Raw genomic sequence first — 72,089 nt, 5'->3', positions numbered from 1 at the left:
ATACTAAAAGCTTGTGTGTCTCTTAAAAATGGAGGAATGAGAGCTCTATTTATAGCAAAAATAGAGCAATGGATGGCTAGGGTTGAAAGAGTTAATCAAGGGTCAAGTTTGAAAGTTAATCAATCCATGTTTACAATTTTCACCAATGAAATGGTGACAAATGTCAACATAAGGTTGGTTGAGAGGAGATGTAAGAAGCATTAAATGTTTGAGAGGACCTCATGGTTACCTTAGAAGGTAAGGGTTAAGGTTAGGTTAAGGTTATCCATTGGATAAATCTTTTACCCAAGAGGTAAACTCTTGTGCAAAGGATAAAGGAATAACCATGGTCAAAGCAATAAATGCTTGATGAGACCCTTGGGTTATATGGAGGTTAAGTTAGTCAAAAAGTCTCTAACCATGCCACTAAGGGGTAGTTAACCATTAATGGTTTAAAGACTTTGGGGACAAACTTGTAAGAGTCCTTCCAAGTTTGGGGGGATTCAACAAGTTGGCTTGTTGAATGGATAAAGGCTTTAATGCCTTTTGGAGACTTTACTCCAAATTTGAGAAGTGACCTTCTCAAATTTAGGGGAAAGGGATAATGAATGGGTTTAGGGTTAATTGAATAGGATTAGATGAATTCTAGAAGAATTTAGGAATAGGGTTTAGTATGCAAGTGGATGAGGAAAATAGAATTTAATTAAAATAAAATCAATTTATTTCAATTTGGTTGCAAATTGGGAAATTGAATAAATTAAATTTATTCAATTTTGGGTAAACAATTTAATTAAAAGTGGATAGAAAGGATTTAATTGAATAAAATGATTAATCCCATTAAATGATAAAAAGGGGTTCTAGTGAATTTAACTAAAATAAATTGAATAATTTATTTAATTAAATAGAGGAATGTGGGTGATTTAATTAAATTGGATTGAATTAAATAGAGGAATGAACATAAAATATTCATTTAGGAATATGGTCACTTTTATACATCTACAATTTGCCCCTCTTTGAAGTGACGTGTGTGCACATGTTGATTCAAAGAAAATGATGCATCGTTCTGCTTTAGTTATGATCAATTTTTTATGTCATTTTGAGATATGTCATGCCCCATTTTTTTATAATCGATGCCCCAGAGGTGTGACAGGCCCTTCGAGATGGTGGAGATGGTGGAGGAGGTGGCCGAGGTTGTCAAGGAGTTAGCGGGAGATTGGAGTTTAGGAGGAGAGTAGATAGGGGTGGAGATGGTGGTGATAGGGGGATACGGGGAGAGAGAGTTGTGTGACAAGTGGCAGTGGATAGAGGGAGAGGGGGTTTGGTGATCAAAGGAGAGGGGCAGGTTGGGGAGGTGATAGTGGCAGTGGGAGGGTATGAGGATGTGCGACGATCAGCCCAGAGGAGGAGGTCAGATGTTTTACCTCCACCCGCACCGAGGACAGGTAGAGGGATAGGGAATACCCCTTCACAGGTACCCCTGCAGATGCATATTACGACGCATGCAGAGGATGCACATATTAGATCGCTACAATTATCAGTGCAGCATTTGTAGACATAGTTGTTGGTGCATCGGCGTCAGATTACATAGCTGACCACAGAGTGGGACACTGCATTGGAGCGGTTGGGTCAAGCCGAGGCTCAAGTAGAGGTTTTGGAGAGAGCAGCAGCTAGTGGCCCAATGAGAGACATTATGAGAGAGTTTTCCTTGAGAGTCAAGGAGGCAGAGTATTACAGGAGACATTATGAGGATGCGGTACCCCAAGAGCGCCGAGTGTAGAGTTTCACACAGTCAAGATCCAGTCAATCTCGAGAGACTGGGTCGAGGACGGAGAGTAGAGGTGTGACAGGGCCTTCTAGATAGGACCCACCTGGAGATCTAGGTGCTGGGACATCTGCAACGAGACCGTCTCGCTCAGGAGATAGCCATACTTGAGAGATGTTGTCTCTATTATATTTTGATCATTGTTTTGTATGTATTGGCATAGACATGACATATTTTGTATCTTGATCATTTTTGGAGATATATATATATATATATATATATATATTGACACCATTTTTGTTGATCCTCATGTGATGTGTTATGGGTTGTGCTTTCTATATGCCATTGATTATTCTATGATGATGCAATGTTTAGATAGATGCTTGTGATATTTAATGAATATGATATGATTTTTTATGAACATGCATGATGTTGTGAGATGTTTCTTGAAAATGAGATGTATGATATGATATGTTGTGAGATGTATCTTGAAAATGAGATGTATGATATGATATGCTGTGAGATGTATCTTGAAAATGAGATGTATGATATGATATGCAATTAATTTGTAAAATGACATGCAACTAATTGTTTTTGAGCATCCTCATTCTGTATTTGTCATCCCTATATAGCCACATGTTGTTTGCTTTCTATGTATGTATCATCATTGAGAAGTGATTTGTTTTGGGATATGTTGGAAATTTATACAAGCATAATGGTATAATTGAACCATAATAACCTGAGAAAAATTTACATGATGTTTGATTTTGTAAGATAGCACAAGCGTCAAGGTATACTTGAACTAGGACGACCTGAGTGTAGATTGCATATAATCAGACAAGATTAAACCATTTGTATGTGTAAAGTGGATTCATGTCTTTAGTGATATGCTATAAATCAGTCTCGAGACAAGTATTTACACAGTACAGATGATCGCCTCACAGACAGAAAACTAAGAAAATATTGGAGTCTCCTGATGTTCTCTAGCTTTGAAGCATTGTGGAGAAAATTTCAGAAGATCCAATAATTCAAAAAGTTCAAGTGCAAAAATAGTCAAAACTTTATGCAAGATGCAACATTTGATACTTCAGAAAATCATCTATCAGCTCTTGTGAATCTTGTTTAAGCAATCAATGTTTTGTTTTGTGATTGTGTGAGTTTTGTTTGCTAGATATGATGTTCTGAGTTTGCTTCTAGTTTTGATGACTTAAACGTGCTGCAAGTTTTGATGGATATTGCCCCTAGCTAAGTGTGCCTTTCGATGTGGATATGTACAGTGATTACCAAGCCATGGTGAGATGTGGATAAACTAGGATAGTGACTATGCTAAGTATGTCCTGAATGGATATTGTGATAAAAATGTCGGGAGGTGGCCAATAGTGCTTTACTATGGATATAATGATATAGATAGAGGAGCTATCCTCTCACAATAGTGCCTGTTACTAGGTTTTCACCAGTTGCTTTTATTGTACCTTTTTATTTGCTTTTTCTTGATTTTTTGATTGTTTTGATTTTTTGACTTTTCCATGCATTAGACTCTCTAAGTGTAGTATTTCTTCAGATGGATGCTGTTACTTGGTTTGTCGAGCACATCTCCTTCTGAAGTTGTCAGCTGATATGATGACATAGGGACCTAACCAGTTAGGTTCAAATTTTCCTTTTTTTTCTCGATCTTGCTGATTTTTAGGATTTTCTTTGAGTACTAGGTCACCAACTTAAAAAATTTGAGGAATGACCTTGTGGTTGTAGCTTCTGCACATGCATTGCCGATATGCTTTTAGATGAGTGTAGGTATGTTGGCGTCTTTCATCTAGTAGTTCAAGTTCTTGAAGTCAGTTAAATCAATACTCTTCATCTGGAATTAAGCCTTTCAGAGAGACTCTGAGAGATGGAATTTCTACCTCTAGGGGTAAAATAGCTTATTATCCATATACCAATGAATATGGTGTAGCTCCCATAGGTGTGCGAATGCTAGTTCTGTATGCCCAAAGTGCTGGATTAAGCTGTATATGCCAATCTTTGCCTGCATCATTCACTGTTTTCTTTAGAATTTTCAAAAAATTGTCTTGTTGGATGCTTCTGCTTGACCATTTCCCTATGGGTAGTAAGGTGTAGAGAAACGATGTTGGATTTTGAATTTTTCACATAGTTCTTGTACATCTTGGTTTTTGAAAGGTCATCCATTATCTGTGATGATGGAACTCAGAATACCATATCTGCAGATCAGATAATTAAGGTTAAAAGAGGCAATTTGTTTCCCAGTCATTGTGGTCATGGGAACTACTTCAATCCATTTGGTCAAGTATTATGTTGCAGTTATAATGAACTTGTGTCCATTCGAAGATGAAGGATGAATTTTGCCGACCAAGTCTAGTCCCCATTGATTAAAGGGCTAGGATGTCGTGAATGGTTGCAGTTCCTATGCTAGTGCATGTATCAGATTTCCATGGATCTAGCATTTAGGACACTTCTTTGCGAAGTGATAAGAGTCTTTTTCCATTATCGGCCAATAATATCCCATTCTTAGAAGCTTTCTAGCAAGAGTAGTACCACTTGAATGTGTGCCACAGATACCTTTGTGAAGCTCGTGTAAAGAAGAATCAGATTCATTACGATCAAGGCAATGAAGAAGAGTACCATCTAGACCTCGACGGTACAAAGTATCAGTAGTGAGGGTATAACGGATAGCTTGTCGGATGAAGTTACGTTGTTGGTTTTGGGAAAGGTCAATGGGTAGGATGTTGTTCTTAAGATAATCATATATCGGTCCATACAATGGAGAATCTGAACCGATCAAGGCATAGATAACATGGGAATCAGAGTGGTCATAGGCTGGGGAGAACAACTGCTCTACCAGAAACTCGTAACGACTCTGTTGCTCTGGGATTTGTAGTAGTGAAGTGATAGTAGCCATTGCATCGGTTGCTTTGTTATCCAACCTTGGTATTTGTTTGAAGGTGATGTGTACAAAGTATTTCTTGAAGTCATCCACCATTTGCTTGTACGGTTGCAGCTTTTCATCCTTTGTTTGATAGTCATTGTTGATTTGATTGATGACTAGTTGTGAATCTCCATAGACCTTTAACTCTATGATTCTCCATTCTATGACCATTTTGATGCCTATAACCAATGCCTCATATTCAGCCACATTATTTGTGCATGGAAACATAAGCCTATATGATCTTGGTATAGTGTGTCCTTCAGGAGTGATGAACAGAATGCCAACACTTGAGCCATGTTGTGTGTAGGATCCATCAAAGTACAAGGTCCATTGTTTGGTAGAAATAGCAAGAACATCCCTGTCCAAAAATTAGATCTCCATAGTTTGTTTTCCAGGTAGTGGTGCTTCAGCCAATTGATCTACATTTGCTTGTCCTTTGATAACTTTTCATTTTGTGTAGTGGATATCAAATTCATTGAGAATCATGAACCATTTAGCCAATCATCCTATAAGAGCTGCCTTGCTGAGTAGGTATTTGAGAGGATCAATTTTTGCAACTAGCTTAATTGTGTGCGCTAGCATGTAATGTCAGAACTTTTGAGAGGCAAATACTATTGTTAGACAAGATTTCTCAATGAATGTATAGTTTAATTCATATCCATTCAAAGTTCTGCTGATGTAGTATACAGCTTGTTCCTTGCCTTGTTGATCTTTTTGTGCTAACAATGCCCCCAGGGATATATCTGTTGTTGAAATGTAGAGAATGAGCGGCTTCCCTACTATTGGTGGTACTAGAACTGGTGGGTTTATTAGCTACTATTTGATTGGATAGAAAGATTCTGCACATTTGGCTTCCCATCTGAATGGTACATTTTTATGTAGCAAATGATTAAATGGGAGACTTTTATCTGCTAGTTGAGCGATGAATTGCCTGATTGATTGGAGTTGTCCTTGTAGAGATCTAAGCTGACTGATGTCCTTTGGTGGTGGCAGCTCCATAATGGCTTGTACCTTTGCTGGATCCACTTTGATACCTTTAGCTGAAACTATGTAGCCTAGTAGCTTTCCTGATGTAACCCCAAAGACACACTTCTTAGGGTTGAGCCTGACTTGGAATTTCTCTAATCTATCAAAAATCTTTTCTAAGATGCTTAGATGTTCTTCTTTGGTGAAGGACTTAGCTAGTAAATCATCCACATAGTCTTCCATGAAGGTATGCATCATGTCATGAAAGATTGTTGTCATTGCTCGTTGATAAGTGGCACCTGCATTCTTTAAGCTAAAAGGCATAACATTCCAATAGTACATTCCCCATGGACATGTGAATGTTGTTCTATCTTGATCTTCTGGGGCTATCTTGATTTCATTATAGCCTAAAAAACCATCCATTAGTGATAATATTGCATGGCCTACTGTGAGGTCTACAATTATGTCGATACTGGGTAAAGGAAAGTCGTCCTTCGGACAAGCTTTGTTGACATCTCTAAAATTAGTGCATATTCTGATACTACCATCTGGTTTTGATACTAGCACGATGTTGGAAATCCATTTAGCATAGTCGATAGGTCAAATGAATCTAACATCTAAAAGTTTCTTGAGTTCAGCTTTAACCATGAGTGCCACATGTGGATTCATCTTTCGCAGTTTTTGCTTAATTGGCTTAGCTCCTAGAGTAATGGACAAGTGATGCATGATTAATTGTGGATAAATCCTAGGCATATCTGCATATGACCAAGAAAATTTGATTTTCTTTTCTTTAAAAAATTTGATAAAGTCTGATCTTTCTTCCTCTGTTAGAGATTTTGCTAGGTGTATGTTTTTGGCTGCTTCTGCAATACCAATGTTGATTGATTGAGTGGGCTCAATCAATATGGGTGATCGCTCATGATAATGCTCTAGAAGAGTGTCAAGTCTCCCATCTTTAGGTGCCTTAAAAAGGTTTTCACCCTCAGATGCATCCTTTATTTTTACTTTTTTGTTATCCATTGCTGCCATTGACTAGTTTTCAGCAATAGATCCTTTATTGATTTCATTTTTACGACTGAGAGACTTGGCACTCTCCAGATTGTAGACGTTGTTACTTTGTTCCCTGGTATAGTCTATTTCTGGGTTAATGGTACACAAGTAATGGATAATGGATTCGTCATTTGGGAAAATGGGTATATCATGTATTTCAGGCTCGTCCCAGTCTATGAGGTCAGGAAAGACAAGTGGTAAGGAATCGTTTGGCGGATCAAGTTCTGCTGTTGTAAGTGTCATGATGGAGGTATCTTCGTGATTGGACTGGGTGTTAAAGAAGTTAAGGATTTTGTCAAGGTTTTCGATGGTATCATCTTTTGTATAGACTTGCTCATAATGACGCTGCTCATTTTCCTTGGCGTCATAGATATTTTGTGGACCAAATTCAAGCAGTCTATATTCTCTGCTACGTGCTTCATGAGAAATGGTTTTATGACTGTCTTTTGCACAAATATCTTCAGTAATATTAGAACAGCTGCCCCATTCATATTCATTAGAATCTATCTCAGAGGTAGTATCCCATATTCTTTCCATGTTGTAGACTGGTATGTTGTAGGGTGAGAACAGGTCTTTGATGATTGATACAAGTTTGATAGTTTTTTTGGACTTTGTGTCAGATCCTGCTTCTACTCTTTGTATTTGTTCATATATTGTCCCTCCTTGAGGAGAAATGATGCTATTAGGAGGTTATTCTGCTTTGTTGGATATTGGTTCTAGAACATGATGTACTTCTGTAGATGTTGCCTTCTTTTGAATCATGGGCTTTTCTTGATGTTGCTTCCTTTCTTGATGTTCACGTTCTTTACGTATTTTCTCCACTGACTCAAATAGTGCCTCTTGCTAGGAGTCTTCTTTGTACTTCTTCTTTTCTTTCCACTGAGGTTTTTGATATTTGCGTGGCATCTTTCTTGGTAGCAGAGTAAGTTCATAATCCAATCCTGTTTTGTCTTTACTGGAATGTGAATGAGGATCTATTGGTTTTGTGACGCCTTCCTTACGCTTTCCAATAGGTCCTTTGCCATTGTATCCCATTTGTTGCATGATTAAGTAGCCTTTTCCATACAGGTGTGTTGGTATAACTACTTCCATAGTAGCTACTCTGTTATTTTCTTCTTCATCCTTGTATAACCAACTAAGGATGTCTTTTTCCTCTGATTCATGTTCTAGAGTGCCAAGCTGGATAAATGTGCCATCAAACTTGGTGATGGGCTGAGTTACTTGATGTGTTGATGCGGTAGGTAATCCATGAGATTTAGGTGATGCTAGTAAGTTGGCCAAACACATGGGTTCCAAAGAGTATTCTCCCATGCCGTGCTCTTTGATTTTCAATTTTTTCTTGAAATCTCTAGACTTTTCCTGTTGAAGATCTACTGCTAAGGAATTTTGTTTTTCTCAATTATGTGGAACCAGGCTGTCTTGGGCTGCCCCCATTGCATTACAATGTTGAAATGGATTATGATCAATCGATATAGAAACCTCCTACCCATTGTAGGGAAATTTGACACACTGGTGATATGTAGAAGGCACTGCTTGTATGTGAGGTCTATGTCTAATACCTGGCACATAGTATCTTTTTGTATTGGTCCTACCTGAATTGGCAACATCACTGTCCCTTTAGAGGATCTTTCTTCATCATCATATGCCTTTATAGTAATTTTTTTGTGTGGATCAATAGACTCCTCCGAGAAGCCTAATACACGGATAAGTTTTAAGGTACATATATTAAGTCCAACTCCTCCATCTATTAATACTCGTTTAACTCGGTGTTTATAGACTATGACTTCAATATGGAGAGGAGTATTATGTGGATGGCTCAATGAGATATTATCATGCTCAGAAAAAGTGAGATTATGAGGCCCTGTCATATGAGCGACCATGGCTTGGAATTTATTGGCATCTAGATCTTGAGGTACATTTGTTTCTAATAACGCTTGTTCCAATATGTCTTTGTGTTTTGGAAAAAGTTTTAGCAACTCTAGTATGGATATTTGAGCAGGAGTTTTGCACATTTGGTTGACTAGATCATATTGAATTTTGGGTATGGTGTTTGTTGTTGACATATGTCCCTTCAAGACATATTTTTGAGCTCTGGTTGTTACGTTGACAGATTCATGATTAGGCTTATCTCGGATCGTGATGACATTTACTTGATTGTCTACAGCTGATATATGATTGATGTTGTTATTGTAGATGTGATTGATACAAGCTCCACATGTATCATTTGAGGTTGAAGCTCCATCCTTATTATAGTTTGGAAGAGGATTTTTAAAGGCTCCATGGTCGCCATTTGTCTTGAGACCATCAATTGTTAAATCACCTCTATCAATCATGTCCTTAACAATGTTTTTCAGTCTCACGCAATCATTTGTTTGATGACCTTTGTTGTGATGAAAATCACAAAAGTGTGAATCATTCCACCAAGGTGGTTTGATTTGTGGTTCATAGTTGTTGATTGCTGGTAAAGAGATAATTTTGTTTGCCAGGAGTTCTCTAAATGCTGACTCCAGTGATTGTCCTAATGCTGTGTAGATGCATTTTTGAAAATTGTTGGTGTTACCTCATGAATTGTTATTAGGCCCTCGATTTGCGTTATTGTTTTGAGCATTGTTGATGTTGTTTGCGTTATTGGTGTTGGGTTGACTCTAATTGGTATTCAGTGTGCAAGTGTTAGTGTCTGGGTTAGCACCTTTGGGATTCTTTGTAGCTTGAGGATTTCCTGATAATGCGAGCACGGGTTGTTTGGATTTTGGATCATTTGATTCATTGCCTCCATTTCCATTGTTTTTGTTTCTAGTCCAGAATCTGGATTTGTTTAAGTTGTTGTTGTTCTGATTGTTGTAGTTTGATGAACCTGTTCCTTCTTTGAAGAATTTTAGCGTTCCCTTCTTGACACATGCTTCTTCCACTTGAATGCCATTCTCAATCAATTTAGCAAAAGATGGTATGCATTGGAGTTTTAGCCTATAACTCATTTCACCATTCAAGTTGTCAATGAAAATTTCCATTTTCTCCTTTTCAGGGATATCTCGGGGATATCTTGAAACCATACGCCACCAACATTGAAGGAAAACCATGAATGTTTCATTGTTTTTCTATTTGGTGTTATAGACATCTAGCATGGTGATAGCATGTTGAATGTTATAGGAATATTGAGTTATGAATTTTTTAACTAGTTCATCAAATGATCGGACAGGAGGTGTGATTTTGGATAACCATTCCATTGTTTGTCCTCCCAAGCTTCTTGGGAATAACCTCATTAAATAGGTGTCATCATGAGCAAATTCAAGACTCATTGTGCAGAATTCTCGAACATGATCATGGGGATCACTTTTTCCATCGTACTTGTCAAATTTGGGAATGTCTGAGTTTGGAGGAAAAGACACCATGTTCAATCTTTTGTCAAACGAATAAGGACAAATTTCATTTAATGAATACCGTACTGTGGTCCCTTGTTGCATGTCTTGCATTTGTCTTTGTAACATTTGCATTTGTTGAGTAAGGGAAACCAAAGGTGCATTATTTTACCAAGGGAAGGGATCTTCCTTTGTATTAGTTCTTAGTTGAAATGGTGTGTTGAATGGTATGTTTTTCTCTGGGATGTTTTGGTCAGGTATATTTAGTTCCGATATATTTTATTCAGGTATGTTTTGTTTAGGGTCACGAGCTTCTTCTTCTCTAAATGTCATTCTTGATATTCATAATGTCAAGATCCTGTTCCAAAAATGTTTGTGTCTAAATCTTCCAGAAGTTTAACGCCTTTACTTGTGAGCATGAGTAGATATTTTTCTTTGTCATTTTCCATGAGTCTTTCCACAAGTTTTTGAAAGGAGGTGCTTTCTTGACATTCTCGAAGGAGCTCTTCAGTAATTTTAGTCTCCTCTAGATGCAGACCTTCAAAAGGATTAGATAACCTTCGATTCATGCTTGATTCCAGTGTTGTTTCGCTTTGTTTGTTTCGTTGAGAGCGAGTAACAGTAGGCATCTAGTAGAAACTTTCTACGATAAAGGGGATAAAATCCTCTTCGATGTGTGGCTCCAGGGTTGGTGGTTCAAATCGGGGTATGTTGTAAGTGATGCACTCATCGGGAAAGAATGCAGGATTGATCTTTCCTCCACGATTGATTTGTTGACTGAATGCGGACTTTTGGTAGAATGCTCTAGTCTTCAAAGGTTCTTTGTCAAATTTGTTTGATTTGTTCTGAATATAGAGTTGTACATGACAAAGGAATGTTCGATGAGATTTGAAGAGTTGACAATTGATGTATAAAAATTTATTTCTTTTAGAAGATTTCAAAGGACTTGGCTGTTGTTTCTTTAACTTAGTGTTATGATAAATATTCTTTCTTCTTAGAATATGAGGATTAGTCATGCACAAGCGATCAATGGTTTCCTTTGAGTTGTTTCAGATTCAGTTTACCTTGTTTTGGAAACTCAAGTTTTACTTTATCAAAGTGAAGGTTTAGATGCCCCCTCACGACAAAGTGCGTCAAATGATATGGATAAAGTCTCCCGATATGGAAACTTGATTTGACAACTTGGATTTTTAAACAAGTGTGTCTTGGGATAGAAATCCGCTTGATTGAAAGGATTTATTTGCCACTTGTGATGGTGTTTCCTGATTTTGATAGGATAGATATGTTTATCATGCGAATAGTTTTAGATGTTTGGACAACTTTTGCTTGATAAGAAACTTGCTTTAGAAATAGTGTTTGATACTCTATTTTTGGTATTTTGATTTGATGAGGTTTAGGCTGATGAAAGGAAGTTTCTGAAAATGTTTTCAAAATTTTCCAAATTTACCTCTATTTTGCCCCCTGTTTTTTTGATTTTTGACCACGCGCTGAAACAAAGACTCTATGTGCTACAAAATTTGCTCAAAGCACTAAGGAAAAGACCCCACACACTATGCTACCCCGTTCTATGTGCTAACTGTCTTGTGCTAGTTAATTTTGTTTCCGTTTTGGTTTCAAAAGATCATGCGCTAATATGAGCTGCTAGGGCGCTACTGTTTATACTCTACGCGCTAAAGGTTGACTTCCACGCGCTAAGTTGATGCTTCCACGCACTAAACTATTTTCAGAACGTGCTAACTACAACTGTTATTTTTTTAGATTTTGGCTATGGGCTATTGTTAATACTTTATGCGCTAGAGGTAAGGTTTGATGTGCTAAAATATGGTTGCCATGTGCTAAGATATTTCTCTTATGTGCTAAACTACCCTGACTTGATTGTTTTCAGCAATTTGGAACTTTGTTTTGAGTTGTTAGTGATGATAGATGATTTTTTGAAGTAACATATGAAGACACAACACCAAAGAGACAACCATTTTTGCCTAATCCAAAAAATAAGTCTATGTTTTGCGAGGATGTCTTCAAATCCCCAAAGTTTCAACAGGTTTGGATGCAAAGAATACACTTCAAAAAGACTCTTTATTCAAAGGTCATAAGTAATACCATATCCCACTAGTCTTGATACTTTGTCAGCTCAAACAACTGTGTCACCCCCTAGAGAGCGCCCGTTTTTTGCCTTTTGCCAGAAATTAACTCAAAGTGAATTGCTTCACAATTGAGTACTTATCTTGGGAGATATATGGTGAGCGATCTTGGGGGCAAATTCTTCCCCACCCTTGCACTATGATATTACAAATGTCTGGTTACTGACTCGGCTCAAAGTTTCTATTCTAAGGTTCATAATCAAGCTTCCTGTTTGGCCATCAGTGATAAACTCCCTCAAGAGGCTTCCCAACCTTTAGAACAAAGGCTTTACGTATCTCAAGGATATTGGGGGAAGGCTAATCGCTACACGCAACTGTTGAACAGGACTTTCATCACTTTCCATATTTGATTATAGTGGGTTGGAACACTTGACTTCAAAGTTGTTTCCCACTTAGGTCATTCCCTTCACATCGGCCAAAAATGGCTTTAAGAGTTTTTCAACCCCTCGGGAAGGCAAGCCTGCTAAAGGATTTAAATGCTGTATGACTAAAAGCGTAAGAGTAGTTTGGCCTTTTGATCACCCAGTTAAGGGGAGAGCATATATCTTCTACTTTTGAGACAAAGGCAAACAAGGTTCTTTTTATCTTTCAAGTCAATGATTTTCTAAGATCTATATGGAGATGTTGCTCCACAAAAACATGGTGTTCTTTTTATTTCCTTCAAAGCAATGATTTTCTAATCTAGGAAAAGAACCTGGTCAACAAAGCAAAATTTCAATTTTGGTGGTCAACAAAAGAAATCAATAAAAGGTGAAGGACTTCCCTCTTTGATTGCGAACAAAATTTTAAAGTGTGGTTCTTTTTCCTTGCAAAATTTTTAAAATTGATCCTTTTATGCACCAAAGGATGGTGAGGTTCTTTTTAGCCCTTGTTTGCAAGAAAAATAAAAGATTGTTTTGTTCCTTTTACAGCCCAAAGTGAAAATTTTCTCCCCTAGAAAAAGATTGTTTTTGTGGTTCTTTTTATAGCTCCAAAATAAGGTGAGTTCAATTTTGTCCAACAAGAATTAAAAAGACTCTAAATTTTAACTAACTTAACTAAGTTAGTAAAAATTCAAACTGTTTGTAATTCTACAAATAAAACTAAGCTCCACCTGCAAGAAATTGTCAAAATCCTACAAAATAACAATCAAACAGTTAGAAAAAATCTTGGATTTTGTGGACTTCTACAAGTCTAAATTTAACCTCGGTTAAAATTTTATTTTTGTTTTCTGTCTGTGATGTGCTACAGAACAGACTGTACGCGCTACAGGATGACTGTGATGCGCTATCGGACAGACCCAATGCCCTAAGCTATTTTTCGGATACATTGCTATGTTTTTCACCTGCACCGAGACCTACAGGAAAATACTAGTGGGAACGATGTGCTAAGCTAAGTACTTCACGCGCTAGAGTATAAACCCCACACGCTAAACAGTGTACGAGATGCACTGGAATGTTAACTAGATGCGCTAAGGGATGTTCCCCACGCGTTGATTCCTGTTTCCCGCATACCTACAAAAGTGGTTATTTTTTAAAACAGATTTGATTAATGGGGTAGGGCCCCACAGTGGGTGCCAGAAATGTAAGTGGGAAAAGCGAGTCAATGAAACTCAAAATGTGAAAAGTGAAGCCCAAAGAGACTTGTCCACACACCCACAGGACTTCTTGGTGCAAGCTATGGAGTCATGAAGGATGACTCAACTTCGCAAGGTTGGTTCCACGGTTCTCTATCTCACAAGGTCCCTCAAACCAATGCCTTTACTCTCAGATCACTAAGCAAAGTGGTTTAGGGATGACAAATGCAAGAACGAGAGATGCTTTGATTGATTTTAACAATGATAATGTATCCTATCTATGCATGATTCTATAAATGCAATAAAATAGATTATAAGATGACAAGATTAGTAGTAATACTATCCTAATATGATATACTAGTTATATGATTTTAGCTAATGATAAAGGAAGTATTCTAAAATGTTTATTAGATTAATTCCTATTGCAAAGAGAGACTAGATGTGCTAAAATTGAGCATAAGTGTGATACTAAAAGCTTGTGTGTCTCTTAAAAATGGAGGAATGAGAGCTCTATTTATAGAAAAAATAGGGCAATGGATGGCCAAGATTGAAAGAGTTAATCAAGGGTCAAGTTTGAAAGTTAATCAATCCATGTTTACAATTTTCACCAATGAAATGGTGACAATTGTCAACATAAGGTTGGTTGAGAGGAGATGTAAGAAGCATTAAATATTTGAGAAGACCTCATGGTTACCTTAGAATGTAAGGGTTAAGGTTAGGTTAAGGTTATCCATTGGATAAAGCTTTTACCCAAGAGGTAAACTCTTGTGCAAAGGATAAAGGAATAACCATGGTCAAAGCAATAAATGCTTGATGAGACAGTTGGGTTATATGGAGGTTAAGTTAGCCAAAAAGTCTCTAACCATGCCACTAAGGGTTAGTTAACCATTAATGGTTTAAAGACTTTGGGGACAAACTTGTAAGAGTCCTTCCAAGTTTGGGGGGATTCAACAAGTTGGCTTGTTGAATGGATAAAGGCTTTAATGCCTTTTGGAGACTTTACTCCAAATTTGAGAAGTGACCTTCTCAAATTTAGGGGAAAGGGATAATGAATGGGTCTAGGGTTAATTGAATAGGATTAGATGAATTCTAGAAGAATTTAGGAATAGGGTTTAGTATGCAAGTGGGAGATGTAGGATTTTGCAAGTGGATGAGGAAAATAGAATTTAATTAAAATAAAATCAATTTATTTCAATTTGGTTGCAAATTGGGAAATTGAATAAATTAGATTTATTCAATTTGGGGTAAACTATTTAATTAAATGTGAATTTAATTAAAAGTGGATAGAAAGGATTTAATTGAATAAAATGATTTATCCCATTAAATGATAAAAAGGGGTTCTAGTGAATTTAACTAAAATAAATTGAATATTTATTTAATTAAATAGAGGAATGTGGGTGATTTAATTAAATAGAGAAATGAACATAAAATATTCATTTAGGAATATGGTCATTTTTATACGTCTACAATACTAGTTCATACAATTTACCGATTACCGGTTGACAAAAATGAAGACTGGTAAATCAAAGTGTTAACTACCACTTTGTTCCATTGTACCACTTGAGATCCTCGAACCACTTGGGGTCTCCATACCACTTGGGTCTTCATACTACTTGGGTCTTCATACTGCTTGAGTCTTCAGTCAATCTGTGACTCGTAGACATTTTCTGTAGAATATCAATAGTCTAAAGACTAATGCATAATCCCGGTAGGAACAAATACCGGTTGAACATAACTCATACATCAGGAAAGTGTGTGTCCATCAATGACAATCACATCATCATCAAAAATGCCAACAATAATTTCTTGTTTTTATGATTGTTTGTGTTTCCCACACTTAATTGTATATATTTGCTTATCTTACTTGGAGGACATATATGATGCTCTTGTAGGTATATAGATACATGAGAGATGAAGCATTGTTAATTCTTTTATTTGTATAATCATTCTTCTATTTGTTGTGTATTTGATTACTTTATTTTAAAGGATGATCCAAAAAATTGCACCATTAAATCCTATTCCATGTTGACCCAAAATTTAATTTTCATTTCAAGTAACATTCTTCCTTTGTTGGAGTAGTTACACTCTATTTGGGAAATGATGACTATACTAACCCTAATTCTAATGACATATATAGTTATAATATACACTACTGATCATGGGTATGTAGATTTCTCGGTGTTTTAGTATAGGTGATTTGTAGTTTTATGTGTGATATTATTCCATGAGCACTATTTCATGTGTTTCATGATACAATATCTTTCTTGATGTTTTCATTTTAAGAAATTATATTTGTCTTCACTCTCCTTAAAATACCTTGCACACTTCTTGGGTCATACAATTAATTTAAGGGCGGGCTATCTCAATGCACACATTACATTCCTTTTCAACTTATCAACAAAATTTTTGTTCTTGATAATAGTTTGGTAGCATATAAACCACCTAACATGATACAATTTGCTAGATTGTGGACTTTAATAGTTCTCTCCTTTTTCATAGTTATGCTATAACAAAAAATCTAGTAACCATGGTCAATCAAAAGCATTCTATGGACTCTAGCATAAATGCAACTTGTTAGCAATACCTATAAAAATCATTTATGTCATGCTCTTCATATTATCCCTCTTTTTCTATTTGGTTAAGTTGTATTTGTGTGTGTGCATTTATTTATTTGAATTCTTATTTTGTTCTCTCTTTTTTTTAATATATCTTTTTAGGTAATATATTATTTGTAAAAAAAATTGCATAACATGTATATTTTGTGCATATTAACGTTTTTGTTTTTAGAACTTCACCATGAGGCATATCCATGAGGGTTGGAGATTTGGCTTCCTCTATAGTATCTTTTAGTAATAATTTTATGGGTTATTTATACTTCAACATGCATATCTAGCATAGTGTATATGCTTGCTAAAATGGGGACAAAAATGTAGTGTTGAAAATTGCATACCCTTGCAACTTCACACTACGCAATGTTCTCCTCTTTTAGCTTATGATATAAAAATGTATTAGATGTAAAGTGTTAACTTCAAAATATCTTTTACCAAGCACTTGTATAATGAATTTTTTTTTATGAGTTTATTTTTCTTGGGTGGGAGCACTACATGTGGACCTTCACATTACATACTAGGGTCACACAAAAATTTACTATTCGAGTGGCCATTGGAGTGTTACCTTCTTATTAATGTTTTAGAAGTAATTCCTCTACATGAGAGTTGCACTGAACCAAAGGATTTGACTTGCTATTTTGAAAGAAGTTGTTCAAATCTCGCATATGCATACATTCACCCAAAAAAAATTCACATTGGTACTTTGCAACTCTCTTGAAGTTCAAGCTCTCAATTTTTTAAATGAACAGTAAGGTTTTGGCATATTGCATGTTATCTTTTCATGATAGGATTGGGTAAGTTAACATTGTTGTAATTTTTAAATCCATTTTAGAGATTTTGTACAAGTTCCAAGTAATTAAACTCTATTTTGTTGTCTACTACTTACTATAAATAATATTTCTAGATGTAATGGGTGAAAATATTAGAGTTTCACCCAAAATGTAGTAAACCACTAATATTTTGCTTAGGGACCAATTACATTAAAGAAAGGTGAATTCAATAGATCTAGCCTTGGAACAAGGATAGGGCTGAGAATTCCGATTAGATTCAGTAGTTGGAGTTTGATTCCCTCTTTTTAAGTTGAATTGTAAACTACCGAAATTAGGGTAAATGTATGTAAATTGAAATAATTATGAATAAACAATGAGCTACAATAGTCAAACAGAGCTACAAACCTAGATCTAAGCAGTATGTGAATATTTGGATTTGTTCCCAGAAGTTTGGCCAAACTTGTTGGGACCAGAATGGTGGTCACTCTGGTCCTCTGCACTTTTCTTTGTCAAAAGGGAATCTACTCGTCTTTGCAAATAATGTTGATTGTGAAATTTACACCTATGTACCCGTTCTTGCACACAGTAGAGAAGGGAAAATGGTTGGAAATAAGGGGCAAACCCCGATTTTAGAATTAACTATGAAATAGAATTAAAATGTAAATGAAATATTGTAATAATATTATCTTCAATGTTTTAACTATGACTTATTATCTATGAAGAGAGAGCATTTAAATAACAAATTTTTATTTTTACTTTCAATCTAAACACCTCAGTTCAATATCTTTATTATTATATATTTGATAAAAATATATATAATTCAAAAATTTAAAATATTTATTAAATTCAGATATAACTTTTCTTGTATTACATGCTAATTATTGTATGACAGACGCAAAAAGAAAAAATTGAAGCTACGCCTTAATGTAGAATAGAGTGTGTATAAGAAATTATGTGCGTAACACACTATAAGTCAATGCTCAGTGTGTTGTTTAAGGACTGCAACTCTTTGTGATCTTTGACGTCTCAAAAGTGGTAAGCATTGTGGAATATTTCAAAGACAGCTTGGAATTAATATACGCGGTTTTAAGAGGGAAGAGCGCCTGTCCTGTCTTATACCATTCGGGCAATTACTTAGGAAAACCTGGAACGTGGTCTTGTAGAAGAAATTCTGTTTACTTCATTATCTTCCTTCCACACTCACAAACCAAGGTCTAAGCTCCAGCCCTTATCTGCATACAATCTATGGCAAGGTCTTCGTATGAGGTTGGCAGGGCCTTCAAGGACATTCTACTACATTCATCTGCCTCATCCTCTGCCTCATTCTCTGCCTCTGCACCAAATGCGGTGCCCTGCGATGTGTTTATTAACCATCGAGGGCCTGACGTCAAATATACACTGGGGAAAGATATCTACAACATCCTTTTTCGCATGGGATTGCGAGTTTTTCTTGATACCGAAATCCTTCAACTGGGAGATGTCATACCCATAGAATTAGAATTTGCAATGCAGAGTGCCAAACTCCATGTCGCCATATTCTCGGAAAGATATGCAGAATCCCCCTGGTGTCTGAACGAATTAACATTTATGCTCAAAACCGGCGCCCCCATTATTCCCGTCTTTTACGGCATTGATCCCGGTGATCTCCGATGGGTGGACTCAAAGAAAAGCAAATATTGCAAGGCATTCGATCATTATAAGACGAAGGAGAGATATAGCCCAGTAAAGCTTACGGAGTGGAAAGCTGCTCTCCACGACATTTCATTACATTCAGGCTGCGTTCTTAATCTTGGCGAGTAAGTATAAATTTTACATTTCACACAGTGCGCACTCGGTTAAATCGAAGTAGAAAGAAGCCCTGATAATTGTTTCTCCTGACTTTTTCGCATGTTTCTTAAATTTATAGTGGCAAGGAAAGGCTGTTGAAGGGTATTGTGAATTCTGTGCTAAAGCTCATGAAAAAAGTGCCACTGCACATAGGGAAGCATCCAGTCGGACTAGAAGCAGCAGTGCAACACCTGGAAAGGACAACACTTGATTCTCTTGGAAGGCAGCACCAGAATGTGCAAATCGTAGGGATAGTGGGCGTTGGGGGGAGTGGTAAAACCACTCTGGCGAAAGAATTATACAACAAGAAATGCTCCACAATGGATAAGTCAAGCTTTCTATTCGAAGTGAGAGAGTCCAAAAACGTGCTTCATAGCCTGCAGAAAAAGCTCTTGGCAGATCTTCGTCTCGGAAACATACCCTGTGAGCATACGCTAGAAGGGAAAAAAATTCTTGCAAGTCGTTTGAGATCTCTTCGCGTGCTTATGGTTTTGGATGATGTAGATCATGTAGATCAACTCGAAGCTTTATTGCCAACAAAGGAAAACCTGGGATCGGGTAGTCTGATCATAGTTACTTCACGCCAACAGGCTGTCCTTACCTCCTGGGGCATCTCTTCAATTTATCAAATGAAAGAGATGGATCAACATAATGCCAGGCAACTTTTCTGCTGGCATGCTTTCTTGCAACCAGAACCTTTCAAAGAATTTGAAGATCTAGTTGAAAACTTCTTAAAAGTTTGCAATGGCTTACCCCTTCGTCTCAAAGTGCTTGGAGCACAGCTTTATGGCAAGGGCACTGGTTACTGGGAAAGTGAGTTAAAGAAGATCACCAAATTGCCGGACAATATTCTACATAGGCTAAATGCAAACTACGACGCGTTGGAGGTAGATGAGCAAAACATGTTTTTGGATATTGCTTGTTTCTTAGTAGGAGAAAAGATAAGCTTAGCCACTGCAGTATGGGATGGCTGTGGTTGGAATGGTGAATACTGTTTCGAGAATCTTGTGAATAAATGTCTTGTGGAGCTCGATGGGCAGAATCGGATCAGAATGCACGATCACTTTCGAGAATTGGGAAGAGAGATTGCAGTTCAACATTCGCCCTATCGTCTTTGGTTACCAGGGCAGATCACGGACATTCAAAGACACGCAGAGGTGAGAGGTTTATAATTTAAGGTTATTAATGATAATGGTATGGAAATCTAGCTATCATATCATATTTTCTGCATTTTGGGTTCAGGAAAGTATGCTAGTTCGAGGCATAATGGCCGCCACAACACAATTTGCTGCATGCTCAGCCCATGATGAGTTCCCTAAATGTTCTTCTCATTTCCAGCCCCCTTTTGAAAAGTGCATGGAGCTTATGGAAGGCTCAAGCAGAGGTTTCTCACTTCTTGTCGTCACAGGAAACGATTTTACCCAGGAATTCTCGCAACTAGCAAGTGAGCTTTTGTGGTTGCGCTGGTTTGATTTCAAACATGCAAATCTTCCGTCGTGGCTTTCCCTGAAAACTTTAAGAGTTCTGGAGCTATATGGAGCTACAAGCCTCAAAGGATTATGGGAAGAGGATGCACATGTTAGTATATATATATATGCTTTTCTTTCTCTTTCGATTTTAAATCTCTAATTTGAACCATGTTTTTTCTTTAACTTAAAGTGAGTTGGAAATTGGCTACAGCCTCCTTTGCAGCTGAGAGAATTGATTGTTACTGCTACTCGGGGCAGTAGCGTGGAACGGCTTCCAAGATCACTATCACAGCTGAAGCATTTGACAAAGATAGCTCTCATTGGTTATCTAGAAGACGAATTCGGCATTACAACACTACCAGAAGAGTTTTGCGATCTCCAATCGCTGGAGCACCTGGAGCTTCGGTATTGGAAGGCACTGTCATCAATACCCACCCGCTTCGGGCAGTTAACAAATTTGCTGCATGTAGATCTGTGTTTTTGCCAGGAGTTGGGAGTGTTGCCGGATTCTTTTAAACAGCTGAAACGCCTGCTCTACCTGGATTTATCGGGTTGTCGGAACCTCTCAGTTAAATCAGACATTCTGGAAGACATGTTAAAGCTACAGAAGTTGTGCTTTTCAAAATGCCGGAAATTGTTTGAGCTGCCTCTGCAAATCACAAATCAGGTGTCTTTGAGGGAGCTGAATGTGCAAGATACCAATTTAAGAAATATACCAATTACCATCGGTCACCTCAGCAACTTGGAAACGCTTAGGATTGGCAGTTCGCAGCTGACAAGTTTGCCAGACTCTCTTGGCTGCCTGTCCTCTTTGACTAGCCTTTACATCACCGATTGCTGTAGCTTGGATTGTTTACCAGACTCTTTAGGGCGCTTAAATTATTTACAGAAATTAACCCTAGATAATCTGCCAGAACTAACGTCTTTACCAGAAGGACTTTGGCAATTGAGTAATCTTCAGACTTTGGAGATTTCTGGTTGCCCAATTAGCCGATTCGATTTTTGGTCAGGGTCTTCATCTATGATTAGGCTCAAGCTTATAAATTTAAGCGACGCAACCTTGATCGGGCTATCGATTTCTGAAAACTGCTGTCCCAGCCTTGAAAGTCTCGTACTCAGACAAAATGACCAGTTAATGGAGATTGAATCTCTACCCAAAACAGTCAAAGTGTTGGAGTTGATAGAATGTAGAATGCTGAACAATATAAGGGGTATCCGCGGTCTATTAGGGCTCCAAAGTTTTGAAATAATTGGCTGTCCAGGATTGGATGAGCTACTGAACATTGCAGATTTATCTTGTATTGTTGGCAGGGAGTAGATTATGGATGGCGTCAATTCTAAATCGCAAACTCCTCTGCAAAAATAGCGCGGCGATGCTTAAGCAAACCGTTAATTCCCTTTTTTCAAGTTTGTATCTTTAAAAAGGAGAAAGAGAGAATTCACTTTCAATATTGCCATTCGTTTTTGGAAAGCTTTTCCATTTATATCTATAGGTAAGAGACTTGAAGTAAGAAAGGTCCATTCATACATATTGTTATTTTTCTTTTTCGAGGTTGGTTAATTAAAGTAATTAATATAAAATCAATCAATCTACATAATATTATTAATTTCAAATATAATATTAGTCAGTTTTTTGAAAATTAACAAAAATAAATAAAAGGTATTTATATTTTATGTGACAAGATGATATAATGTTATTATTTTTGTTTTGTAATCAATATTGGTTTTTATTATCATAGATGTGATTGTAAATATTAGTACAAGGAGAAATTACACTCACTCTATCATGATTTAGTTTGCACTTGTAATTATGTTTTTTACACTTGTAGTCTCAATCCTATATATATGGTTTTTTATCTATTCCATGATCCTAATCTTTGCAATTATGGTTTGAAATAATATGTGCCTTTTTTTTTTCTAATTTACAGTTGTAGTTACAATTTTTGTACCTATAATGGTGTTAATTTGACTTTCCAGAAGGAAGATTATGTTCCCTTGAGAGTCATTTTCACAACATACATTCAGATATCTCCAACAAGTAAAACTGGTGAAAATATCTAATTATAAAAAATAGAAAAGAGAAGACGATAGAGCGTCTTCAGTCCAAATATGAGCATCTCGGTGAAGGACGCCAGCACTACGCGCAGACGTTTGCGTGACATATTGTCATCTCATCCAAACTGCAAATGGAAAAGACTAAAAAAAAAACTAAAAAAAAAACCAACTCTATGTTTCAGATGATCTATGAAACCTAAGAGTTCGAAATGTAATAGCAAATATAGAGATAAAAGAATTTTAAAAATAACAAGATTTAAGGGATTGAATGAGAGGAACAAAATCAATATATACAACAAACCTCCGTATGATTGAATGCCTTCAAGAAACCTACACACATACAAAAGAGGAAAAATGTTTGGGGTTGTTTGGAGACTTGCCTCAGTCAAGTCCCTATTTTGGTGTTTCTAACTCCACAACAGTCAAATAAATAGATAGATGAAAATGTAAATAGAAAAGATAAATGATTTGACAAATAAGGGATGTGATAAATCCTCAAGATGCTCAAAGATAAGATAAATAGATAGATATTACTAGCAAGGCTTGAGAAAGCCAAGAGAGATGTAAATATTATTGTAACAAGCTAGAGATTGTTGTAGCAAATGAGAGAGTAAGAGAAAGTTATGAGAGCCAAGAGAACCAAAGATTTCAAGAGAGAGTCCAAAGAGTTTGCATGAATGAAAGAGGTAGATTTAAATGAGAGAATAGAAGGGAAACAAGAGGTTGGTAAGCCATTTTGGAATACTTTGAACCATTTCCATCGACCTAGGCAGGTGACAAGTGTCAAAATACTCAAAACCGACATTTGAACATTGAGATATTGCAGGATGGATTTGTGGTGTGCAAAAATTCATGCAGTGCGCTAGTGTCCAGATGAATCATGCTAAAAAACATGAGTGACAAGGGAGACACATGGCTAATGCAAATGGATGAAATGAGCCTACTCAAATGCTGGGGAATGGACACCAAAGTGGCTACAAAAGTGTCAGTGGAATTTCAAATAGGTATGCAATTTTCAAGACACTACATTTTTTCCCCTCATGCAGGAGCATCTTGTTAACCTATTTATTTAGTTTTTTGTTAGCTTTATGTAGCCAGGATTTGGTTTGGATGGTCACAATCCATATCACCACCTAGGTAGAAATCTCGACAAGATGAGTTGATTCTTCTAGTAGGAGATGAATGAATAAGGATTAATGAGAAGTTAAAAGAATTAGTTAAGAATGTTAGTGAAACGATTACAAAAAATTGAGTAGTTTGGAAGGACAACAAATGGAGAAACAAAAAGCAGGGGTATGAAGGGAAGGTGGAATGGTAGTTGATAGTTGGAGGGAATGACCAGCAAGTAGCGAAAGAGGCCAGAGAAGCGAAACTAATGGATGATCTTAGAGGGAAAAGAAACCCCAATTTGAATGTAGTGAAAGTCGATCAGTTTGAGAACTGGTTAAAACCAATACAATATGGTTGCAACGTAGAAGAAAGGTTGAGGCCTGTAAGGGGTAGTGTGAATTATCTTAAAGCTAGAGTTGTGTGATAAGAGGGGAAACAAAAGATAGGCAACAAATTATAAGTAGGTTGGTGGAACGATAGAGAACCAATAGGAAGGACGAAGATTGATGGAAGTAAGGAATGGGAAGAAGCAGTAAGGATTTATAGCATCAAGGGAAGGACAAATGAGAACCAAGTGGACCAAGGAGATAAGATAGCGAGTAGATCAAATAAGGAAGAGTATTGAACGTTGATGGAAGAGAAACAAAAGTGATGGGAGCATGTCAAAGACTAGGCTCAGGCTTAATTTTTTGAATAAATAATTTATTATGTAATGGTGTCATCCTTGTGGAAGATTGAATAAATGAATAGATCTTCATTGTTTGTTATTCAAGTGGGTTTGGTTATCAATTTCCTATTTATTATTTGTTTAGTTTTTTATTACAGGAAAAATAGGTTTTGAAGGGACCCCGAAACCCTTTACAATAGATCCTTAAAAGATAAGAGCATTAAGAAACAAGAAAAAACATTTTGCAAAAAAAAATCCAGCACAGTTCTGGGCAAAAACCAACATAAAAGCCCATCAAAACCAACTACATCTAGCCAAAACCGAATAAAGACAAAAGACAAATTACTTAATGTTAACAGGAATTCTTGTTGACAAAATTTTTATTGTGTATTGGTTACCTAAAAACTATTGATTTGTTGGGCAAGTTCTTGTCAGTGTTTTAGACAAGAAGCTTTTAGAGACCGATTAATTTCTTGAACTTCCTATCATTATTTCCTTATGATTTGAGTGTAAGTTCATATACGTTCTTGATGAATGGGTGATTAGTTAGGCTCCCCATCACCCCCACTTTATCGGACTTATGAATCAACATGAATATGCACAATAAAGAAAATCTACTAGACATAAATAACATCATTATGCAAAAAGGATAATGTAGAGGAGCAAACAAATATTCAAGCCAAGGAAGCATGCCCTCAAGCTTAAGATCTATTAAACAAATGCATTAGAAAAATATGCACAAGACAACAAAGTTAGAATATGAGAGAAACAAAGCCACATGGTTAGACCATTATAAACATAAAGATATATAGATAAGAACATGGATAAAGAACACGTGAAAGCATATAAAAAACTAAAATATTTGAGTCAGCAAAGTGAAAGATACCTCGATGTAAAAGGTTGTCTCAATGCTATGTGTCATCCCCAAAATACAAGAAATAATAGATAGAGGAATTATAGAAAGGAGATAAGAATGTAAGGATTGATTTATTCAAGGAAGAATGCACCCAAAAGTTAGAGAAGCAACCAATTTAAAGAGAGATAGTACATGACCCAAACACTAGCTTTCTTTGTAGCTAGTAATGATTAAAAAGATAGATCACAATTTAGAAAGTTTTGCTATGCTAGGTGATCAAATATTAGTATCACCAACCTTGCTATGAAGGAAAGCTACTACCAAAAGATAAGTAGAACCAACCTTTCTATGAAGGAAATCCACTACCAAAAAATTCCCTGTAGAACCAACTTCGCTTGTGGAAGAGAGCCACTACTAATAGAGATAAATAGATGCTATATATGACCAACCACACTATGAAGGGAGGCCACTATAGAGAAGATCAATTTTTATAAGAGCCACAAAGGGAAAAGATAGATAGTCACCACAAAAAGCAACAAATAAATAGTCACTATAGCAGGCAAGAGATAGGCATACACTACTGTGAGTGAAAATGAGATAGTTGACACCATGGGAAAGGAATAGATATGGCTAGAATGCACAAATAAGATGAATAGATACAAATGCACCCCCTTAAGATATTAGCATATTTATTATGTTGATATCTTAAGGAAAATAAGAGAAGAAGAAAGAAAGGGATCCTCAAGAGGTATGCACACTACCCAAAATAAGTAAATTGTATCTTGCCCCCAACATATAGGGGAGGACAATTATTTTAAAGACTATTGTGTTGCTACCAAAGAGAAAGTATCGTTCCATGAAAAATTGTACCACCATGAATGAAAATAAGCAAGGAAGCTACAAATGCTACATAGTGAGGAGAAACATATTTGGAGAACAACAATGTAAGAAACTCATGAGAGAATGCTTATCATGTAGAAAGAATATGATATAGATGAGCCTTGATATCACTTTCTATGCAAAGAAGAAGAAGAAGGTGTATCAATAGATGAAGAATTAATGACATCTGATTGATGATTTTTTTTGTATCTTGTCCCTGAAGGCCTTACTTTCACTAATGGAATGACCATACACTTGATGACATGCACAAAAATAATTCTTTTCTTTATCATTGTTATAAAAAAAAATTATGTGTAGGAGGTGGAAGAGTAATCAAGAAGGCATTTAGAAGCCTCAACAAAGTATGCTCTTGTTTAGATAAAGAATGAGTCCAGTTGGGAGCAACCCTTTCTCTTTTGCAGAAAATTTTGAATTCTCACAAGAAGAAGAAGACATAGAAACATTAGACAATGGAGTAGAGGATGAATAAAAAGGAAAAGGCTTGTAACCTAAGCCTATTGTAAAATAGCACGGTTTTGATTCTAAAGGGACCTTAGCTCCTTTCCCCATGCACCCAAGTCCATTTCCTTTATATCCATGCTTAAAAATAATATTGAATCTTGGGCCATAATGTGATTGCAACTCCTCAAGAGGGGGAGGATCACCATTAATGGTATATTCAATAGTGTTCACATGGTCTTGCGATACAGAAGAATAACCATCTTTGATAGCAGGTGTAAATGATACTTTTGGACTGTTAAGGTGGATAGGGTTGACTCTATGTTATCCAATGAAGGAACTTGTAGGAACCCCAATCATCACCAAGAAATGAATTTGATTTAAATTCAGATGAAGCTAAAGGACAAGTAGAGTTAGAACTTTCTTCTTTAGGGACAACATTTCCAAGGGTTTCCTCTTTAGGAGGTAACTTAGGAATAGCTGTCAAAACATTAGAAGATAATTATGGACTATAATTTTGAATGCTAGGTTAACCAAGGCATGACTAGCTACTACTATTTGACATAGGTGCATAGCATCAAGGACAACCTTGATTGTAAATACCTAATTGTTAGCAAAAAACTTAAGAGAACCATGAAGGGTAGAAGTAACTTCTCTTAAAGCATGAATCCAAGGTCTACTCAAGAGAAGATTGTATGCTAAAGCCCTAGGAATAACATACACTAGGGTTGGAATGGTAATTGGCCCAATGTTTATAGAAAAAATAACAATTCCCAAAGCGGTTTTACTAGTATTATCAAAACCATGAATCAACAAAGAAAATGCAACAAGAGAATTTGAATCCACTTTGATTTTGGGAAAAAGATATAAACTACAAACACTGAGTGCTAATCCATTATCAATGAGAGTATGTCTAATGTCGACACCTTTCACATAAATGAATCTTATCATTAATGGATATGCTTGATTCCTTACTTTTACAAGCGAGATTTCATGTGGATAGAATATAATATTTGACAAACACAAATAAGATCCATCAATGCATTTACATCAAAAGGGCTAGTATAAGAAGGAAATAAGATCTTCCTGAACCATACCTTGATAAACTCAAGCAATTTGAAGCAAATCCCAAAGTGAAATCTATGAGGTAGGGAATTAGGAAAAGGATGATAACATCAATAAGCTAACCACAAAGCATAAATGTCATGAAATATCACCCTAACACAATCAATGAAAGCATGAAAATAAAATGTTCGAAAGAAATGCAAACCAACACGGACATTCCTTCCATTGTTCTTCCATTATTTTTCTTTCTCCTTTAAATAGATGTATGTGGCTCTCACCTACAAAGCAAGTGTATTGAAATTAATTGATCGCAAGATGATAGAAAACTGAATTGAAATTGACAACGTAAGGATACTCAAAAATGTGAAAAGATCTCAAGTTATAGAGAAAAAGTCTCCAAATGATGTGAGAAAATCGAGGAAAATGGAAGAGGAAAATTGATTCCAAAAAGGCATGACTAAGGGACAAATTATGACAAATTTATATGTCAACTTCATGACATGTTTCTATGCCAAGATATGACATTTTTCTATGTCAATTTTATGATAAATTGAGGAGAAAATTATACTCATTGATTATGATAAATTGGCCACAAAAATAGTTTCATGATTTATTACATGATTGATCACAAAAATATCTTATTGATTGAGAAAAAGGTGGAGATGAATTAGTGGACAAATTAGGGGGGGGGATTAGGAGAGATAAGGTGGGAGAAATTAATAGTTTTTCATTTATTAATTTCTCTCACAAAAAAACAATTATCCAATTAAATAAATAATTTAATTATGACCTTAGACATAGGATAAATAAAATAAATTCATTTAACCTAAGAAAGGATGTTAGTGAGGGTTTAATGATTAAAGAATCACAAACCCTAAGAGAGAGAGAGAAAAGAAATTAAATAGGTCAAAACAATGCCATGATGTAATTAAAGCAATAAATAAATAATGATGATCATGGTCAAGGGATAATTGATGAAGAAACTGATGACAAATCAATAAAAAAATGACAAAGAAGCCTAATGACTGATAAAAGATAATAGATAAAGGATCGATGATGAGTCTATCAAGATTGACAATAATTGATGATTGATTAGGACCAGCAACAAATCAATCAAGGATTGACAAGATCTAATTTGATAAGGATTGATAAAGATTGATTTGATAAAAATGATAATGATTGATGATGATGATTGAAAATGATGCAAAGGGATCCAAATTGACTAACAACTAATTGAAAGACAAAACCTAATTGATGTTGTTTAGGGTTAAAATGATATCTAATTGATGCAAAATATTGAGTATGACCATAGATTGAGCATTAGGATCAACATTGATAAGACCTAAATCAAATTTGAGAAAATGGAATCGAATAGGAAAAGAATGTAGATGAACAACACAATGTCGACAAATGATAGAGGTCAAATGTGAGACATAGAGGAAATGTTAGTAAATGTGAAAACCCTAAAAGAAGGTAGCACAGACATGTTAAAGTATGATACCGCAAGCATTGACCAGTTTTAGGTGCCTATAAGATCTTAGCAGGAGTAACATGAAGTTGTTCAATAAGATCATAATCACTAGGTTTCTCAACTGAAGACTTAGGTGCTTGAGGAATATTTGGTTCAGAAGGTGGTAAAAATTATAAGATTGATTGACATTTTTCTTATTTCTACGAGTGTTATAAGTATGGGCTACCATTCTATAAGAAGGAGCCTTACACTATGTGTATTTCACAAAAACATCTAGTGAGTCATTTTTAAAAGGAACCATAGATAAAAATTACCTTCTTTGGAGAAGGACTAGCTACAGCTACAAAATTGATTGGTCTCTAAGGCCTACTAGGGGTAGTAGATACAACAATAACATTTATAGACTCATTACAACTTGTAGAAGAATTAGTAAAAGGAACTTACTCAACATCAACCTATGGGAGAACATATGTGACATGAGATTTATCATCCACTAATGCATCAACTCTAGAAGAGAGTGCATTGGAATGAAGAGAAGGTAGAGAAACATTAAGAAACCTATCAATGGCATCATCCTCTTGTAACAAAATATCCTCAAAAGAGAAGGAATTTTATGGGAGTGATCAAAGACATAGAGTGGCATAGGAAAAGCCAAGTCACCATCGCATCCATGAAAAGGAACATTGTTAAGATTATGAATAAAACTAAACATTGAATTAATAAAAGAAAATAATAAATGCATCTTGAAATTAGTAAATAAATTAAAGAAGCAATGTATAAATATCGAAGTCAGTCAAAGGTTGATGTTGGGATGTGGTTCAGAGTAGCGCCTCAAAATATTTTTTTTGGAAGGAGATATTTTAGAATTATCCTTTTTTTCTTTTTTAAAAGGTATATTGAATTCTTGAAGCAATGATCAAGAGTCCTTTGAAAATAATGCAGAAGTAGTATTGTTTATGTCAAGTTCACAAAAATGTAATGGTGTAAATTTGACCTTGCATAAAGGATATTATGTTTTCTTGAGAGCCAATTTTACAATATACATTCATATATCTCCAACTAGTAAAATTGGTTAAGATATCTAATTACAAAAAAGAAAGAGAAGATGATAGAGAGTCTTCTGTCCAAATATGAGTGTCTCGGTGAAGGATGCTAGCATGGCATGTAGACATCTGCATGACACATTTTAGTCTCATACGGACTGCAAATGAAAAAGACTAAAAAACACAAAAAACCCAACTCTATGTTTTAGATGACCTACGAAACCTAGGATTTATAAATGTAATATCATTATAGAGAAAAGAATTAAACAAATAACAATATTTAAGGCATCGAATGAGAGGAACAAAAACAGTTAATATAGAAAACCTCTGTGTGATTGAATGCCTTCAATAAACTTGCACACATACAAAAGATGAAAAATATTTGGGGCTATTTCAGACTTGCTTCAATCAAGTCCTTGTTTTGGAGTTTCCATCTCCACAACAATCACATAGATAGATAGATGAAAATTTAAATAGAAGAGATAAATGATTTGACAGATAAGGGATGTGATAAATCCTCAAGATGATCAAAGATAATATAAATAGATAGATATTATTACCAGCAAGGCTTTTGAAATCCAATAGAGGTACAAAGATTACTATAACAAGCTAGAGATTGTTGTAGTAAATGAGAGAGTAAGAGAAAGTTGCATGAGAACCAAATATTTCAAGAGAGAGTCCAGAGAGATTGCATGAATGAAAGAGATAGATTTGAATGAGAGAATAGGAGGGAAAGAAGAGGCTAGCAAGCCATTTTGGAAGATTTTGAGTTGTTTTCACCAACTTGAGCAAGAAGTGTCAAAATGCTCAAAACTGACATTTGGATGTTGAGATGTCATAGAACGAATGTGTGGCATGTGGATGTTCATGTGATGTGCTAGTGTCAAGATAAATCACACTAAAAAACAATGAGTGACAAGAGAGACACATGGCTAATGCAAAAATTTTGTTGAAAGGGTGTCCTAAGCATCGTGAGAGGGAAAAGACTAGCGCAAAGGGTTGAAATGAGCCTCCTCAAATGCTAGGGGAATGGACCCAAAGTGGCTACAAAAGTGTAGGTGGAATTACAAAGGGGTATGCAATTTTTGGCACTATAGTACCATATGAATTTGATCGTTAATCTATAGTTTTGAACCTATTTTGTGGCTTGGTATTTACACTTACAATGTTTATAATCTTGTTTGTATTTAATATCTAAAACTTGTGATGCTTAGAAGTGCAATTAAAACTTACTTCCCTCCTTGCTCCTTTGTCAAGTTGTTGGATTAATTCAAATATTTTAAACAAGTTTGAAGATACACTAAAAAAAATAAAGATGCATATGTATGTTCTTATTCTTTCAAATGTTGATCTATTACTCTCTAGAATCATGATGTGGTAATTGGATGATGTTGTGAATCTTGGATGATGTATAAATGATTTAGATTTTTGTCTAGATTTATATAGCATCCTATAACGAAAAATTGAGTATTTTGTACTTAAGTTGGTTGAAAATGACTAATTAAAATTACATTGAATCTTCAATTCATGATTGAATTTGGATTTGGAAAAAGGGGTCCAATCTCACACATGTAATCTTTAATTAACTTAGGGTCACAATTATAGTCTTCAATTAGGATAAGAAAAATAAATATGAAGGTTAGGTTTAGATTACTAGGGATTAAAGACTCCAAATCAAAGAAGATACATGTTCGATATTAACTCTTGCATAAAAATATTTATTTTGGATACAATTATTACATTATGACAAAGGGAAATTGAATCCATAATGAATTGGAAAAAGTGTTAGGGGTTCAATTTCCATGATAACAATTATTCTTGTTTGAATTGAAATGTACAAACGCATTAATAGTTGAAATGAAATAAATCACTTTTAAAATTATTGTCTAATTGATGTAGGAGCATCATAGGGGTTGGGAAATCTTGCATTACACAAAAATATTTTATTTTATGTTTCGTACATTTCTACTGATTTTATAGTTAATAAATTCTCCTTGCAAATGTTAATTCTCAATACCAAAAAGTCATTTTCTTTTCAAGTCACCATTTTAGTGCATTTTTAGTCCTAGATAGAAATATCATAAATAATAAAAAAGCATTTAAGCAAGTCATGTTAGCATTTAAAAATATTTCCCATGCTTATTACTTCTAAGGAGATTCATGGCTAGAGATACATCAAATTTTATTGTATAGATATTACCACATACTAAATTTACCCTTCAAGTTCCCTTTATTGCCAGGGATATTGTGTGAAAGGCACTTTCATCTTTAAAATCAAGTTAGTGCCAAGTTATAGAAAAAGGTACCTTATTATCACTTGGAACTTGTAAAGAACCTCCAAAATGGATTCAAAAATTACAACAATGTTAACTTACTCAATCCTATCGTGAAAAGATAACATGCAACATGTCAAAACCTTATCAATTGTTCATTTAAAAAATTGAGAGCTTGAACTTCAAGAAAGTTGCAAAGTACCAATGTTATATTTTGTTTTGGTGAATGTATGCATATGAGAGATAATTAACAACTTATTCTTTCAAAATAGCAAGTCAAATCCTTTTTGTTCAATGCAACTCTCATGTAGAGGAATTACTTCTAAAATATTAATAAGAAGGTAACACTCCAATGGCCATTTGAAAAAAAAAAATTGTGGGACCCTAGTATGTCATGTGAAGGTCCACATGTAGTGCTCCTATCCAAGAAAAATAAACTCATAAAAAAAAAATCATTATAAAATTGCTAGATAAAAGATATTTTGAAGTTAACACTTTAGATCTAATACATTTTTTATATCATAAGCTAAAAGAGGAGAACATTTTGTAGTGTGAAGTTGCAAGGATATGCAATTTTCAATATTACATTTTTGTCCCCACTTTAGCAAGCATATATACACTATTCTAGATATCCATGCTAAAGTATAAATAACTCATAAAAATATTACCAAAAGATACTATAGAGGAAGCAAAATCTCCAACCCTCATGTATATGCCTCATGGTGAAGATCTTAAAAAAAAGGCAATATGCACAAAACATACATGTTGTGCAAAACTTTTTTATAAATAATATATTAGCTAAAAAGATATATTAAAAAAAAAAGAGTACAAAACAATAATTCAAACAAATAAATGCACACATACAAATAGAACTTAACCAGATGGAGAAAGAGAGATAATATGAAGAGTATGTGATAAATGATTTTTATAGGCATTGCTAACAAGTTGTATTTATGCTAGAGTCCATACAATGTTTTTTATTGACCATGGTTACTAATTTTTTTTTATAGGATAACCATGAAAAAGGAGAGAAATATTAAAGTCCATAGTCTAGGAAATTGTATCATGTTAGGTGGTTTATATGCTACCAAACAATTATCAAGAACAAAAAGTTTTTTGATAAGTTGAAAAAGAATGTAATGTGTGCATTGAGATAGCCTCCCTTTAAAATAATTGTATGACACAAGAAGTGCAACATCTTTTAAGGAGAGAGAAGAAAAATGGAATTTCTTAAAATGAAAACATCAAGCAAGTTATTGTATCATGAAACACATAAAATTTTGCTAATGAAATACTATCACACATAAAACTACAAATCAATTGTACTAAATCATTGAGGAATATACATACCTAGGATTAGTAGTGTATATTATAACTACATATGTAATTAGAATTAGGGCTAGTATATTCATAATTTCCCAAATAGAGTGTAACAACAACAAAAAAGGAAGAATGTTACTTGAAATGAAAATAAAATTTTCAGTCAACATGGAAGAGGACTTAATGGTGGCAATTTTTCTATCATCCTTAAAAGTAAAGTAATCAAATACACAAAAAATAGAAGAATGATGATACACATAAAATAATTGACAATGCTTCAGCTCCCATGTATCTATATACCTACAAGGGTATCATATGTCCTCCAAGTGAATGAATATATACAATCAAGTGTGGAAAAACACAAAAAATCATAAAAATGCTTAATTATATAGATAAGAAGAGTATTCCTCTTAAAACCTTCTTAAAGGAAATAATCAATCTCCAAAACTTGATCATAAGGGTAGGGAGGTCAAGACTTTAAAGGAACTACTACTAAAGAAGTACTAGATAACTCACCCATAAAATAGTGGAAGAACTAGATGCAATTACATCATCCTAGACATCTTATGAGTTGAGTGCTAATGATCTTGTAAAAATCATTAACTGTATCAAAATGTCTCCAAGGGACTCAAACAAGATCTCATGCATGGGGAGTCTATTGAATCACTATCAAAGTATGTAATGAGAGGATTGTCACAACTAATCTCTTGAACATGAGTAGTAGCACACATAGAAGTTGGATATTCTTCTATAAAAAGAATTGATATAGAATGGTTCAAAGGAGGCAAAGTTTAGGTGGGTTTAGTTTTTGTTTTTTATATGAAAGTGTGCGAGAATACTCCAATTTATTTTTAGAGGGTAGTTGGGTGATGTTTACGTCAATGGTGGCAAGGTATATTAGAGTTATTGATTCAATTACACAAATCCTAGTGATCACTTGCAATAAAAATACCTATCACAAATGAAGATCAAGAAAGATATATTTGCTTTTCAACATAGGAATGTATTGATGCATAAACCAAAATAAATGATTACAATGAAAGATAAAATATAATAGAAAGGGTATAGAATCCCTAGTTCTTAACCATACATAAATATTAAATGAGCCTATGACAAGTTTCTACATCCTATGTAATGAGACAACATGTACTATATTTAGTTCAATATAGTAAAAGAATAAAGCACTCCTAAATTTAGCTTAAGTGAATAAAGTAAAAGGATCTAATTAATTAATTATGATTGATTGATTAATTAGGTAATTAACTTATTACTCTAAAACTCCCTTTAGATTAACTTATGGAGAAACTAAAACCCTATTGATGAATGTATGAATGCATGAATGGATGGGTCTCTCCTACAAGGCCTCATAAGATACCCATGTACAAAAAAATGTAATCTCTCATAGGGGAGAGGATCCAGTAGTTGAGCACCCTAACTTCATGCTTCTAAAAATCTTACATAAAAATTTCAAATCACTCGAAATTTTTTATAATAGATTACTTGGCAAGTCCCCACTTATAACTAATATTCCAGGGCCACATCAACATTTTTTTTGTCAAGGTTTCCAAAAAGACGCAAAAAAAAGTGAGAGAAATAATTTTGCACTGTCATGTTTTATTTGTGTACTGATGTGACATCACATGATTTTTTTTCTTTTTAGATCTAAGGTATACATTTCTTTTAATTATGGATACTTATCATCATCACTAACAACTATTGATGCAAATCTTGTTAAAATTATTAAAAATTAAATCAATAAATGTTTTAAGTATTGGAACACACTACACTAGTGAATCCTCCCCTATAACAAAAGAATAGGATAAAACCTCATAAAAAAAATTCTCCAAAAAAGAAAAAAAAAACTTAAAAGCATACATATCACAAGAATGTAGGACATTAGAAGGAATGGGTGGCATCATGGTGGCAAGAAGAACAAGGTTGAGCCTTTGATGTGTGATGACATTAGAAGGAATCCTCAAGTTTGGTGTGTTTTGAAGAAAGGGGGGAATACTCCATTCCTTGAGTGCCTTCATGAGTCTAACCCAAATGCCTCTAATTTTTTCTATAATGGTTGGAAGAATATGGTGCTCTCTATGTATGGAAAGAATGATGTTTTCTCAAAATTGCAAAGGATCTCATCACTGAGATTATGGGATTATTGATGGAAGGAAGACAATTTTTTTTAGATAGAAAGTCCTCAAAGGTGGCAGTGCAATAATTCCTCAAAAGAAAGGAGGGTAAGAAATTGATCAAGAAGGCTATTAGGGGATACACAATTAAGTCTCTCAAATGCCTCAAGGATTTGGTGGTGAAGGTAATTATACAATATATTACCCTCAATGGTAGATACACCATTTTGTTTGGTTTTCACTTCACCCCGTTGAACCATTTTATGCATAATCAGAAAGTTTCCTTTCCATTTTACTTGTTGGCTTATTTAGAGATAGGTATTAAGGAGCATCGATAAATACAAGGAACCCTATCTTTCATGAGGGTTTAATCCTTTTTATTATTGAACATGTCAAATATCTCCCCTCCCCTTCCAATGTTAGGGGTCAAAGGGGTGACCCCCTTCCCCATAAGGTGATGAGGAGAAGGGGTTTGATACTGAGGACACATGATAGAAATTGAAACAAGGGTTGACAAGCCTGAGGAGGAGGAATGGCATACAAAGGATGGTGACTATGATTCCCTTGGATCTAAAGACTTTCCCTCCTATGAGGACAAGGACAACATAAAGAAAAAGAAAAATCCAATGTGACTACTTTTGGTTCTAAAGGGGAGGATTTTGCGGGTTTTAGTTTGGGTGAGGGTAATTTTGGGGGGAGAATGAGGTCAACACCTTTCCTTATGTGGGTAAAAGCTTCCTGGGGGAGACCTCTTCTCCTCCTTCGGCTCCTCAAACTGGTGAGGAACCAATGGATCATCCTCCCTTTCCCTGGGACCTCCAAAAGGAGTCTCCCATCTCAAAGTTTGAGCATGAAGACCTTGATGACCTATTGGGGGTGGCTAGGGATATGGTTGTCGACTAGTTTAGGATGACAAACTAGTTATTCTCTAAAATCAACAAGATTAAAATCATCCTTCATTCTATATGTATCTTACATAGCAATGTTGATTCCCTTCAAGGAAAAGAGGTTAAAATTAGGACAAAAGAGTAGGACAAAAAGATGCTAGAAATTTTGGAAAATGTTACCTTGAAGATGTAAAAATTTTGAAAGCGGATTATGAGGGGTGTATTCTTGGTCTTAACACTAAAATGAAGAAGATTCATAATGTCTTGGTAAATTTGGTTAATATGAGTCTCAAAGATATTCAAAATAGTTTTGATAGCATCAAGTGCTCATTGAAAAATGACAAAGCCTTTAGGCCTCTAATGCTTATGTGGATCTAGGTGTTGATAAGGGTAATCAAGTGGCATCTAAAACGAGCCTATGCACTCACACTTGGGGTAATCTGAAGAAGTTTGTAGAGTAGACTAAAATGGATGAGCGGGACATGAACATAATGTATATGAATATTAACTAGTTTGAGGCTAAGGTCGTTGGGGCTCTAAAAACCTCTAGAGATGTTGGTTGTAGGGTTTGTTGTTCTCTTTTTTGTCTTAGGATTATTTCTTAGTTGTTTGTGGGTTTATGCCTTATTGGCTAGCTGTGACCTACAAGTTGGCTATGTTTTTCTTGATGCAAGCTCTTTGTAAATAGGGTTTTGGGTTCCTTCAAAACCTATTTTACCCTTAATTAAAAAGAAAGAATGCAATACAAGTCTTGTCTCTTTCTCATCTCCTCCCATTCCCAAAATTCAAATTCCCATCTCCCACTCATGGTTGGTTGCAATCTCTCCCCTACTAATCAATTCCCTAAACATGGCTTCCCTATCTGCAAACTTGTTATAAACATTTCTAACTTTGATTTTCTCTCCCTATTGAAAACATAACCTAATGCCTCAATGGATAATGTGTTGGAATCCAAGAACACTGAGAGGGGGGGTGAATTAGTGTTCTATCGATATGTTAAGTTTTAACCTTATTATAACATGCATTCACCAACCGATAAACTAGTACACATAATTGAAAGAAGTAATGCAATCAATGAACCAATCACATAAATGAACACCATAACACAGAGAGTTTATACATGGAAAACCTCAAAGAGGAAAAACCATAGTGGGATTTGTGACCCAGAATATCAATTCACTGGCCATATGAAGAGATATTACATAATATGGGGTCCTGCACATGTAGGAAGGCTTACCGCCTAGAGCACACTGCTCAACACAATGAAGTCTCATTGACTATAGTCACTTTGAATAATAAAACGTAAAACTAAAATGCATATGTTATGCCTAATCGAGTTCCGGTTCTAAAACCCTAAACTCTTACTGAAATATCCTTTTCTCTATGAGCGCCTCCAAAACCATCGATAGATCATTAAAGAATATTAATCTCTTAAACAAATGACCTCATATACATGATCTTTGCATTATTGATCTAATCTAACAATATCATATCTCAAAATGATCTAATAAATAACCTATATACCCTTACAGTCCTTCATGACTCATGTCAGCTTACATAGATAATAGAAAAATGATTATTCATGTCAACTCATTACATATATACATAAATAACAAACTAAATTTCCAATTTTCGGATCTTCCAATGATGTCGGCATCCTATACCGGTACCCTGTTTGCCAGTTATTATCCTTGCTTGATCTACAAATCATGTCAGCCTTCAATGTCGATACCCATTAGTGATATTAGCCTAAAATATATGTACCTAGCCTCCAAATGATATCGGCTCTGGGAGTCGATTACCCATAGAATCCTTCCTACCAGTGAAGATACCTGCTACTGCCCGTGAAGTGTCTGTCTTTAAGTGTCAAACCAAGAATAAAGCTGGAATATGTTGCCATCAATGACAACATATGAAACCAATCAAATGAGTGTCAATTGCCAACAATATCCCCCCTTGGCATTAATGGCAACACTCATGTGTAAAATGATAATGGTTTCCATCTGCCGGATTCACCCTGAGACTACTCTCCCTGAGCTGAATATGTCATCTGTAATCATGATTTGTACAAATACTCCTTATCTCTTGATGTCAAGGATTTATTTTTCACCTATACTCCTCCCCCTTTGACATCAATACCAAAAAGCATTGAAAATCAAGATAAAGAATGAATTAATGTGAAATTTTGTTCAAAGAATGTGTCCCAAAACACCTTACCGAAGCTAAATATACTTGAAAATTTCCGGATAGGCTTTCTACATAAACTCTAGATAAATGTCCCAGCCGGATTTGAATGTGTCAGATACTAATACAAGTCCATTAAGCATATGAGCATGGGACTCTTTCTCCTTAAGCTCTGCCCATGTGGGCTTCCCTATCATATCTATTCATTCCTTTTTATGTGAAGATGTCAATCTAGGATCTAACCCTAAACTACTCTTTATTCATAAATAAACTTAAAATTTCAATCTCTAAGCATATTTTATACAATATATAAGCAACATCGAATATATCATAATAATGCACATGAATAATACAATATCCAAAACTAAGAAGTTCTTATTTCCTACTTAGGCTTCCAAATTGCCTTAGGAATATACAAGAAGATGCATCCATCAATCTTTAGTCTGAGTCACTTCCTTCTATCTTTTGAATGCAGATGAGAACAAGAATCAAGCGCTTTTTTCACCCAACCTTGAAGCTTACGCTTCCTCAAAATTCTTGGTCAATCAAGAATACCTGACCCTGCACGAATTGGTTTAACCAAAGAATTCGAAAGCAAGAGGGAATCTGGTGCATGCCTAGATAATATATGCATTTTCATTTTTCCTACTTCATTCTAAGAAACAAGCATTCACTATCATACTAGGATGTGGTAGAGAGTATAAATAAGGAATCTCCATCTTTTTCTACGGAAAAGTCAAACAATAACTTGGCCGAGTATATGCCATGCACAACAAAATAATAGTTGGAAAAAGCAACTATTCTCCCTAAAAACATCCACATTCGGCACCCGTCCCGAAAGGTAAATTTTTCCAACTCAAGCTTAACCCTAGCTTGATTCCCTCAAACACAAATTCTATTGAGACTATAATCTTTCTTTTAAAACAAAAATAGAGATATCATTTTTGTTGCTTACTAATCATTACTTGTCTAATATATCTATCGAAGACAATCTTTCATATTTTGGAAGACGATAAACTTTTATAAGCAATATTCTTAAAATCAATCTTTCATCTAAAATAAAGTACATACAAAAGAAGGTGTTAAACATGTATGAAATTAATCTCATATGTAAACAAAAGTACGCAAACACATTCTAAAAAATAAAATTAAAACTAAATATTTTTGTGCAAAATACGATATTAACAACATCTTTTCTCTAAATTCTTTTCTTCTATTCCACAATGGTTTTCAAAGCATTTCAAATACGATATTAATAATTGATACCCATTTGGACGTACATATCTATTATCTAAACTTCCATTTCTACTCATTTTATACCAAATTTAACAAATAAATTAAAACATAAACAAAGGATTCTAACTACTTGGAAACTTAGAGTGGATTGTAAGCTTTTGACCTTGTCGTTCTTCATCAAATGATTCCACGCCTTGACCGCAAGTCTCTCTTTCTCTCCAACTATTCTTATCTCTATCCAACTATATCTCTATCGCTCAATCTCTACGATATTATCCAACTATTCTTCCTCTCTATCAAACTATTCTTCTTCTCTATCAAACTATTCTTCCTCTCTATCAAACTATTCTTCCTTTCTATCAAACTAATCTTCCTCTCTACCAAACTATTCTTCCTCTCTATCAAACTATTCTAACCCTCCCTTCAAGAAATTATCGCTCTTCTAATCTCCTGTGAGAAAGAATGAAAGAATGAGTGTGTGTGTGTACGTCTATTTATTCAAATCTTTGACTATGTTTGCTGCTATCCTCTGGGTCTTATTTATTGTTCCATTATCTCTATTGTCATGTGGTTGTAACTATATTCTCCACACAGTTCTATGATTTAAATAGCATCCTTATTTTGTGGCAAGTTTGAGTCTTATTGTTTAAAACTTCCAACCATTTCAGTTGGAGCTTGATTGCTGCATGGAATCTGTCGACTTCAGCTTATCCATTGCAGAGTCATGTTGCATGCCAAGTCTAATTCAATTTAAGTTCTGATTATATGTGTCAATTAAAGTAGATATCATGGCTTATGTGTTTTACACGTTATTTATGTTTTGATAGTGGTAGTGGTAGTCGGTGGTATCTCCCTTAAGCTACGCCTACCTTAAACAACTTTGCCTCCCACCGTTTTGACCTGCATTTAAAGGCTTAAAGCTAATCTATAAGCAACTGGATTGATAACCTCTAGTACATCAAAGGGTCCCACATATCTTGGAGCCAATTTTGATGATTTTCCAAATGAGATGGAGCTCTTATGAGGTTTGACTCTCAAAAAGACTTTATCTCCTGCAACGAATTGTCTAAAAGTTCTATTTCGGTCTGCATAACTCTTTTGTTGGTTAGCTGCTTCCTTCAATCTACTCTTAATCAACACCATCTATTCATCCATTTCCTTGAGTAAATCTGGACCAATAATGATCCTATCCTCTAGTCTATCCCAGCTGATAGGTGTGCAACATTTTCGCCCATAGAGTGCTTCAAAAGGTACCATACCTAATGATGCATGAAAGGAGTTGTTATAAGAAAATTCAACTAAGGGCAAGTACTCCTCCCATTTGTACTACTGATCCATGCAATACATTCTCAAGAGATGCTCCACTACCTGATTAACCCTTTCTATTTGGCCGTTAATCTGAGGATGATATGTTGAGCTAAAATTTAGCCTTGTTCCCAATACTGCATTCAATGTTGTCCAAAATTTGGAAGTCATCCTAGTATCCCTATCAGATATTATAGTTTCTGGAACTCCATGTAACCGAAAAATTTCTTGCACAAATTTCTTGGCAAGAACAAATGATCCATCTTTTAGACTACCAGGTATGAAATGTGAAACTTTAGTCAATTTGTCCACCACTACTAAGATAGTGTCATGCTTATTCTTACTCATCGGTAATCCTTGGATGAAATCCATACTGATTACCTACCACTTGTATTCTGGTATAACATGTTGAAATAGAAGTCCTGCTGGATGAACATGTTCAGCTTTTACTCTTTGACATTCCAAACATTGTGCTACATACTCAACCACTTCTTTCCAGAGTTTAGGCCAGAAATACAATGTTTTCAAATCAGCTACCATCTTTGTTATTCTAGGGTGTCTTGAATAAGGTGTATTGTGCATCTCATGTAAGATCAACTTCCTCAACTCTCCTCCTTCTAGTATATACATCCTTCCTTGATATCTCAAAATACCCTCTGGGTCTATCTCATATCCATCATAGTGATGGTCTGAAGAGTCTCTTTCCAAGGCTTGTTTAACTCTTATATAATGTTCATCTTCGGAAAGATTTTGCAACACTTGTTGCTTCAAATTTGTCCTTGTTGTAACTATTGCAGATAGGTGTCTTCTTCTACTGAGAGCATCCGCTACTCTATTTTCCTTCCCTTGTATATATTCAATACCAAAGTCATACTCACTTAGAAATTCAAGCCACCTTCTTTGTCTTGCATTTAGGTTAGGTTGTGTAAAAATATACTTTAATCCTAAATGATCCATTTTAATCTCAAAAGGCTTCCCTAAAAGGTAATGCCTCCACATTTGCAATGCATGCACAATAGCTAGTAGTTCTAAATCATGTGGAGTATAATTCATCTCATATTGTATTAGCTTTCGTGATTCATATGCAACCACCTTTCCTTCTTGCATCAATACTGCTCCCACACCTTCACCCGAGGCATCTGTAATTACTACAAAATGTCCATTGGGATCTGGTATTGTTAATACTAGTGCTATTGTCAATTTTTGCTTCAGGAGTTGAAATGATTCCTCGCATTTCTCAGTCCATTCAAACCTTTTTTCCTTTTTCTGAAGTGAGGTAATTGGTGCCGCTATCCTAGAAAATCCTTCCACATATTTTCTATAATATCCTACAAGTCCCATAAAACTTTGAACTTCTGAAACATTCTAGGGCATTGGCCAATCTACTATTGCTTCTATCTTTGTAGGATCAACTAAAATTCCTTCGGTGGATATGACATGACCTAAGTACTGCACCTTTTCCTGAAAGAAGGCACACTTAGAGAATTTCCCATAAAGTTTACGATCTCTCAAACGTTGCAAAACTATCCTCAAGTGCTTCTTATGTTCTTCTTCATTCTTAGAATAGATCAATATGTCATCAATGAAGATTAAAACAAAGTCATCCAAGTATTCTCTGAAAATACTATTCATGAGGTTCATGAATGCTGCTAGGGCATTAGTTAAACCAAATGGTACAACTATGAATTCATAGTGCCCATACCTTGTTCGGAATGCAGTTTTAGGAATATCTTCATCCTTAATCCTTAACTGATGATATCTGGATCGAAGATCAATCTTGGAGAATACATATGCACCTTTCATTTGATCAAATAATTCATCTATCCTTGGTAGAGGATATTTGTTTTTGATGGTTACTTTATTCAACATCCTATAATCAATGCATAACCTCAAAGTGCCATCTTTCTTCTTTACAAAGATCACTGGTGCACCCCACGGGGATACGCTTGGTCTAATAAAACTTTGCCTAAGCAATTCTTGCAATTGAGCCTTAAGCTCATACAGTTCTATCGTTGTCATTCTATATGGAGCCTTAGATTGCGGCTCCGTTCCAGGTAAGAGTTCTATAGGAAAATCGAACTCTCTCTTAGGTGGTAACTTGGTAAGATCTTCTGGAAAAATATCTAGAAACTCTGCAAGGACAGGATAATCTGTAGGACTTTTCTCTACACTATTCAAATCATTAACCATGACGGCAATGATGGAACATCCTTTTCTTTGGGCCTTCTTGAGTTGCATTGCCAAAATGTATCTCAATTCAAGAGGACTTTGAGATCCAAAAATTTCAACGGAATTCCCAAAATCATCCATGCAACTAATGACCTTATCTTCACAGTTCACTATGGCTTTATGTTCAGTCAACCAATTAATACCTAAGATCACATCATATGATCCTAGTGGTGCAACATAAAGGTTAACTTGGGTTTGGAAACTAGGAAGTTCTAATTCATTGCAAAATAGACAAGTATCTACCCTCTTTTCTGCTCAATTTCCATACTGAACCATCCATGAATTTGAAATATAACCAGGTTTAACAAATATTCTAGAAACTACTTGTGGATCAATAAAACATTCAATAGATCCCGTATCTATTAAAATAGAAACTGATTGTCCAAAGAGCTTACCCGTAATCTGGATAGGTGTGGCTTGGAAATCAGCTTGACGATTGTCGACAGTAGCGTGAATCTGATGTTGAGGAGCTCCTTGCTAATATGATCCTCATTGTGATGAGGTATGTTATGGACAATTGGAGGCATAATGACTCCCTCCACAATTATAACACCCATCCCTAAGACCAGGATGGCCACCTGACCTTCCTCTGTCCATATTTTGTCGAGCATTGGTGTTATTGTTTTCTTTCTTATTTCCATACTGATTTGCTCTTCCTTTTTCCTGGGTGTTGGGTCCCCTCTTAAGATTTCTTATCTGCCGATTGTTGCTATTGTGATTCCTTTGGAAATTTCTATTCCCAAAATTTGGTCAGTGGTTCTCATTCTTTTGGAGGTTCCCCAATTGCTGTAACTTCTGCTCTTGCTTAGTCACCTTTTCAAATACCTCCACCATAGTTAATGGATTATGGATATCCACCTCCGCTCCTATATGGGTTCTTAATCCCAAAATGAACTTCTGAATGTGGAACCTTTCATCCATCTAGTATTGCTGAACATACTTAAGGAGATTAGTAAATTTCTCCTAGCACTATGTTACCGACATACTACCTTGAGTAAGGTTTTGAAATTTTGTCATCTTTTTGTTGAAGAATAATTGTGGAAGCCACCTTTTCCTGAAGCATTGTAAAAACAAATCCCAAGTGATCTCTCTTGGTTGTAGTTTTCTTTCTGACTTTTCATTGTCCCACCAAGTAGTAGCTTCACTAGACAACTGATAAGCAGTGCAAACTGCCTTGGTTTCATTTTACATGTTGCAGAGACCAAAATATTTCTCCATTTCAATTACCCATGCCTCTGCACCATCGCCAATTATTTTTCCATCAAAATTTGGTGGGGCTATCCTTTTCAAATCCTTTGCCAGCTCTTCTTTTATTCTGGCTTGGTTGTTGGGTTGCTCCTCAACCCTTGGGGCTTCCTGTCGGACTTCTCCGACCCTTCGAACCTCTTGTTTGAGATCATTCATCCTTGCACTTTGCTGATTGAGCATATCAAGAATTTTATCTAACCTTTCGTTCCCATTACTTGACCCTGCCCTTGTGGTTCTTGAGGCCATTTCTATATATTAATTATTAATTCTACAACAGGGAGATATTGATAATTCTTAGCGATAAGAGACATATTTGCTATGTTATGTCTTTCGTAACTTTTATAATATTCCCTAACTTATAGCCTTATAAAGCAACTAGAGAGTTTAATACTCCTATTGAATAATTAAGGAAAACAATATAAATTTAAAAAAACATAACAATATCAAATAATTTCATTCTACTTCCTTCCCATTTGCTATATAAGTTAGGTTCCAAGTATATATATAGATATCATTAAGGAATACACAATTTTTAACTCAAAATACAATAGAAGACATCTTTATTGATAATAGAAGAGGATACATCTTTATTTTATAGTAGAAGAGAATACATCTTTATTTTATAGTAGAAGAGAATACATCTTTATTTTATAGTAGAAGGGATTACATCATTATTCGGTAATAGAAGGAAAGACATTTTATTGAAGTGTTGTAACACGTTACATCACTCATCAAGAGGAGTCAAGGGAGTGGATTCTTCCGACTCATTCGGACTTAATGGGGTATATCGTGCCGATTTAGTCTCACTTACAGGGGTATAGCCCTCAGATTCCTCAGAACTGATCACTATTGGCCTGATAGGTGAATATTCCAACTCAGGCTCTTTTTCTTTTTCAGGGATATTCTTCTTAGTATGACATTCTATAGGGTCCTTTCCTATTACAATACTCTTTTCTGGGACTGTTTTTTCTTCAAAAGGAGCGTCATCCAAAACCGGCTTAACAGGTGATTGAGGATTCTTTTTAAAACTTAGGTAATGGGCATACCCTACTACTAACTTTCGGGTTGTCTGCTTGGTACAAACCATTTCTGTAAAACATAAAGCTATTAATTTCTAGATTTATCTTAGCGAAGTGACTCATATAGGTCCTAGTGTTATAAACCTAGGCTCTGATACCAAAATGTGAAGACGTCAATCTAGGATCTAACCCTAAACTACTCTTTATTCATAAATAAACTTAAAATTTCAATCTCTAAGCATATTTTATACAAGATATAAGCAACATCGAATATATCATAATAATGCACATGAATAATACAATATTCAAAACTAAGAAGTTCTTATTTCCTACTTAGGCTTCCAAATTGCCTTAAGAATATACAAGAAGATGCATCCATCGATCTTTAGTCTGAATCGCTTCCTTCTGTCTTTTGAACACAGACGAGAACAAGAATCAGGCGCCTTTTCCGCCCAACCTTGAAGCTTACGCTTCCCCGGAATTCTTAGTCAATCAAGAATACCCGACCCTGCACGAATTGGTTTAACCAAAGAATTCGAAAGCAAGAGGGAATCTGGTGCATGCCTAGATAATATATGCATTTTCATTTTTCCTACTTCATTCTAAGAAACAAGCATTCGCTATCATACTAGGATGTGGTAGAGAGTATAAATAAGGAATTTCCATCTTTTTCTACGGAAAATTCAAACAATAACTTGGCCGAGTATATGCCATGCATAACAAAATAATAGTTGAAAAAAGCAACTATTCTCCCTAAAAACATCCACATTTGGCACCCGTCCCAAAAGGTAAATTTTTCCAACTCAAGCTTAACCCTAGCTTGATTCCCTCAAACACAAATTCTATTAAGAATACAATCTTTCGTTTAAAACAAAAATAGAGATATCATTTTTGTTGCTTACTAATCATTACTTGTCTAATATATCTATCGAAGACAATCTTTCATATTTTGGAAGACGATAACCTTTTATAAGCAATAATCTTAAAATCAATCTTTCATCTAAAATATAGTACATACAAAAGAAGGTGTTAAACATGTATGAAATTAATCTCATATGTAAACAATAGTATGCAAACACATTCTAAAAAATAAAATTAAAACTAAATATTTTTGTGCAAAATACGATATTAACATCTTTTCTCTAAATTCTTTTCTTCTATTCCACAATGGTTTTCAAAGCATTTCAAATACGATATTAATAATTGATACCCATTTGGACGTACATATCTATTATCTAAACTTCCATTTCTACTCATTTTATACCAAATTTAACAAATAAAATAAAACATAAACAAAGGATTCTAACCTCTTGGAAACTTAGAGTGGATTGTAAGCTTTTGACCTTGTCATTCTTTGTCAAATGATTCCACGCCTTGATTTCAAGTCTCTCTTTCTCTCCAACTATTCTTATCTCTATCCAACTATCTCTCTATCGCTCAATCTCTACGATATTATCCAACTATTCTTCCTCTCTATCAAACTATTCTTCCTCTCTATCAAACTATTCTTTCTCTCTATCAAACTATTCTAACCCTCCCTTCAAGAAATTATCGCTCTTCTAATCTCATGTGAGAAAGAATGAAAGAATGAGTGTGTGTGTGTGTACGTCTATTTATTCTAATCTTTGACTATGTTTGCTGCTATCCTCTGGGTCTTATTTACTGTTCCATTATCTCTATTGTCATGTGGTTGTAACTATATTCTCCACCCAGTTCTATGATTTAAATGTCATCCTTGTTTTGTGGCAAGTTTGAGTCTTATTGTTTAAAACTTCCAACCGTTTCAGTTGGAGCTTGATTGCTGCATGGAATTTGTCGACTTCAGCTTATCCACTGCAGAGTCATGTTGCATGCCAAGTCTAATTCAATTTAAGTTCTGATTATATGTTTCGATTAAAGCAGATATTGTGGCTTATGTGTTTTACACGTTATTTATGTTTTAATAGTGGTAGTGGTAGTCGGTGGTATCTCCCTTAAGCTACGCCTACCTTAAACAACTTTGCCTCCCACCATTTTGACTTGCGTTTAAAGGCTTTGACAGCGGCTACTGTGGGTGGAGGAAGATTGTTAGCGAACTGACCAAAGCGGCTACCATGGGTGGAGTGTGTTAACACACCGACCAAAGCGGCTCTTTCTTTGGCTTCAAACGGTCGACCACCTTTTTCAACCCGCCACCTTATAAATATGTTTAATAAAGTGATATATAATATTATATTTGTAATATGGTTTGTTTTATAAGTTATTTATAAATGACTTTTCATTAATATTAAATATTAAACTTTGTTTTTAATAAATTCTTTGATAAACCTTTACTTTGATAAAATATATATATCGGATTTTCATTTCCTAATTTAAATTTCATAAATACATATTCACTATTTACAAATAGATGATCAAATTATTATTAGACAAATTTCGTATCAATAGACAAAACATTTGACGAAGTCTAATTTCACTATAATTGGATATTGATATATGTATATGATTGAATTCTTATATACATATACATTTTATACTATTGACCAATTTACAAAAGTACTTATTAGTGCGCTTTTCCATACATTATACATATTTGAACAAGAAGGACATAAAAACCTAGGGTCGATATTGATTTTCGAATCATCTACACATTTTATCTCTTTTAACCATAAAGCTTAATATTTCACCATGACTCATGCAACGTAAATTCAATTCAATCGCTACTCACATCATGCAATCAATGTACATGTATAATTATTTAAATCAATCTACTACTCATTCCAAATTCATCATTTCAATTGGAACAAACACTCAATAAGATCATTTAAATCATCCATCTTTCAAGATGCAAATATATATCCTAATGTGGTGTGTGAAAGATTCCCTTTTCCATCGAAGTCGTTTAGTTAAAAGCAATTCTACTTGATTCGTGTTCTCGCCTTCGACCTCCTTCACCTCATCCTGCATTACTTGCACTCAAAAATTTATCAGTATTGACAAACCGAAAAGAATATTGAATTTCATATCATTTGCAGGAGTAAAAGACATATTGTATTTCCTCGCACTAGATTATGAATGATCTAATCTATTTTAAATTTCAAAATCACATTACAACTTTAAATTGCACATTATTAAATAAAATGATTCGTGACATTTTATGTACACTCAAGGAGTCCAACCGGGCACTCACCAATCCTATGAGCTCTTTATTTCTCCTAATGATTTTGTCTCTATCCCTTTCAAGAGCTGAAATTTGAACTTCTAACAACAAAATCTGCCCATCAATAGATGTAGTCAAAGAATTGGAACCATCAAAATAATTCATTATACCTGCAATTTTATTATGAGTATCTTTAATGCCTTTATCTATATCTGCAATTAGTAATCCGATGTTACAACATACTCTGTATATATTTATACATTGCCTTAAAGAATTATCAATTAATTTCAATTTGTTAGTAATATGTTTCTTATCTGATTCAATCATTTGATCAAAAGTGGCTTTCTTAGCTTGAGTGAATCTGTCTGATGCCTGTCGATTAGGTATTTGTTGTAATGATTGAAAATCCTTAGAGATGTGCTCAGTAATTATTTTGAGCTTTCCGAATGGGCTTGCTCCTTTGTCAAACTGGCACTCCAGGACAAGTTTGTGCAAAATTGGAATTGACTAATCAATTATTCCCTTGTCCACTTACCCTTCCTTCATCATCTTTTGAGCAGTTGTCATCACGAGCTCAGTAGAACTCATCTCAGTTATGCTCTTCTTCTCTACCTAGGAGGTGTCAATTGACAACGAAGATGTGCTGGCTACTGGTTCCCTATCGGATTCCTCTCCCTTTTTCTATGATGATTGTGTAGAAGCACTTATTTCAGTTTGAATTTCTTTTTCTTTTTCACCTTCAAGATTTTTCTCTTTATCCTTCTCCTCTAGTTTATTTTCTTTAATAACATCCTCTTTTGCACTGGTGGCTTCGCCACTTGGTGTAGTATCTGTTACTGTCAGTTCCTCATTAAGTGTATCCTTAATCTATACATTTTGATCTGGAGGACTATTGTCCTCAACATCTATTACCTGTAGATTGTGTGTATCTGCTAGTATATGTACATTATCTACTTTTGTCAGTATCTCCTCTCTTGTCCTGTACATTTGATTTTGTCAGGGGATCTACATCCAATTCCTTAGTATCTTTCAAAATTGTGGGTGGGGCACCCACTACATCTTTTCCTTTCCCTTCAACCGAGATGTCAGTAGTGTCAGTCTTAGGATTAGCTTCCGATGATGAGAAGAAACTAGGGTTGTCAACAAAGAATTTGACCCATGCCTCGTGGGTTTCACTGATTATTTCCTTAACCCTGCCTGCCATAAGGCTAATTACCTTGTGCTTGCTACGAAAAATTGTTTTGTTTGCAACTTCGAGGGTCATATCCAACTCTTTTGGAGTAATTGCACCACAAATAGTTAATAACTCTTGAATTTTATGTGTTTGTCCTCCTCTATAGTGGATAATCTCTTAGCATCTAGATTATTATACAGTTGTGTCGGTATTTTCTTTCCAATTTCTATTAAAGCCTTCTTATATATATCTAGGTGTAACAAAACTGCTTCCTCAATTTCTTTCCACTCATTGTCATCTAAGTGTTCATAATAGTATTGTGTATTTTTCAAAATTCCATCCTTGGTGATTTCATCTACTAGTTCTGCATAAGTCTTAGGAGGGATTATAGATATATTATTGGTTTCAATAGCAAGGTCTATGTCTTCCTTCTTCTTTCTTCTTCCGGTATCGAATGGTGCAAAAAGTGTAGGAGATGTTTCCTTTGGAGTAGGTCTCCTCTCTGTAGGATTGTTGGCTGGTACCTTGATTGTGGCCTTTCTTACCAGTTGCTTCCTTGCCTCCTCCTTTGCCTTCTCCTTAGGCTTTTCACCTTTCTTTCTCAATACCCTCTTGAATGCTAGAGGAGTGTCATCTTCAGTTCTAGAGTCTGATGGAATAGGGACAATGATGATTTCAGGCTCTTTCCTCTTCCTTCCTTTTGCCAGAACAACTTCCATTATGGCCTTGATGTCTTGGGATACTTTTTCAACAAATTTGTTGGCCTTACCTTGTTGTTTATCCCTCTTCTTCTGATTGAAATTAGTTTGAACCTCTTGCTCCTTTTTCTTTGCATTACAAATTTTTGGAATCCAAGAACACTGAGAGGGGGGGTGAATCTATGTTCTGCCAGTATATTCAGTTTTAACCTTATTATAACATGCATTCACCAGCTAGTAAACCGGTACACATATAATTGAAAGAAGTAATGAAATCAATGAACCAATCACACAAATGATAACCATAACACAGAGAGTTTATACATAGAAAACCTCAAAGAGGAAAAACCACAATGGGATTTGTGACCCACAATATCAATTCACTGGCCATATGAAGAGATATTACATAATATGGAGGCCTGCACATGCAGGAAGGCTTACCGCCTAGAGGACACTACTCAACACAATGAATTCTCACTTACTACAATCGCTTTGAATAATGAAACATAAAACTAAATTCATTTAGTGCATCTGTTATTCCTAATCGAGTTTTGGTTCAAGCTCTGACTGCTCTGCTTCTAAAACCCTAAACCCTTACCAGAATATCCTTTTCTCTATGAGCGCCTCAAAAATCATCTACAGATCATTATAGAATATTAATCTCTTACACAAATGACCTCATATACATGATATTCGCATTAGTAATCTAATCTAACAACATCATATCTCAAAATGATCTAATAACTGACCTATATACCCTTACAGTCCTTCATGACTCATGTCGGCTTACATAGATAATACAAAAATGATTATTCATGTCGACTCATTACATATATACATAAATAACAAACTGAATTTCCGATTGTCGGATCTCCCAATGATGTCGACCTCCTATACCAGTACCTTGTTTGTTGTTTATTATCCTTGCCTGATCTGCAAATCATGTCAACCTTCAATGTCGGTACCCAATTAGTCATGTTATCTTGAAATACATGTACCTAGTCTCCAAATGATGTTGGCTCTAGGATCTGGTTACCCATAGAATACTTCGTACTAGTGAAGATACCTGTCGGTGCCGGTGAAGTGTTTGTCGGTGAAGTGTCAAACTAAAGAATGAAGTCGAAATATATTGCCATCAATGACAATATATAAAACTAATCAAATGAGTGTCAATTGTCAACATAACGCTTCAGTAGATTCCCCACAAAAGAACTCATTTGTATATTTACTTCATTAACCCCTGAGGGTTTCTTCAACTCCACCTATGAAATGCCTCCAAGTTGTGCATCCTCTGTTCTAGAGGAGGTTTTGGGCAAGTAGGTTTTAGACTACCTAGTATATTACAAAAAACTTGCTCTCAACGATAGATTCAATTGGTTTTGGTAGTCAATCTAACATTCCATTTTTTTTATTTTTGCACAGTGGAACCCTTAGGTGTTAGTAATTTAGAGATTTGCCCTTTTGCTCGAGGTTTTCTATTGTTTTCTTTGATAATATGAATCATTGGGAGGTTGTCCTTTCATTGAGCCTCTAAAAAATGGGACTTGCATGCTTTATCTCTCTACCCTTAGACCCTCTCCTTTAATCCCCTTATGGATTCTACTGAGGTCTCCCCTACTTGGGTCAAACTCCCTCACCTCCGTCTTCACTTTTGGTGCATGACTACCTATGAATCTATTGGCAACAAACTAGGTTTCGTTATCAAATTTGACCCTAATACCAATCTCTTCTTCCATACCTCCTTTGCAAGAATCTTGGTAGATATGGAGGAGCTCCAAACCACTTCTTGTTGATATCTCTCTTAAGTTTGGTGAGCTTCAGTGGAGACAGAGATTGAATTATGAAGGGATTTCATTCAGATGCAAACACTACTTTGCCACTGGGCACTTGGCCTCTTCTTGTCCTCGTGGTTCTCGACTCTACTACTCCTCAACTTTGTGGAAAGATGTAGAAAGGTGTCATCTTACCATCTTTCCAATAGATTCTTATTTGGACTCTTCTTCAACTTTAGAGCCCCCTCCCTACTGACTATCCTAGCTTTTGTGGTTTGTGGTTGGGGAACCCCCTGTAGCCCCTACCCAAGTGTCACCTATCTTTTCAATTGGTGTTGCTTCTGCCCGACTGCTTATGCTCCTCTAGATCTTACCTTGTGTATTGTCGATGCTCCCCTAGCTACTTCAAGGGCTCTTTTGAGTATATGATTCATTCCCTCCTTGGTCCTAGATTCTCCTTCTCAAGATTGCCAAGTTCCCCTTCTAGGTTTAATGGTTCGACTTTCAGACTCTGTTGTTGTCTCTAAGGATTCTACCAACACTACTCCTCTTGGGTTGTTGTGTGTCATAAGAAAAAGGACCATTCTCTTCTATCCCAGAGATCTTAGAGTCTTCCTTTGAACCTACGACTCGATCCCATTTTTTATTTCTAATAGTCAATTTGTTTTGTTTTGATTCTACTTTGTGGTTTTATTGTTGACATACCAAGATGTAGCTCTGATGTTCTTCTTAGATTTTGTTGTACTTGTTTAATTTGTAATGAGTTGGTGCCTTACCCACTTTAATAAAAAACAAGAATATAAGACTCAAATATATATTTCCAAAATACTACTCGGATCACATAAATATAATGAAAATCCCACTCGAAGAGGAAATTTCCTTGGCCTTTGGGAATCCCGTATTTAGATACATCTGAGCACACCTTGATTCGAGGAAGGCTGTATGTCCGACCACTCACATCAGTTGTCGCTTTGATTTTGACCTCTTAATAATAAGGCCATCCCTTGTAGGAAACGTGTTTTACACTTCTACCCACACAAATTTCATCGACTTTTCCGCGTTATTGCTTGCAAGCCTTTTGGACACGGACTTGATGCCTTTTTTTGAGAAACTCCTACGGCTCCGCCTTCTCACCGGCCCTCTCGTAATAAAGTGAGGTTCATCCGTTTTCTCTCTGTTAATATCAACCCAGTTCCATGGCGGCCACATCTAGTCACTCTAAAAATGTCTTCCGCAAGATTCCACTGCCATTTTTATCTTCATCTACATCACCCTTGAAGCCGTACCAGGTAATCATTAATTACCATAAAAATGACACACAAAAGCTTGCCACTTATATCTCCGATATCCTTGATTTCATGGGCCTGCAAATTTTTATGCAAACAAAAGTCACTGACCCCGACAATCACATAACAAGAGAAACAGAAAGTGCAATAGGCAATGCTTCACTACATATTGTGATATTGTCAATGAACTATGCCCTATCCCCCTGCTGTTTGACTGAGCTTTCCTTTATGGTCCGTAGTGGCATCCCCATCATTCCTATATTCTATCATGTTCACCCTCTCCATCTGCAATGGGCAGCTCAAGGAAAAGGAATCTATGCCAAGGCATTTTGCGAGCATGATGGCAGATATCCCCAACAAAAAGTTGAGGAGTGGAAAACTGCGTTGTACAAACTTTCATATTATTCTGGTCACACACTCCAGGATAATGAGTAAGTAATTACATTTTATAATTAAGTTGTAGGGTTCCCTATCCTTGTATTTTCGTTAGTTAGTTATTTACGGCATTCTTTTTAGGTTTGATTGACGGTTTTTTTCTTCTTGATTACAAATCAGTGAGGAGAGGAAGGTGATGAAAAGTGTCGTGAATTCTGTAATAAAATCGATGAAGGGGGTACGAATAGAGATAGCCAAAAATCCTGTTGAAATTGAAGATGAAGTTCAAGACTTCGAAAGAACCATACTTGAACCTTGCCGGAGCCTAAATATAAATATTGTAGGGATCGTGGGCAATGAAGGATCCGGCAAAACAAATCTGGCAGTAGAGCTATACAGTCGAAAATGCTTCTCTGTGGAACGGTGCAGCTTTCTTTTCAATATGAAAGATGCTCATGCCAAACACCTAATACAGAAATCGCAAAGAAAGCTCCTCAAGGACCTTCGTCTCGAAGATGCACCATGTTGCAGTCTAGAGGAAGGCAGGAGTGTCCTTTCAAATCTCTTGAAACACGTCCCCGCACTCATTGTTCTGGATGACGTGGATAATGAGGATCAACTTGACAACTTATTGCCAGCAAAGGAAACGCTTGCAACAGGCAGTCTGATCATAGTCACATCAAGCAGAGTGGACGTCCTTACCTGCTGGGGTATCTCTTTCATTTATAGAATGAGAATGGCGAAAGTAAAACAATCCAAGGAGTGGTTCCGTGGACACTCTCTCTCGCATCTTCTACAACGGGAAAGATTTGAAGGTCCGGTTGGAAACTTCAGAAATGCTTTCAATGAGCTACCTGAACAGCTTTATGGCAGATCTAAAAGTTACTTTGGGAATCGGTTACAAAAGTTAGCCAGAATATTGCCCCAGGATACTAGACTGAGTCTGAAAATAGGATACGATCTGATAATCCAAGAAGCTGTATTGGATATAGCTTGTTTTCTAATAGGTGAAAAGAAAAGCGTGGGCATCGCCTTATGGGATGGACACGGGTGTAGCGGTGAACATATAATGGAAACCCTTGTGAATAAGGGTTATGTTGAGCTGGACTACCAGAATCGAATAAGAATGCATGATGAACTTCGAGATTTGGGAAGAGACGTAGCAGCTAAACATTCCCCCTATCGTCTTTGGTTAACAGGGCAGATTACAAACATTCAAACAAGTTCCCAGGTGAGCTTGACATTTCTTTTCCTTGTCTGTGATATTACAGAAAACTTGCTTATCAGTGTCTTTATACGTGGATTCAGAAAAGTTTATTAATAAAGTCTGCTTTTTGCCATTCAGGAAAAGCAGCTGATTCGGGGCATAATGGCAGCCACAACTCAATTTGCATCATGCCCAGCTCATAGAGAATTCCCTAAATGTTCCTCTCATTACCAGCCGCCTTTTCAAGAGTGCATGGACCTAGTGCGAAATTCTCGGATGGAACCTTCGCTAAGGCTTCTTGTTGTTACAGGAAATGATTTCACTGAAGAATTCGCCCCGCTATCAAAAGGTCTTGTGTGGCTTCGTTGGTTTAACTTCAAACACACAAATCTTCCACCATGGCTCTCGATGAAAGAACTAAGAATCTTGGAGCTTTATGGCGCTTCCAGCTTAAAAGAATTATGGAAAGATAATGAGTATGTAAGTATCTCCTGCTTTGTGTTTATATTAAACCATACTTACGACCGTATTTTCCGTCTAACTAAATCAATTAATCAAAAATTGGTTACAGCCTCCTTTTGAGTTGAGAGAACTGATTATCACTGCTAGCTGGGGCAGTTGTTTCCAAAGGTTTCCGGCTTCAATATCTCATCTAAAGCATCTGAAAAAGATAGCCTTGATAGGTTATCTCGGAGAAGAGTTCGGAATTACAACACTGCCAGAGGAGTTTTGTGATCTACAATCGCTGGAACACCTGGAGCTACGTTTTTGCAAGAAGCTGTCATCACTACCGACCCGTTTTGGGTCGTTAACAAACCTTGGGCATATAGATCTGTGTTCGTGCCAGGACTTATTAATGCTACCAGATTCTTTCAAGAAACTGGGACGCATAGAGTACCTGGATTTATCAGGTTGTCGGAAGCTCACGGTCATGCCAGACATTTTGGAGAATATGACAAACCTACAGAAACTGAACTTTTCAGGATGCAGGAAATTGTTTGAGTTGCCTCGCCATATCACATATCAGGCGAGCATGCGAGAGCTGCATCTTCAAGATACGAGGTTAAGGGACATGCCAAATGATATAGGTCAGCTCAGCGAACTGGAATCGCTTAGCATTGGAAGTCCGCTGTTGACAAGCTTGCAAGCTTCTCTTGGCGACTTATGCACTCTAACTTGTCTTTTAATCATCGACTGCTATAGTTTGGAAAGTTTACCAGAGTGTTTGGGGCGCTTAAATCAGTTACAGAATTTAAGCCTAGAGAACCTGCCAGAGGTGACGTCTTTACCAGTAGGACTGTGGCAATTGAGTAATCTCCAGACTTTGGAGATTTCTGGTTGCCCAATCTGTGAATTTAATTTGGAGGACAGAAAGACTTCTTACTTACCTAATCTCAAGGTATTGAATATCAGTGAAACATCTTTGTTCAGGATATCAATATCTCAAGAATGTTGCCCCTGCCTTGAGACGCTCCAACTCAAGCAAAATGACAATTTAGAAGAGATCGAGACTCTACCAACAACAGTCAAAAGCTTAGAATGGTCTGAATGTAAAAATCTGAAAAAAATAAATGGCACCTATTTACGGTCTGGCGAACCTTGAAAATTGGGAAATCAGTATGTGTGACTTGGGGCTGTCAGGCCTGAATCTTCTGGCCCGAAATATTTCTCGGATATCTGATCCATCTTTCTAGAGGAGACTCGTAGGATACACGGGCTGCTACTATATTGATCCTCTCTCTCTAAATCTCTTCTTCGTGAGGGTGATTATCTTTATAGTTTTCACTTTGAATGAAGGTGCTATTTACTAGTGTAGAAGTTAAAATGTGTGTACAGTTCACATTTTGGTGTATCCGTTTATCTCAGACATGTCAAATTAGAGTTTTCAAATTCTAATAAGTTGTTTATAGATTTTTTCTATGTTTATTTATATGTGACAGTTTAAAAAATATATTTTAAATTTTAGAGAACAAGTAAACAGATAAAAAACTATTTATTATACAATCATTAAATATTTTAATTTCTTTCAAAAAACTAAATAACATTAGTAATAATAAATTGACTTTGAATCATAATTTTAGTATGATTTGTAAGTTTAATATCAATATACATTGTTGTGTCATTGGAGTTCAAAGAGATGTTTTGATTAAGGGTAAACAGGTTTTGAGGGGACCAGAAACCCCATACAACAAGTTTTGAAGGGACCTAAAACCTTCGGACTTTTCACGGATCCGAAACCCACAAAGAAACGTTGTTAAAAGATAGAACATAGACAATTAGCAGCCTAGCCACAATCAGACACAACAAAATAAGCAAAACAAAACTGGTGGGATCAGAAGAAGGCCAAAGCCACCCACAAAAGAACTTAGACAATCATGAACATAGGGTAGGCACCTTCAATCATAACCATGGATTTTATCCTGGCTCCCACAACCATATCCAAAAAGATAGCAACAATGCCATCAAAAGCTCCCTTGTAGCCAAACAACTGAGTAACATCCATCCTCCAACATCACATAGTGGGTTTTACAAGGCTCTCACAACCAAAAACAATGGGTTTTTGAAAGGCTCCCAAAACCTTTATCTTAAGGATGGACAAAGCAGAGCAAAATATCCCCTCTAGGATCACCACCTCAATAGGTGAAAAAGGATAGGAATCAAGTAAAAGAGAAATCTATGTACCCAAATAGCCTAGAAATGAGGTGCCATTAGCCACCCACCAACATTGCCCAGCCTTCACCGCAACACCCAACTCCACCTCCATAGGAGCAAAGTTAACTCCAGCACCACCTATCCCCACTTCAATAGAAGATAGGGCCACCTCAATAGGAAAAGCTAGAGAAAATAGAGATAGTAGGGAGAGAGCCAACTGAAAGATGAAACAAGCACAAATACAACTGAACCGAAGATAGCAACCCTCCAACAAATCTTCTAAAAAATACCCAAGGGCACAAGAAGCTCTGGTTGCATCACAAATCATGAAAGAAAACAGACAATATGCACCAAAAGATGCAATATCGAAGCAGAAAGAAAGAAGGACTAAAGACAAAGACCTCCAAACATAGGCCCCAGAACAACCCATAAGAGAAATAAGGCTGAGAGAAGGAGAAAAACCTCCCCCTCCTAAAACATCAGTCTCACAATCATCAAACCTTGCGCCATAATCTGCCACATCAACAGGAACCCCAGCAACCTCCACCACATCCGCTCACTCGCAAACACACCTCAAGAAGGAGAAGGAACCCCAGGGGCTGAGAAACCCCACAACACCACATGCACAGGAGAGGCCAACATATAGACCATACAAAACACCCAGCAATGAACCCCAAAGGCACTGAACCAACCCCCAATGGTAGCAATAGAGCCTCCCATCAACATCGAAGCCACAAATCACAGAAGCCGAGAAGGCCATGAAGAAATTGACATCAAGGAAACGCCCCCAGAAAGAAGGGAAAGAGGCACGAGCAACCAAAACAGAGAATAGAACCACCACAGACTCTGAAACCTCAAAAGCTAGTAGGAACAGTGGCGAAAAGAACAACAAAGAGCCCTCCTTTCCATCATCTTTGTCAGAATCAAAATCCCCTTCATCGCCTCCATCACAAAAAACCTTAGCCCCTCTGCAGCCACTCCCGCTCTCACCCATTTCAAATATCGTAGTTATGGTTCCTACTTATTTTTTTTGTATTAAGTATCATAGAATCACAAAGCTCATTTTTTTCTCATTCAAGCATCCATGTTACAAACTTATTACAAATACCAGCTCCTTTTGAGCAAACTTATTACAAATACTAGCTCCTTTTGAGCACCAAACTAGAAACAACAATTGGAAGACCAAGGATCACAACTTAGAAATCCACTTTAAACAACAATGGAAGACCAAGAGTCACAACTTAGAATTCTACACAAAGGTGTCCATCATGGGAGTTGAACATGGGTCTCCACATTGAGAACTCAATGCTTTAACCAACTAAGCTCAACCCCTTGGACGGTTCCTACTTATTTGTGAATCCAATGTTGATACAGATAGCATTCTATAAAATTTCAACAAGCTATCTTATTTTGTTGGTACAAAGAATGAAAAATTAATTTGCAAATTAAAATGTCATTAACAAAATGTGAGCTATCTCTATTTGATGGTTAAGCCTCTTAAGATCTTCCAAAAGCTCCTTCTAGATCCCCCACCTTAACTTTTAAATGGAAATCCTCGCAAAAATCCATCCTTCATATTAGCAACCAAAAATATTTAGTACAAGTGTTAGTGACCATCTATTAAGGTCTATATGTGTCACTTGGTCAACAATATAGATTAGAGGAAAAAATCCAACTCTACCTCAATTGTGCAATGAGCTCAATAATGATTTTTGGAGCTCAATAAAAATGAAAATTATAATCTTATTTTTATTTTTTCTTGTTTTGAAGCTATTAAACCCATTTCTATAAATGATTTTTGAGTAACACTGCTTGCAAATCATGTGGTGAGATCAATAAATATAGTCCTCAATAATGGTGGCCAAGTGACAAACCCACACATCAACAAATTGAAAACTATGAATATAGACATCCAAATATGTTTTCCTCATATTGTGGGAAATAGTTTAAGAAGATCCTACATAAATAGCAATGCAATAATACAATAACTGGTTTTTGGAGTTCATTAAGACTAAAAATTAAAATCCTAGATTTTATTTGTTATTTAGAAGCTCATTAAACCCTTATCTGTAAATTATTTTTAGCAACATCAACTACCTTATTGTGTAAAAATCTCAACAATGGTAGTGAAAACATGAATGCAGACCTCAATTATGATTGTGGAATTGTAATGCATACAAACTTACTACATAATGAAGGACAAATAAAAACCTTACAATGTGTTTTTCTCTAGATGTCTCAATGCCTTTTGGTACATTTACACATGGTGCCATGGGCAAATGTGATAATTATCACAATGAAATGTTGATCATGTGACTAGAAATGTCAACAAGAACTAGATGTCTCATGATATTGATGACTCAAAATTCCATAATGAGGGGCTCGATTGATGTTTAGTCATGATTAATGTTATGTCTAGAATGGTGCATTCATTTTAATCTTTTGATGATATGTTAGAGATGTGTTACATGACACATTTAGTAAATAAATTATCTTTTTCTTAGTATATATGCACTCTAAGCTCTATGGAATGCATTTGAGACTATCTATATTCTTTTTGACATATAGATAAAGTGGAATCTTAAATTGAAATCAATGATATTTAAAATATGCTCCTCACTAAAGAAACCTTTTAAGAAAGAATATACTAATAAAAAAATGTTTTGTGAATTTAAGCAATAAATTTGACAAATATCAAGTAATATTAGTGGTGTCATAAATTAAACCCCATGTAATTCTACACCACATAAGCACCTCCGCTTTATGCTGATTGGAGAACTCCTTAACTACCTTGTCCTTTGGTCCATCTCACTTGCCTTGTCATCCATCCACTTTGTCCTTTTATTATCATATTGACCATTTGACTCGTAGACACAAGCGTGTCGTAGAGACGTCCACTTGCTAGACTAGCATCCCGCAAATCTAACAAATTGAAGATGGTCATATGAGCCTTATTCCTATGCCTATGAAATGTCCTTAATGCCTTTGTACGTGTACACCAACATTCACTTTCATCTCAACATGCATATCTTCCCCTTTGAAGTCCATTTTCACTCTCTAGTCACTCATTTAATCTCTTTAGCTATGAATTCAATAACTCTAGTTTCTTGCATCTATGCTTGTCTAGAAGCTCGCTTTTGTTGCATACTCGACAATCTTACACTACTTCCATCATCGTTCTCTAAGGAAGAATGACTTCTTCTTCCTCTTCAATCAGCAAGCTTCTCACTTTGGGTGTGGAAAGGGAGTTTTCTTCTTCCTCTCTCTTTTACTATCTCCATAGCATATTATTGATTATATTTGTTGTATTGTTTATCTATTTACTTTCTATTATGTTTCCATCCATCTATCTTGACTATCCATGGATGTGGAAACATGAAAGCAAAGGTTTGATTGTGGCAGGCCTCTAAAACACAACCACAACCTTTCATCTTTGTTTACTTTGTGTGCAAGTCGCCAAGTTGATTTGAGGAGCTAGTAGGAGGCTTCAATCATGGACCAATTATAAGGCTTCTCCTCTTTTATCTCTTATCATTTCAGAGATAGTACTTATTGTGTTTTATCATTATTTCCTTCTTTTCTATTGTTTAGGCACATACCATCACAGTATGTCCTCTATATGAACTTTGCGACTCTGTCCGTATGGGACGCCAACACGACATGTTGTCTAAGATCCACACATGCATCCTTAGATAGAGTTCCATAGAGTTGTGTTAGAGGACCTTTTTGATGCATTCAGTGTCATCTAAGGGGTACTTGACAGTCATACACTTTGTAACACACCCTAAGTGGAGAGATCGAATAGTGAGTTCTTCAATGGTGTTCACCCACCTATCGAAGTGGTTCACTTTTTCCCCTCTAAAATTAGTAACTATTAAAACTTCCAATGGAAAGACCATGGTAAAATAAACTAATATCACTTAATATTGTGAGGAAATAAATTTTAATTATAAGAAGGCTTCTCAAATAAAATTTGTCTCCTTAGTCTAACAAGTTTTGGTCCATTCATTTGCCAATCAAAAGTTATGAAAGGGTTTATTTATTATAAGACAAACCTTGTTTTGAAAGAAACAAATCACATTTCCTATAGAAACTTATACAATAGTAGGCATCACAGTTCTCCTAATCTTCGCCAACAAGATACATAGATTATTTAAGCAAATAAAAACAGAGTTGGAAGTTCGACCAACTATAGAGGATAAATTTTTAGTCTAAATGAGATATAAATTTTTCATAGTTCTGAAGTTTTATCAGTGGGAAATTACCCTGGAAGGATTTTGATATCAACCAAATTGTCATTTTGTTTAAGTTGGAGAGTTTGGAGTTCCAGGTAGCACTCTTTAGAAATCTCTATGCTGGATAAAGATGTTTTCGTTAGAGATACTACCTTGTGTTTAGGCAAGAAAGAAGTATTTCCATACACCAAATCCAATTCACTTATTGGGTAGTCGGATATCTCTAAAGTCTAAAGATTGGTCAATTGGCAAAATGTTTTTAGCAAAGATGTGATAGCCAACAACTCCATCCTTAAGTATTGTAACTGACCTAAATAGCCCACATTGTTGGTATTATGGGTGACTTCATCATGTGTTGCATTGGTTTTGTCATTGATGTCAACACTTATCTTTCTGGAGGTCTACATTGTTGATTTGGCAATCTGGTTATATTGGTTTATTGATGAATTGGCACATTGTGGTCCCGACATGGATATTGGCTTATGCACAGTTACTGGTATATGTTTCACAGGTAGCTCAGGAAGTTGATGATGACTTGTTATCATCTGGAGATCATTTGGTTATGTCGAAGACATGGATTGGATGTTTGCATTTGGAGTTTTTCATATTGGTCTGATCGGGCTCACATATTTACCTTAACTGACAAATAGGTCCAAGTTATGAACCGGCATGGGAAAACATGTTCCAGATCAGCACGACACGATTTGGAAATGATTTATTGATTGGATAATGTATAAATGTATTGAGGCCAACATATTGTATTGCACTGAGACTTATTTTGTAATTGATTTAAATGTAATATCTTTTGGGACCCGACCTAATGATTAGGTCTTAGGTTTTGTATAAATAATTGTAAGATCTTATTTGGAAGAAGTGTGTGAGTATGTGCGTATATTGAAGATCATTGTGAAGAGAAAAAACAAGCAAATCCTTGTGCGAATCACATAGATATCATCTAAAGGTTGAAGGAAGGTTGTTAAAGGTTATGAAGGTGTTTGGTCCTCATGCACAGAGATTAAACTAGTACTGAATTCAGCATTGAAGATGCTAAATTGAAGTAGTACATTGATTATTGGATTTAACCATCCAATTGTGTAGTCAGTGTGACTCCTAATTTTGTGATTGAGCAGTGAGCTCTAGGCGGTTGGCCTTTTTGCATGTGCAGACCCCATTATTGTAGTCACTTACTATCTGTAGTAGTATCATCTGATTGTGGGTAAGGTTTCCCACCATGGTTTTTCCCCTTACAGGGTTTTCACGTCAAAATCTTTGTGTCATGTGTTGTGGATGTTGTTTCTCTTTATGTTTCATGCATGAAGTTGTACCAGTAATACTATAATTGTTAATCTGTTTTACCGACACTAAGTTTGAAGATGGAATAATTTGTTTTGGTTGCAATTTATTGACAATTGATTCACCCCCCCCTCTCAGATCTCCTTCCCAGTTTTTAACAATTGGTATCAGAGCCTAGTCCTCTTTTTGTGGAAGCCTAACAGCTTGAGGAGATCCTATGGCAGCAAATATCTTTAGGAAGGACAATCCCAAACTTGATGGAACTAACTATGGTATATGGAAGATCAGAATGGAGACACATATGAACTACATTGCAAGAGATATATGGGATGTTACAAAGAATTGCTATGTTGCTCCTAATCAGAATAACCTTAATCCACCGACCTTAGCTAAAGACTTGGAGAATAATTGCAAAGCAAGAGAAGCACTTTTGAGTGCATTATCAGATCAACAAATCATGGGATTATCAGACAGATCTACAACAAAAGTTATTTGGGATAAACTAGAAACATTGAATGAAGGAGATTCCACTGTCAAAATTGTAAAACTGGAATGTTACCGGGTCAGGTATGAAAATTTAAAAATGGAAGAGGATGAAAGAAATTCTGCATTTATGGAAAGAGTTAATGAAACTGTTGTTGGTATTTTGGATATGTTGATATGGTTTTGTCATTGATGTCAACACTTATCAATACTAGTCAACCTATCAGCACTTGGAGTTTTGGTTATATTCACTGGCAAGCAAGTGACTTATGCACAGTCACCAATATTTGGTTCACCGGCAGGATATATTATTCATTGGCACTTGGAATCACTTGGAGAATACTTGGTTATGTCGAAGACATCATTTGGACACTTTGTCTTGGTGATTTGTTCATTGGTATATTCGAGTTTGCATATTTTTTGTTACCGGCAAATAGGTCCAGGTTATACACCGGCAGGTATATCTATTCTAGATCAACACGACACGTCATGGAGATGATTTGTTATTATTGTAAATGCATTGAGCCGACATCATGCATCAGATATTGTTTCATTTATAATTGATTTTATTGAAATATCTTTTAGTGAGCCGACCTACTCAATTGGTCTTAAGTTATGGTATAAATGTAAGATCTCATTTGTGAGATTAATGGATATGCAAGGAAAAAGATTGTAATAAGGTATATGCGAATATAAGCAGAGCTATACACGCAGACATCATTCAATATTGAAGGAAGGTTTGAAGAAGGCATATCAGAGCTAAACCGGTATTGAATCCAGCATATGGAGATACTATTTTGAGCAGTACATTATCATTGGATTTAATCATCCAATTGTAGTCAGTGTGACTCCCATTTTGTGATTGAGTAGTGAGCTCTAGGCGCTTGACCTTTCTGCATGTGCAAACCCCTTATTGTACACACATACTATCTGCAGTAGTATCATCTGAATGTGGGTAAGGCTTCCCACCATGGTTTTCCCCCTTACAGGGTTTCCACGTACAAATATTGGTGTTATGTGTTGTGGATGTTATTGTCTTTCTGTTTCATGCATTAATTTTTACCGGTACTGCAATTAACTAATAAACTATCTATCGGTATTAAGCATTAAGCTTGGTTAAGCCGTTTTTGGTTTGAATTTATTGGACAACTGATCCACCCCCCCCCTCTTAGTTGTCTCTAGGACCTAACAACTCTTTTAGGAATACAATATTGTGGAGGATCTTTAAGTGAAGATGAAATTATTTCTAAAGTTTTAAGAGCTTTGCCATCGGCTTACAAAATGAAAGTGACAGCTATTAATGAGTTGAGAATAATGCCTAATACATCAGTATCTAGAGGTACTCTGGTTGGAAAACTTTCAGCATTTGAGCTTGAAGAATTTGGTCTTGTTGATACAGTCAAGACTGATATAGCCTTAAAAGCGTCAACATCATCATCATCATCTAACAAATCTGATTGGAAAGCACTTTATGCAAAAGAACTTGAAGATATCAGAAGAGAAAATGAAGAACTTGAAGAAATTGAAGCACTATTTGCAAGGAAGATGCCTAAATGTCCAGCAAGAAGTAAGTATGAAGATAAAGCACCTTTCAAATGTTTTAATTGCAATAAAATTGGTCATATGGTGTCTAGGTGTCCTCATAGACATTCAAGACTAAGAGATGAGGCAAAGAGAACATATAAGCCTAACCCTCAATATCAGAGATACAAATTTTAAAAAAATAGAGATAAGTCATGTTACTATGCAAATGAAGGTGTTACAGATGATTCTGATGAAGATCCAGCAGATAGTGGATGGGAATTTGTTGCAATAAAAGAAGATCAACTAACACCTATTGTCAAACCGGTAGAGCAGGCATTAGCAGCAAAAATTGAAGAAAAGGATGAATGGATCATTGATAGTAGATGCTCGCATCATATGACTCGTGATAAAATCAAATTCTTATCATTACAGGAATATCATGGAGGTCTAGTAAGATTTGGAGATGACAAAGCTTGTTTAATCAAAGGAAGAGGCACTCTATCTTTGGATGGTAAGCACAATACTGACAATGTTTATTATGTTGAAGATTTAAAGCATAATCTTTTGAGTGTTGGTCAGTTAGTGGGAAAAGGATTTCAATTACAATTCAAGAATGGAAAATGCAAAATCATAAACTGAGTTGGATTGGAGATTGCAACCGGTAATTAGACTAAAGGTAATATCTTTCATTTGAATACTAGCAATAAGACATGTTTGATTGCTCAGATTGATGAAAGTTGGTTATGGCATAAAAGACTCTGTCATGTGAATTTTGATTGCATTGTAAATATCAGCTCAACCAAGGCAGTAAGGGATTTACCTAAGATTGTGAAACCTCATAATCCGATATGTAAGGAATGTCAAATTGGAAAGCAAGTTAGAACAACATTTAAGAACATTTTTGAGAAATCCAATAATATTCTTGATTTAATTCACATTGATTTATGTGGTCCAACAAGAACAAGGAGTCCTCAAGGTGATAGATACTTTATGCTAATAATTGATGATTATTCTAGAATGTGTTGGGTTACTTTTCTCAAGGAGAAATCAAAAGATTTTGGAAGATTCAAGATATACAAGGAAATGGTAGAGAATGAAACCAGCAAAAAAATAAAATGTTTGAGATCTGATCAAGGAGGAGAGTTCACATCTAGGGAATTCAATGCATTTTGTGAAGAGAATGGAATCAAAAGACAACTATCAGCACCCCAGACACCCCAGCTGAATGGAGTTGTGGAAAGGAAGAACATAACTATATTGGATGCAGCAAGAACCATGATGATGGAAGAAAATCTACCTCATATGTATTGGAGAGAAGTAGTAAATACAGTGGTTTATACTTTCAACAGATTTCACATCAAAGGTGAAACCGGTAAGACCCCTTATGAACTATGGTTTAGTCATATTCCTACTCTTCAGTATTTCAGAATATTTGGAAGCAAATGCTATATTAGGAGAGATGAGTCTATTGGAAAATTTGATCCTAGAAGTGATGAAAGAATATTTCTTGGTTATTCAACTAGAAGCAAGGCATATAGATGTTATAATAAAAGATTACAGAAAATCATTGAAAGTGCTAATGTGAAGATAGATGAACATTTTAAAGGAGAATCAAGATCTATAGATTCTGAACTGGCAGTAGAAATGATTATAAATGAACTAGCACAGATTGCAGCAGAATAGAATGAAGAACCAGTCACATCGGCATCATCAAAGAACTCAACTATGATTCAAGAACATTAGCCTGTGAATGGAAATCAGAATAAACCCAGGTATGTAAGATTAAATCATTCAGAAAATCACATAATTGGAAATAAAAATCAAGGTGTTATGACAAGAGGAAGATTGGCAAATGAAGAGGTATGTTTAATTTCTCAAGTTGAACCAACATTAGTTGTTGAAGCATGTAAAGATAAACATTGGATAAAAGCAATGGAAGATGAATTAGAACAAATTGAAAAGAATAATAGTTGGACATTAGTTCCCCAGCCTAAAGAGAAAAATGTAATTGGAACTAAATGGGTATTTAGAAATAAACTTAATGAAGACAATGAAGTAATCAGAAACAAAGCAAGATTAGGTTGTAAAGGTTCTTCTCAAAAAGAAGGAATTGATTATAATGAAACCTTTGTACTGGTAGCCATAATTGAAGTAGTAAGACTATTTCTTGCATTTGCAGCTCACAAGAACTATAAGCTTTATCAGATGGATGTAAAATGTGCATTTTTGAATGGAGATATTGAAGAAGAAGTTTACATTGAGCAGCCTGATGGATTTTCATTAACAGATGATAAGGATATGGTTTGAAGATTAAGAAAAGATTTATATGGATTGAAGCAAGCTCCCAGAGCTTGGTATGCTAGACTGGATAAATATCTTTTAAAGCTTGGATACACAAAAGGTAATGCTGCCAGTAATTTGTATTATAAAATTAATAATGATGATATTTTGGTTATTGAAGTATTTGTGGATGATATCATTTTTGGAGGAGAAGAAGAGCTATGCAAAGATTTTGCTTATAAGATGCAGTAAGAATTTGAAATGTCTATGATTGGAGAGATAAAAAAAATTCTAGGTTTGTAGATTTCTCAAACAGATAAAGGTATATTCATTTGTCATACAAAATACTTGAAGGAACTTTTGAAGAAATTTGGAATGGAAAACTTCAAACCAGTAAGCACTCCTATGACTACAATAGATAAATTGACATCAAAGGATGATTCAGCTCCTATAAATATGACAAGGTACAAATATATGATTGGAGGGTTACTGTATTTGACACAAACTAGACCTGATATAATGAATGTCATATGTATTGTTTCAATATTTCAAAGCAATCCTAAAGAAAATCATGAAACTGTAGTAAAAAGGATTTTTCAGTACCTGCAAGGCATAACAAATCTTGGTTTATGGTATCCTAAGAATGACAATTTTGAGTTATGTGCATATACAGATGCAAATTGGGTAGGAGATGTGGATGATAGAAAGAGTACCATTGGTGGCGCATTCTTTCTTGGTAGAAGATTAATTTCATGGATCAACAAGAAGCAAACTTGCACATCATTATCTACAACACAAGCAAAATATGTTGCAGCAGCAACTAATTGCACTTAGGTATTATGGATCAAGCAAATGTTGAAGGATATCAAGGTAAAATGCAAAGAACCAGTAATTATTTACTGTGATAACTCTGCAGCAATAGATATCTCAAAGAATCCAGTATTTCACTCCAAAACAAAGCATGTTTCTATTAAGTATAATTTTCTGAAAGAAAACATTGAAGCAAATGAAGTGAAATTGGTTTATGTGAACACTAAAGAGCAAATTGTAGATATTTTTGCAAAACCTTTGCCTAAGGAAACATTTGAATATCTCAGAGAGAAGCTTGGGGTAATCACCCCACCAGCAGAGACTTAAATGATGCAGATTAGCATCAAACTGGCAGGGACTAACAGAAAAATCATTTTTCCGGTTTTGATGAAGGAGAGCTACTGCTCAGGGGGAGTAGTTAGTTGTATGTTATGTTTTGATTTTTAACTTCTTTGGCATTTGATGTCAAAGGGGGACAGATGTCTATGGAAAAAAATTATACTTTGAAGATGTATTTTGGTTTTGGTTATACTATTTCTATTTTTGGTATAGAACTTTGTGTTGATCTATTTAAGGGAGATTGTTGGCATTCTGTTTTAGCACTTAGATGTTTTTCCATCTAGTGTTGCCATCAATGCCAAAGGGGAGATTGTTGGTATTATGGATGACTTCGTAATGTGTTGCATTAGTTTTGTCACTGATGTCAACACTTATCTTTCTAGAGGTCTACATTGTTGATTTGGCACTCTGGTTATATTGGTTTATTGATGAACCGACACATTGTGGTCCCGACATGGATATTAGCTTATGCACAGTTACTGGTATATGTTTCACCGATAGCTCAGGAAGTTGATGATGACTTGTTATCATCTAGAGATCATTTGGTTATGTCAAAGGCATGGATTGGATGTTTGTATTTGGCGTTTTGCGTATTGGTCTGATCGGGTTCACATATTTTCCTTAACCAACAGATAGGTCTAGGTTATGAATCGACATAGGAAAACATGTTCCAAATCAGCACAACATGATTTGGAAATGATTTATTGATTAGATAATGTGTAAATGTATTGAGGCCGACATATTGTATTGCACCAAGACTTATTTTGTAATTTATTTAAATGTAATATATTTTGGGAGCTGACCTAATGATTAGGTCTTAGGTTTTGTATAAATAATTGTAAGATCTTATTTGGAAGAAGTGTGTGAGTGTGTTCATATATTGAAGATCATTGTGAAGAGTGAAAACAAGCAGATCCTTGTGTGAATCACACAAATATCATTTGAAGGTTGAAGGAAGGTTGTTAAAGGTTATGAAGGTGTTTGGTCCTCAGGCATAGAGCTTAAACCGGTATTGAATCTGGCATTGAAGATGCTAAATTGAAGTTGTACATTGATTACTAGATTTAACCATCCAACTGCGTAGTCAGTGTGACTTCTAATTTTTTTATTGAGCAATGAGCTCTAGGCAATTGGCCTTTCTGCATGTGCAGACCCTATTATTGTATTCACTTACTATCTGTAGTAGTAGCATTTGATTGTGGGTAAGGTTTTTGTTAGAACATAATGTTATTAGGGATCACATCCTTATAACATTTATATATAATGTTCTAATATAAGGTTATAAAACCTTATATATTATATGCTTTATAAGCATATCCCATTTGAAATAATTATAATCTAATAACTATTAGATTATTAATTATTTATGAGTAGGGGTTATTGAAAAGGTGTGACTAGTGAAGTCACCCTTCCTCCTATATTTAAGGAGGTTCTCTCTCATTTGAGAGGTGTGTGAATTTGGAGCTTTATGGTGAGTTGTATCACTATGCATATGAGGTATTATTGGTCATGTGGAAGTATTGGAGGAGTGTCCCTAGGTTCATGTCTATTTTATTATAGACTATATTTGTAAGTGTTTTAATTAAATGATGTTTTATGGGGTTTTTTGCCCGAAAGGGTTTTCCCCATGTATATCTTGTGTAATGTGTACATTTTGCATGTATGTTTCATATTTCATTTACTTTAAAATCTTGTTTATAATGATTAGTATCCTTAGATCCTAATTTCTAACATGGTATCAGAGCCAGTTAGGCTAGTACTAATCATTTTTACAGGTTATACTAGAAGACATATAAAATTTGATGGAAATCTTATTTATGATTAATCAACAAATATGGGCAGTATCTCTTCCTTTCTACTATGTATTTTTTAGAGAAGTGCATCTTATATTATATTAAAAAATAATTATCTTCATTGACCAATGTGATTACAATAAAAATTTGGCCTCATAAAAGTTGACATTTGAGCATACATCATAAGAGGTAAATATTAATTTTTTTTTTCAAAATTTGGCTTTGAGATTTTCTTTATTTCATCAACATCATCAATTAATTACTCTAATAAATAAACCATTATTTCAGTTACTATTAAATCAAATTTATATTAAGTGGATACTTGATAATTGACAAGACCTTTTAATAGATTGCATCATATATAATATATGTGGATATCTAAATAATGATTATGATATCCCTATTTATATATTCATTCCTTTACAATACCATATAATACAATATAGTATAGTGTCAAAAATAATATTTTAAAGTCATTGTATATACTTGATACCTACTCATGTTTTGAGATAACAAGGTGAAGAAACCATTAGCTTTCTAGATTAGCTTTCTAGATTCCTTACTAACTATATATATACAAAAACATATCTCAAATAAGACTATCATGATTCTTTCCAACACGACTAGATTTTTTTTTAAGAGGATCTAAAGTATATACAATTTAATAATACGATATCTAACTATATCTCCATGATAATTTTTTTAATAACCTTAGGAAAATCCATCACACAACTTCTTCTCTTGCTAAAAGATCTTCACTTGATTGATTTTTGAGATTAAATCAATTAAAAAATTCATAAATGAGTTACACCATCTCAAAACAAGTACATGAACACAACCATTTTAAATTCATCATATATCAAATAGTTTAATGTTTCAATCAATCTTATTGATTTTATACATTTTTTGAGAGGTATGTTCTCTTTAATAGATCAAAACCCTATACAAAATCTAAATCTAAATGATGTGCCTTTTGTGAAAAGGTAACTAGCCTTTAATATTGATAGTGCATTGTTATGAGCCAACCACAATGATCAATTAATATTGAACTAGCTATCATAAAAAGAATTGATGCAGAGCACCTATCACAAACCATAAAACCTTCATTCAAGGGTAGACTTTAAACTTGAATCAAGAAGCATATAAAAAGATAAAACATTCTTCTCAAC

The 72,089-nt window shown here is 35.4% G+C and overlaps 2 protein-coding genes across 2 annotated transcripts; both read left to right on the top strand.

The window, feature by feature from the left end:
* The first annotated feature begins 18,374 nt into the window (after positions 1 to 18,374).
* On the top strand, positions 18,375 to 21,743 carry LOC131857698 (disease resistance protein RUN1-like). The gene is made up of 4 exons (XM_059210398.1): positions 18,375 to 18,925; positions 19,036 to 20,113; positions 20,199 to 20,534; positions 20,637 to 21,743. The coding sequence occupies exons 1-4, from the start codon at positions 18,375 to 18,377 to the stop codon at positions 21,741 to 21,743; spliced, it is 3,072 nt and encodes a 1,023-aa protein (XP_059066381.1).
* A 32,790-nt stretch (positions 21,744 to 54,533) lies between these two features.
* LOC131857697 (disease resistance protein Roq1-like) lies at positions 54,534 to 57,239 on the top strand. The gene is made up of 3 exons (XM_059210397.1): positions 54,534 to 55,535; positions 55,650 to 55,991; positions 56,083 to 57,239. Exons 1-3 carry the CDS (start codon positions 54,534 to 54,536, stop codon positions 57,112 to 57,114), a joined length of 2,376 nt encoding a protein of 791 aa, XP_059066380.1. The 3' UTR covers positions 57,115 to 57,239.
* Positions 57,240 to 72,089: the final 14,850 nt, after the last annotated feature.

Source organism: Cryptomeria japonica, chromosome 8 (assembly GCF_030272615.1).
Source record: "Cryptomeria japonica chromosome 8, Sugi_1.0, whole genome shotgun sequence".
Classification (NCBI taxonomy): Eukaryota; Viridiplantae; Streptophyta; class Pinopsida; order Cupressales; family Cupressaceae; genus Cryptomeria; species Cryptomeria japonica.
This window is presented reverse-complemented; position numbering and strand designations above follow the sequence as displayed.

Bases quoted from the DNA above. Each gene is read 5' to 3' on its own strand.
- LOC131857697 (XM_059210397.1), top strand. From the start codon at position 54,534: ATGAAGGGGGTACGAATAGAGATAGCCAAAAATCCTGTTGAAATTGAA. The intron at 55,536-55,649 runs GTGAGCTTGACA...TTTGCCATTCAG, and splicing joins ACATTCAAACAAGTTCCCAG to GAAAAGCAGCTGATTCGGGG. The intron at 55,992-56,082 runs GTAAGTATCTCC...AATTGGTTACAG, and splicing joins TATGGAAAGATAATGAGTAT to CCTCCTTTTGAGTTGAGAGA.
- LOC131857698 (XM_059210398.1), top strand. From the start codon at position 18,375: ATGGCAAGGTCTTCGTATGAGGTTGGCAGGGCCTTCAAGGACATTCTA. The intron at 20,114-20,198 runs GTGAGAGGTTTA...TTTTGGGTTCAG, and splicing joins ACATTCAAAGACACGCAGAG to GAAAGTATGCTAGTTCGAGG. The intron at 20,535-20,636 runs GTTAGTATATAT...AATTGGCTACAG, and splicing joins TATGGGAAGAGGATGCACAT to CCTCCTTTGCAGCTGAGAGA.